Below are 70291 nucleotides of genomic sequence, written 5' to 3'. Positions count from 1 at the left end.
GATCGGCTTGAGGTTATCTAGGTTCACCAAAGGGCCGCAGGGCGCCCAGCCCGCGGCCCCCGAGGGGGAAGGGCCGGGACGCTGCCCGTGGAGCCGGACCCGTGTGGGTTTTGGGTCTAATAAATGCGCGCATCCCCGGAGGTCGGCGCTCATTTGCATGTATTTGCATGTATCTTGCTTGGCTCTCGACGAAGGCGGATGCTTTTGCTTTCTGCTTTCTCGATGAGAAGAGCAGGCAGTGGGGAGCCTACTTGCCCCTCGGGGACTTTTGCTGCTGGGTACACCCTAGATCTTTGGAGGATGCGGAGAATGGTGTGCCTGTCAACACTGTCCGTTGAGGATTTGGACGACATCTACAGTTTCGGCCTTCCGATAACAGGTATGCTGCTGTTTGGTGTGAGCAGTTTCCTGATCTATCGAAAATTCAACCGACGGGAGCGGCTCTATTGGACGAGGCTGCCGGTCTAAGGATGGCATAACGCGGATGTCCAACACTCAGACTCAGACTGTGCTCAACCACACACTGTTGCGGGTTTGGAGCGTCACAGCAGATGGACAACAACTTGGAGAAAACTGGAATCCATGTTCAATTACTGACTGAAATAATGGATTTGGCTGATCAACGCCACTAAAGAGACATAAGCCACGGACTCAAGGCTGTCTTAAATTCTTGGGCAGCCTGCTACCAAAACAAGATCTGCTATCTCGACCTTCCCCTGATGAAATTATGCACGGAAGCTAGTCCCCCACCATTACCACCTCCCTCATACATTCCCTTGATTCATCGTCTTCATTGTTTGTCTTGTGACCTGTTGTAACTGTCATATGCTTGTGCAGGAGTTTTTTTTTGCCTCACTCAAATTATACTCAAAATGAGAGTAGTTCCAACGTGGGTTTTTTTTCTCCCTCTCTCCCTCCCCTGTGGTTTCTTTCTGACCTTCGGGTTGAGTGAACGCTGGCGCGTTTTGGCTGCCGCTGCTCAACCCATATTGTTTTGTGTTTTTTGTTATTGTAAAGTGTCCTTGGGTGTCTTGAAAGGTGCTTATAAATAAAATATATTATTATTATTATTATTATTAGCTCTAGAATTGCCACAGTTATCCAAGTAACGGCAGAGCAATCAAAGGAACCATAACTGATTTAAAAAAGTGTTAACATGTTCATAAGTGAAACGTGGACTCTTCTAACATGTTAAATTGTGGCTGATGATTTTCTGGCCAAGTTCACTAGTGGGAGCAGAAATATCCATTGGTTAACTCGTGTAGGATAAAACATTGACAAGTTAACGAGTTTCAGAACCATAAAACCTTGATATCAAACGAGTGAGTCCAAAAATGTTACTTTTGATTTGATTTGACTCTTTCATTTGGTCTCCCATAGGAGAAACTTGTCTTGGAGGATAGACCCCCCCATGCCGCTACATACATTGAACAATACATACAGTATACAATACACAGCAGACATTGGACAATAAATAATACAATAAACAACAGTATATACTCTACATAAATTGGAGAGTACGTTACAGGCATCTGCGCACCCCACACTGCCCTCATGTCCTCCTGCTTGTCTGTCTGCTTTCCTCTTGTTGTTTGTTAATTAGGTTGAAAGCCTGCGGTATCAATGAATTTTTGTATCGGTTTAGTTTGCATGGAAGGATCCTGTACCTCCTTCCTGAGTGTAGGAGCTCAAATTGGGAGTGCAGCACGTGAGAAGGATAGTCTAGAACAGGGGTGGGCAAACTTTTTGGCTCAGGGGCCACATTGACTTTTAAAATTTGATAGACAGGCCGGGTCAGCACAAGACACAGAACAAAAGCATTAACATACTTTTTGTCACGTCGCATGCCCGCAAGCAGGTGGCGGGTTTTTTCCTCCGCCTGTTCTGCACACCTGTTCGTAATTTCGGGCTGATTACCCTCCTTTATTAAGAGACTCCGGCAGTCCTCTCACTGCCGGAGAATTCCTTACCGTGCCATTGCTCTCTCTCGCTATTTCATCGTTCGACTTTACTCGCTGCCTTTTTGCCTTACGGCCACTACTATTGTTGTTCGCGTTTCATCCAAATTGTTATTGCTCTAGATTACTGATCTCAATACTTCCTCGCTCTTTGTTTTTTCGCGAGCGTTTTCGGTTGTTTTTCCTTATTTCCTGGTCCTTATTTGACCAGCGTTTTCTGTTACCGTTTTCCCTGTCGGGCTCTTTCTGTTCGTATTAAAACCCTTTGTTTTTCATACAAGATCTTTTCGTGTCTGCTTTTTCCTGGGATCCACCTCGTTATTTTTGTTGTGCACGAGGCGATTTATCATTGACTCGGGCACAACGTGACACTTTTTAATGGGAGCAGTCTTGTTAGAATCGTGTTGTCGCAATTCTCAGAACAGATCTGAGGTGTTCATCACTCATCCGGGATCTGTGGGGTGCTTTGTTGGTGTTCATCACACTCAAAGTCTGTTCACACACATATGTCGAGCCAAACAACACCAGCATTCTCCGTGCCATAGTCTGGATGTTTAGAAATTTGGCTGCACTTAACGAAGTATAAAACTCATCCAGTTCCAGGAAGTGGAACTTGTCCATTAACATCATGTCACATTGGAGATCTATCAGTTCCAACTGCAACTCCTGTGGCACTGTCCGGGTCTTGTCAGAAGCGACATGACACCAGCCCAAGTGCCTTGTCAATTTTTCCAAAATCACAAAAGCGACGGCAGAATTCCTCATGCAGGTCATCCAGTGATTTTCTGTATTTTTTCACATGTTGTGGGGCCTCCTTTAATGTAGCCAGTGTGGGGAATGAGCAAATGACTTGGCTGACATTTGCTTCAAAAATAAAATCAGCTTGCTTTTGAAGGCTTTGACGTTTGCTTGCATTTCTTGCACAAACTGGTTTTCCCTTGGAGCTTCATATTCAGTTCGTTCATATGTCAGTATGTCCACAGTAAAAGCAAAATCACAAAGCCAATCTGTGTCATTCAGCTCAGGAAACTTGTCACTGTTATCAAATTGCTCTAAAAATGAAATAATCTCCCGTTTGAGCTCGCACATACGTTGACATACTTTCCCCAACTTAGCCAGCGGATATTAGAATGGTACAATAAATCCGTGCGATCAGCATCAGCTTCTTCAAGGAATTGAATAAATTGACGATGGTGAAGTCCCCTCGCTCGAATAAAATTGACAAGTTTCACGACTGGCTTCACTATGTGGTCAAGCTGCAGCACGGATTTACACAGTGCTTCCTGGTGAATTATGCAGTGTAGGAAAATTACCTCCTTCTCAGGGTTTTCCTCTTTCACCCTGTCCTGAACTCTCTTCAGCATCCCGATATTTTTTCCTGTCAGATTCCCTGATCCGTCTGTGGTAACGTTGGTGAGCGTTCTCCAAGGTAATTTGTGCCTCTGTATGACCGCTGACACGCTGTTAAATAAATCCTCTCCTGGTGTTTTTCCTTTCAGGGATTCCATATCCAAAAACTCCTCCGTAATCTCAAAATTCTCATTAATCCCTCTGTTAAAAACATCGTTGCTTTCGTCCAGTGCCAAAGAATATAATGAAAATCTCTCAGCTTTTTTGTTTAGCTTGCTCGTTAAGTGTTCATCAATTACTTCAATCCGGCGAGTCACTGACCTGGGTGATAAGCTAATTTTTTCAAATGTGTTCTTGCTCTCAGACATAAAATACTTGCTGTCTCTAACATGCACTCTTTAAGAAACTCCCCTTCGGAGAAAGGCTTGCTGGCTCTTGCTAGTTTGAATCCCAGTAAAAAACTTGGCATTGTGCTTGCTTCTTGGATGGAAGTTGATCGAGTAAAGGTGTTTTGTTGGTATATACAAGAGGAGGACGAGAGAAAGGCTACTTAGAGAGGCTAAGCTCACTTTGGAGGAGGCAGAAAGCTAGGTCAGCACCACGCCAAGTCCTTTAATGGGTCAATCCTGAAGATGGCCCCAAAATAGCGGTTGTCAAAAACAAAACTCAGAGAAATGTGATGCAAAACAAAAGCTCAGAAAATACATTTTCATGCAAACGTCGTGGTTCTAAACATGAGCCCAGGCAGTGCCCTGCTTATGACAAAAAGTGTGCAAAATGTAATGGAAATAAGCACTTTGCCAAGCAGTGACTATCAAAAGCAAAATCTAGATCTGTGAGACAAGTTGAAGACACTGACCTAAGTGAGACATGTTTTGTAAGCATGGTGCATTGTGACACAGACGATTACCAATTAATGGAGCACAAGTGACACTGAGGATTGACACCGCGGCACAAGCAAATCTCATCAGCGTGGTGGTAATAGGTGCCATGAAGGAAAAGCTCAAGATTATCAACAAGAAAGTGCTACTAAAAGACTATAATGGACAAAGCATTGAAAGCAAAGACTATTATGTATTGTTCACAATTGTACCTGAAGGGTGTGAGTCACTACTTAGTGGTGAAACTTCAAGAAGACTGGACCTAGTTAAGAGAGTCTACCAAATCAGCTTCTCACCAGGTACACAGTCAGTGGAAATTGTTGTGGAACAATATCAGGATGTATTGAAAGGACTTGGATGTCTATCTTACACATACAAAATCCAACTGAAAGAGGATGCGACACCAGTGATTCATTCACCTCGAAGAGTCCACTCCAAGAAAGGCTTAAAAAGGAGCTGGACAAGATGTGTCAACTTGAAGTCATCACTAAAGTCGAAGAGCCGACTGAGTGGGTCAACGTGATGGTTTGTGTGGACAAAGGGAATAAAAACAAAGATCTGAGAATATGCATGGACCCTGGTGTCTTAAACCAAAACATCAAACGTGAGCATTACCAGATTCCAAAACGAGAGGAGATTCCGAGTTAAATGGGCGGAGCCATGTACTTCTCAAAGCTTGATGCACCACAAGGATTCTGGCATATAAAGCTCAAAGAGAAAAGCTCAAAGTACTGCACATTTAATACTCCGTTTGGCAGGTATAGGTTCTTGAGAATGCCATTTGGAATAATCTCAGCGTCAGAGATATTACACAGAGCCATGGACAATATGCGAGAAGGACTTGAAGGGGTTCGGTGATATGTGGATGATGTTGTCTTATGGGGCACAACCTTACAGGAACACAATGAAAGACTGGCAAAAGTGCTAGAAAGAGTACGTGGAAATGGATTTAAACTGAATCGTGCGAAATGTCAGGTTGGTGTGCAGGAGATAACATTTCTGGGGGATAAGTTGTCCAGCAGAGGCATTGAACCGGATGAAAGGAAAATAAGAGCCATCCTCAGCATGCCTCGCCCCACAGACAAAAAGGGTGTATTACGATTCACGGGAATGATTAACTTCATTGGAAAGTTTATTCCGAATCTGTCAGTGAAAACATCAGCCATGAGAGAGCTACTTCATGATGCTACAGCTCTCTGCCCGGGACAGAAAGAGACTGGAGCGACTGGTCAGGAAGGCCAGTTCTGTCCTGGGCTGCTCCCTTGACACTCTGGAGGAGGTGGGCAACAGAAGGATGCTAACTAAGCTAAAAGCCATGATGGCCAGTCCCTCCCAAACCCTCCAGCCCGCCCTGACAGCACTTGGTAGCTCCTTCAGCCAGAGACTGTTACACCCGCGCTGCAAGAAGGAGAGATACCGACGCTCCTTCCTACCAACTGCTGTCAGGCTGCTGAATAAAAATAACATGTGAGCTAGCTAAATAGTTAACAGGCTGCAAAGGTGCATTGCATGCCTTCGTGTCAGGCTGTTTCTCATCATGGCGGGAGTTTGGTTTATTGAATAGTCGATCTGAGGTCCAAAAAGTTTGGGTACCCCTTCTTTAAATGGACGAGTCGACATGAGCAAGAGTGGAATGTTTTGAAAACTACGCTCACGACTGCACCAGTTTTGGTATACTACGATTCAACAAAAAGACTGAAAATCACAACAGATGTGCTATGAAGAGCACCCGAGCTACACCACACAAGCTCCACGGAAAGTGATGTCGAGGCTCATGTAAACCTCATATTTGAGTCCCTGCCAGTCTCAGATTCAAAATCAAAACAAATAAGGGAGGAAACCATGAAAGACACATAAATGCAGACGGTGATGACACATATGAGAGAAGGCTGGCCGAGAAGGTCATGAACAAAGTATTATCACATCAGGTCAGAGCTCAGTGTTACAAATGGACTATTACTGAGGGACAAAAGGATTGTCATTCCGCACAGTATGAGGACAGACATACTGCAAAGGATACATGAAGGACATTTAGGAGTCGAGAAATGCAAGAGAAGGGCCAGGGAAGCCGTATACTGACCAGGCATCAACAAGGAAATTGAAAATATGATTGCAAAATGTAAAACGTTTCAAAAGTATCAGAGCAAGAAAGCAAGGGAACCTATGCTGATTCCAGATCTTCCCACCGCTCCTGAAAGAAAGTTGGAACAGTCTTGTTTCATTACAGTGGAAAACATTACGTGCTGGTAATTGACTATTATTCCAACTATCCCGAAATCGTTTTGGTCACAAGCACAACTGTTACCACCGTCATAACACATGTGAAATCCTTCTTCGCAAGACATGGGACAGTGATCATTTTACAGTTTACACCCAGAGAGTCCCAAATTTGGAATTCTGAAATGGTCTACTTATTCAATTGCATATGATAATAAGAGGGAATTTACCCTACCATTAGGGAGGTGGGAATACTTACTGGATCATCACGTGAAAAATCTGAAGTAAAACAAGGGGAATGGGCTTTTCTTCCGCTTGGTTACACAAATGTAAATAATATTTTGTTAAACAATGATGTGTTAATTAAATACGCATTTATTTATTACCACGGTGCGCTGCTGCGACACAGGGGGGCACTCTTCCCCGCACAGCAAGCGCTCGATTAGGAATTTGCGTACGTGATGTCACTGCAACAGGAAGCAAAGGCCCCTAACCCTAACCCTCCTCAACGTCAAGTCTCATGTCTGCACATGCACACTGCAAGTGCAGACATGAGTCAGGCGCTTCTATGTGCGCTGATGGCTGCTTGGAGTCTTGGTAAGGTCATTTGAGGTCAAAACCACTTTCAACTGATGCCTGACTGCATTTGTTGCCTTTTTGTGACAGGAATCAGCAGCCAGACGGTGCACCAGCTGGAACGGGACGCCCACACCGTGGAGGGTGCAGCAGTGATGCTGGACTGCACCTACGACGGAGCGGGGGACTTAGACTACATCTTATGGTACAAACAAGAAGCCAACTCATCGCCCGAGTTCATCCTGAGCCGCTTTAAGATTGGTCACGGCAAGAAGGCGGAAAAGTACAGTGATAGGTTTTGCTCCACCATGAACGCCAGCGCTCGGCAAGCTCCTCTGTATATTGAGCGTGTGAAGCCCAGCGACTCGGGAGCCTTCTACTGCGCATTGCAGATCACGCTGACACAACCACTGGCGTGCCTGCACAAAAACATGTGCACCCGCCTCATCTCATAAGTGACATTGGGGGCGTGGCCTCACCGGAGTCTAAGAGAAACAAAGCTCAATTCCGCCTCCTGCCTATTTGTAAGTCGCGGTTTTGTGAGCATTGAGTAAATTTGCTGCTTTGAATTACCGTAATCAAATGAATGCTTTCCATAGAGTTCATGGTGGAAATAGCTCATGTTTACGCGGTACCATCTTTCAATTGCAAGAATGCCATTTTCTCACGCAGTCAGCACACAGGGAATAAACTGCCATCACCACACCCTTGGAGAGCTCCTGTGATTTTATTTATTTGAAGGCATTACTGATTTCGCGCACATGTAAGCCTGTTGGATTTGCAAAGCAATGATTATATATTGCGAGAGAAAAAAAAACAACGAAAGTTTTGGGTTCTTTATTTCGGTGGTTGAACATTTGTCTGCAAAGTTCACATTGTCGCCCAATCAAGAATCTGATTAAGATTTACGTAAAACTATCAGAACACCTCATGGGCGAATGAAGAGGACGCTGCATCGACACATATCCATGTCCACATACACAGACACAAGGTAGAGGTCCTTCTTAGCCAATGGAATGCCAGGAAGATGCTTGGTAATAGCCAATGGCAGAGCAGCTGTAAGTATGTTGCTTTCAGGAAACTCTGAGCTGCGATTAGCTGCCCATTCTGATTTTTACCTTTTTGTATCTTTGTTTCTTTCGCAACAAGAGGCAATATTTTTCTGTTCAGGCATTTCGTAACTTGAAAACTTCGTCCGAATAGACGTTCGTAAGTAGAGGTACCAGTGTAAGTAAAAGTAAAAGACAGCTTGGGCCGTGGCGTCACGTGATCAGGGAGGAGCTTCAGTTACACGATGAGATTGTGAGTTCAGAGCTTGAGTTCAGAAGGAGAAGCAGAGTTGACAGAAATTTCTTCAGTATGTTGCTGTCAGCGTGGTTTCTGCTCATCATCACCGTGGCTGGTGAGTGCTGCATGGTGAGGCAAAGAGTCACTCAACATGTCACCGAATGCTGAAACAGCTTTTGTCTTATTCTTCAGGCACCAGCAGGGAGCTGGTGGCAGTCACGACTGAAATGCTGGCATCAAAAGGCAGTCGGGTGACACTGTCATACGTTTATGCCAAAAAGTCAATGAGTAGTCATTATATGTTCTGGTACAAACAACTTCCTGGACAAGCGCCACACTTGCTTTCCCACTCAGGAAATGGCAAACCATTAAACGGCAGCACCAGAATGTCGGTCAGCATGACAAGTGACAGGCAGCGAGCGCACCTGCTCATCGAGGATGTGTTGCTTCAGCACTCTGCAGTTTACTATTGTGCTGTGACACCCACAGTGGCATACACACCACATTCTCATTACAGAACATTTCCTGCTCCTGAACTCATCACACTCGCCTCTTACAGAGGAACGGTTTATCGAGTATCCAAACCCCAATTCTGAAGTTTGGATGTTGAACTGCAACATTTAAATAAAATTGAAATCCTTATTTTCCCACCCTAGTAGGCTGTGGTAGTCCACATTTCAAATTGTTTCTGGTCATCATGGTTTTTGAAGGGCACTGTTGTTCGACACATTGTCATGGGGCTTCGTGTGTACAAGAAGAAGCCTCCTCAACGGCTTGTCAGCCAATATCTATTCGCAAGAAGAAGGAGAAGCAGATGAGGCCAAGACGAATTTCAGGCGACACGACACAGTACGGTGCTGTGACTCGGGAGGACACCTTCGAATGTGCATGTTGATGTCATTGCAACAGGAAGTGAAGGCCGTGCCCACTCAACCACAAATCAGCATTCATGTGAACCGCCAATGCTGCACCATAAAACTCCTGCCGACAGATCCTCTGGCACGTCTGCACAAAAACACCTGCAGCTTCCTCATGTCATAGGCCACATGGACGGGGTGGGGGGTGAGGCCTCACGGGAGGAGATGAGCCACTGCGACAAAACGCTGCTGCTGCTGCTGCTGTGCATGGGACGTTCTTGTCTCATGGGTCATTTCAACTTCATCTCATACTCACTGATCTTATGTTTTGTTGTGATGTTATGCAAGCACAAGGATGTCAATGTGTGATGTGACTCTGAGAACAGCAGTGATTTTGTTTTCATATACTGGCATGCACAACATTGAAAATGTGATCTGGCTTTCTCCTCATCACTGGCGCAAGAGGAGTCAAGTTGCACCATTACATTCCTGACATCCACGACAAAGGTCAGGCATGCGAAACGTCCACATAAATATCGCTCAGGAGACCAACAAGGGCCAGCGCTGCTGACTGCTACTGCGCATCCCCACTCTGCACATGAATATGAACACAGCTTTGATGACCTCACTGTTAAAACGAAATAAAGTCCCAACAACGACCACCATCCAATTATCGCTCTGAAATCAGACCTGTTGAAAAGTTACAGAAAGCAATGCTCCTCGTTCTACCTGACCTTCATTTCCTCCACACATCAAACATCCTGTCTCAGTCAGCTTTTGAGACAGAAACCATCACCGCTGTCATCTGTGGCGCAGGTGCCATGGCGACCGCTTCCTGTGGAAAGAGCAGCAGTGACACAAACAATATCACGCACACCAACGCTCACACTGAAATAGCTCAAGTCTTTTTTAACTCATGCTCACAAAATAAATACCGATAGGCTTGCTAAATGATGTGGGATTTTTTTTTTAAATGTGTGGGATGACTCATTCATCCAGGTCATGGCAAAAGTTGAATCGAGGCAACTGAATTCTTTGACAGTATATTGTTGATTTTTTTTTCAAAATGGCTTTCTACGATTTGAACAATTTGTAATCATGCTGATTTGATGTCTTCGTTGTATTTTATTCATGACTTATTAGTTTCTTTGCATATAGAATCTTGGGGGACTCTTTTGAATCATCCAAAAAATAAGGAAGCAACAGCCTTTTAAAAATGTTTTTATTGAATTTTTCTTTATTAAATGATGATTTTTTCTTTATTAAATGATCCAACCAGTCTCAACACTCAATCTGGTTCCACATCCAAACGACTACAAAAAAGCTCACTGACATGTAAAAAGTGCCATGTTCTCACACAAGCACAGCAGCAAGAGGAAGATGGTGGCGCCGTGCTGGCTACTCCGTTGCCCCGAACCACAGGCCCAGTGTCATGACACAGTTGATGGCGAGCGTCTTAGCGAAGACGAGGCGGAGGGCGAGGACGGCGAGGGACAGGAGGTTCACCTTCTCGTCTGCCGGCGACATGCACATTTAGCTTAGCCCAACAAGCTGCGCCTCTCACATGTTCAAAACTAACCTGGCAGCAACGCGTCCTGGCACTGCCCTTGTCCACTGTCACCTGTGGCAGCAAAACAAGAAGCAGTCGTGAGGCGGTGACTTCATTAAGATGACTGGAGGCCTCGCCTGACCCTCCTCACCTTCCTCGCACGTGTCGTTATGTGCGGTTGTGAGCACTGCCACCTGGTTGTATAACGAGTCGTCCGATATTCGCACAGGGCGAGACTCCTCGAACATGTGACCTTTTCCCACCTTCTCCATGGCATTGCGTTGGCTGAAGCCGGTGGCGAGACATGCCGTCAGGTTGCTGGCCTCAAGTTTGTAGAAGGATGGATCGAAGTCCTCCCCTAAAACGCCAACCACATGCACACATGAAAGAGGAAGTAGTGCCATAAGTTTTCATGACCATAATGTGGAAAATAAATGATCAAATCCAAGTGGCTCCCCTCACTCCTTTTAAAATCCAGGCAGGCAAAGGACTTTGTTGAAGCAGAAATTGTCTCGCTGGGGTGTATGAGATTCATACACCCAAGGTGCACGCCAAGTACATTAATTTAGCTGCAAGCTCTCCCCTTGTGGATGATATATTCGGCGGGGCATTTGACGTGGGCAATTGGAGAACACCATGCAACCCTATTCGAGCATCCATGGGGACCAACATTTTTTTTTCAGTGTTTGGTTTCTATTTTTAATTTAGCATGAATGAAAATAGAAATAAAACCTTTTAGATTTATTTTCCAGTGATGCAGTTTGGGTTATGGTGTTTACTTGTAGGTTTGAAGAAAGTTGCTGGTTCCTGACATGTTGAAAATGCAACAATAGCTTTCATATTAAGTTCGTGATAGAGTTTGTGAACGTTTCACACAAAGCATGTCAACATGTCACAACCAAATCCCCAAATGTCATTTAATTGAGCTGCCAAATACACTTTGCCATTTTTCCATTTACCAGTCTCAACACTCAATCTGGTTCCACATCCAAACGACTACAAATTCAGACAATGTGAGGCGCAAACAAAACAATCATATGAACTCGCCAAGTTTCTGTTTCAGATTTTAATTAAAACAAAACTAAGTAATTATTTTCCAAAAAAAAAAACAAAAATCCCACTTACAGGTTTCCACTGTCAATCTGGTTCCACCTCCAAAAAGTAACCTGGTCCATCCTGTCATACATTAGTTACTTCCTAAATAAGAACCTCCTGATTTCTGTTATGAAGCTGCAAACTCAATAAGCTTCGCAGTTTTAAAAAACTGGACACAAAAAATGCATTTTATCTTGTTTTATCTCATTTTTATGATGTAGTGACACAATTTGGGTTGCGATACTCAAAGCCAAACTTACGAGTCTCCACAGTCAGTCGGGTTCCGGTTCCAAAAAGTAATCTCCAACCTCCTGACACACATCAGTTGATCCCATGACAAAAACCTTCAGTGAAACTTTGACAAGAGCACATTTGGAATCCTTATGGGGCTGAGGTGGTATTGTGGTCATTTTCCAGCCTGAAGGTCGTGGGTCCAATCCTGAGCCCGAGTGACCATGCCCAGTGGTCCTTTAGCAAAATACCAAATCTCCAACTTGGTCCTGATACTGATGAGGATTGTTAAAGTGCTTTAAGTGCTTTCAAAAGTGCGATACAAGTAAAATCCCATTTTTTCAGTTACCCTCATGTTTCCACACATACATAAAATGCATTGTCAGTGTACCCATTATCTGCTTGTTCCAGCTGCATGTATGGGAAAATTTACCAGTTGCGACACTCAAACGAGTTTCACATCAGCGGTCCGCCTCTTCACAGCGGCATCCCTCAAGTTCCTCGTCCACGAGACTTTCATGTGATCCATGTCGACTGGACACCCTTTTCCAAGTGTCTGTGATGTCTTGAAGCATGTTATGAGCATCAAAAAAGCTGGGTAAATTTTTCGTCATGTTGCCATTTTCGTCATGTTGCCATAGCACTTGAGGCAACAAAAAGGAAGATTTGTGGCAGAAGCAAGCAGGTGAACCTTTCCCCAAAAAACAGAGTGGAGAAAGAAAAACAAGTACAGTATTCACGAACAATGATGTCAATACAAGAGGTGGAAAATACAAGCTACCGTATATATTAAGATCATTCTGATTTCCACTGTCATGCTTGTCCCACCCCCGAAGACAATCATGAAGCCTGCAGCAGCCTTCTTGCAACAACACCCACTGTGACACAAAGCTGCAACCAAATTGGCCACGCCCACAGCCGCTGGCTTCACTGTGCTGACATCATGTTGCCTCTGTTCAAAGTTCTGCTCAAAAGCCACGCACATCTATTTTAATGTTACCAGGTGGTCCCAAGTAATGGTACAAAGTTCAGGGAAATGATACAGGATCCGACATTAACGGTGGCCCAATAGCCTTATGGCCCTGGCCAGAACTGCACTGTTGTCGGGCCACCACCGACATTCATTATGTGGGCTCTGTCGTCCAGTACAAATTTCATAAAACTGTAGCTGAAAATCTTGTGTCACGTCTCGGACAAGCCGAGTTAAGTCTGGATCCCAAAAACGTAGACGTAAACAAGGTCTCCGTAACAAAAATAGGTTAAATGCTTATAATCGCACCGACAAAGACGTAACATAAAGCGCTGGTCAAAACCAGGACCAGAGAGAACATAAACGAATAAAAGGCGCTTGCACAAAGGCAAGGGAGAAAATTAAAGACCGCCAATACAAACTAAAACAATGTATCAAAATACACGCGGGCGTAAAGGCAAATCACAAAACCAATATCGTACTTACAAAAAGCAGGTGTACCGAAATTGCAAAACGCGAAACACGACAAGGTCAATAGCACAATAGTCCATGAGCAGCGAGAATAGCAATACCAAAAACAATTCTCCGACACAGGTGCAATGCAGAAGAGACCTTAAATACAGTGTTCACAAATTATAGATTGGCAGCAGTTGTGTGCTGAAGTCCGCTAATGCCACCTGCTGGCCAGACCCAAAACAGGATCATGACATCTTGCTTTAAACAAAATATTATAATGATTTGAAAATAGAGTTTATAGCGGTCAGGCGAGGCAATTAAACTGTCTCGAAACCAAATGATTTTTTGGGCTCTCCTCAATAAAATGTTGTCTTGTTTGGGGTTCACAGAGATTCTTCAGTGAGAGATTCTGTCACGTTGTGAGGTGGTGGTGGACCCCAAAAAGCAGCCAGGAGGGATGATGGTTCAAAAGTAGGTGACCACAAAAAAACCCTAAAGAAAACATATTTTGCTGGTGCGTGCTAACATTTTTTCCACAACAATATGGATTGGCTTGAACAAGAAATAAGCTCAGAAAAAATATTTTTTATCCGGACCTGTACTTTAATCACAGTAAAACCAATTTATTAGAGCTATTTGCTTGCCTGGCCACAAGGAGCCAGAAGAAAAAAATAATACATAAAACAAAAAGCGATTGCAAAGGCAAGGTACAAGATTAGAATACACAAACACAATATCACAAGTCCAATAATGTTCAAACAAATATTAAGATTGATAAAAAATAATATTGAAAATTAGAGCGACTATGAAAGTCACCGAACGGTTACAGTTTCTTGCTTTCCTTCTCGCCAAGTCCAGGAATGTCGGCGAGTATCAGAAGTGACATTGAGCAAGTGCACCCGAATATCAAGATGATTATGGACATATTTATGTTATTATTAACTGTAAATTAGTCTGATTAAGATCAAGACAAGACAGAGTTGACGTTCACGCGAACCACAGTGCGCCGCTCCGCCGATACATGACTTTTGTTGTGCGTGTGTGTGATGTCACTGCTTCAGAAAGGCCCCGCCCCCTCAGAAACAAGTCAGGGTTCACGCACACTGCGAGTGCAGACATGAGTCGGGCGCTTGTATGTGTGCTGACGGCTGCTTGGAGCCTGGGTAAGGTCGGGATATGCCGCTTTCCACTGACGTCTGATCGCTTTTGTTGCCTTTTTGTGACAGGAATCAGCGACCAGAAGTTGCACCAGCCGGAACGGGACGTCCAGGCCGTGGAGGGCGCAGCAGTGACGCTCAGCTGCAGCTACGACAGTTCGACGTACTACATGTAGTATTCTTCTGGTATAATCCAATTTCTTCTCTTCATTTCTCTTCTCAGGTTATGTTGACAGTGCAGCTCAGACGTCAATAAGGCCAACGACAGCTGACACTGCTCATCAGTGTAATGGCAGCCTACTTGGCAAACGTGGCAGATGAAGCTGCAATAAAATGACAAAAGTAGCGAAACGACATCAAACTCCATCTACATATTGCACATGTACAATCCAAATGCATCATCCTCTCCACATGAATCCCTCAGGCCACTGTCACAGACTGAGTACGCCGCTGTTGTATGTGACCACAATGAGCCAATCGAATAATTTGTTGACCGGAAGAGATTTTTTTTCATTGATCGGAATCTGATGTTTTTAACCTTTTTTTAGTATTAAAATAGAAGCAGCAAAAGTAAAATACAGAATTATAATGTACTTTTCTGCTTGGCTTTCGACGAAGGCGGACGCTTTTTTTGCTCTGCTCCTGTCCTCCCCTCACCCTCCCTTGCTCACCACTCAGTCTATGTGCTGTCCTTGTCTGACTTTCCTAGCCTCCTGCCGTATTTTCATCCTAAAAACAAACCATGGAATTGGTTGGCTGGTCTCTCGATGTCATCGACAAAATTTTCTCGACGAGAAGAGCAGGCAGTGGGGAGCCCACTTGCCCCTCGGGGACGTTTGCTACCGGGTACACCCTAGATCCCTGGAGGAAGTGCAGATTGGTGTGCCTGTCGATACTGTCCGTTGAGGATGTGGAAGACATCTACATTCTCGGCCTTCTGATAGCAGGTATGCTGCTGTTTGCTGTTAGCAGTTTCCTGATTGATTGTAAAATTCAACCGACGGGAGCGGCTTTATTGGAAGTGAAGAAGCTGCTGGTCTTTTTGGATGGCACGACGCGCATGTCCAACACTCAGACTCAAGCGGTGACTGAGCTCAACCGCAAAATGGATGCAGTTTTGGAGCGTCATTGCAAGATGGAGAACAACTTGGAGAAATTTGGATCCGGCTCAGAAAATAAATTGCGGATTTGGCTGATCGACGCCATTGAAGAGACACCGGCCACGGACTCAAGGCTGTCTAGAATTGTTGGCAGCTGTTCCCAAAACATCTGCTATCTGGACCTTTCCCCTGGAAGAAAGTACGCATGGAAGTTAGTGCCCTACCATCCCCCAAACCCCCCTCTTTCTCGGCCATAGACTGATGAGCCAGGACGGTCTTCATGAGAAGACCATGACGAGGTAGCTGCGGCCTGACACGCACACACAATCAGACAATCAATACACGCATACACACCCTTGTATCACCGCCTTTATTGGTCCTGTTTTTTTCCCCGCGACGTGAACTGCTCTGCGGAGCGCTCGAATGGATTGAGCAGCTGGTCGGACGGCCCGCGTCGCGTTCCACCCCACCCCGCCCTTCCTTCCCATCCATCCACCCGCTTATTACATGTTATGTCTTGTGACTTGTTGTAACTGTCCAGGGACGTGCGGTCAGGGGAGGCAGGTGAGGCAGTGCCGCACCTCTGAACGCGCATTGCATTGCGCAATCATCACAAATTGGGTTGATACATGCAACTGGCACGTCCTGCTTGCCGTACCTCTGCACATCAGCAATATAACATTTGCAGATACATTTATTTGATATGCTTTTCCTAAGTCTGGCTAATGTTTTTAAACCATTAAAGTTTAATGTTTTTTTGGTGACATATTCAGATTTGCTGATGGGAAATAAAACCGCAGTGAAAAGGCATAGGTTGCGGCAGATCGTTCTTTGCCGCAATTAAGAGGGCGTACGTGAGCAAACAGGTACGTTGCGCTCTTCTTCTGTGCAGAGGCGCCAGGCGAGTCAAGTGCGATCCTTTTTTAAATTTGCTACGTCGGACAGCCAAAATGGAAGAAAAGGATTATATATCGAAGCTTAAAAACTTCTCAAAACTGGACTTTCAGTCAAAAGTGGACGTGATTAAGACAGGTTGACCAACATGTCCAATATGTAGATGGAGTTTGATGTCGTTTCGCTACTTTTGTCATTTTATTGCAGCTTCATCTGCCACGTTTGGCAAGTAAGCTGCCATTACACTGGTGAGGAGCGTCAGCTGTCGTTGGCCTCCTAGTTGACGTCTGAGCTGCACTGTCAACATAACTTGTGAAGAGAAGAAATTGGATAATACCAGAATAAAACTACACGTCATATCAGATGGGATAACCTAAAGAACAGACAGAGTATCAGACCCACTACAGAGCAGAGTGAAGTAAAAAAACGAGACAATACAAAAGCATCCCCGAGCACAGCCTCTTCTCACGCTGAGTTGCAGCTCTTGCTACTGTGAGACCAGTCTACTCCGGTGAGGCCACGCTCCCAATGCTACTCATGAGATGAGGCGGGTGCAGGTGTTTTTGTGCAGGCACGCCAGTAAATGTGTCAGTGTGGGCCGCAGGGCGCAGTAGAAGACTCCCGAATCGCTGGGCTTCACGTGTTCGATATGCAGAGGAGCTTGCCAAGTGCTGGCATCCATGCGACAGTGATACCTGTCAGCGTATTTTTCTCCCTTCTTGCCCTGACCGAACTGAGATGTGCTCAGGATGAAGTCCGGCAATGAGTTCACTTCTTGTTTGTACCAGAAGATGTACTCGGTGGATATCGAACTGTCAGAGCTGCAGCCTAGCGTCACTGCTTCACCCTCGACGGCGGGGACTTCAGGTTCCGGCTGGTGCACCGTCTGGCCGCTGATTCCTGCCACAAAAAGGCAACAAAAGCAATCAGACGTCAGTGGAAAGCGGCAGTGACTTCATATCTCGACCTTACCCAGACTCCAAGCAGCCGTCAGCACACATACAAGCGCCCGACTCATGTCTGCACTCGCAGTGTGCGTAAACGCTGACTTAGTTGCAGAGGGGCAGGGCCTTTCTAAAGTAGTGACATCACACATGCACAACGGAGGTTGCGTATTGCTGTGAGGCGTAGCAGCGCACTATGGTTCGCGTGAACGATTCCTGTCACTAAAAGGCAACAAAAGCAATCGGACATCAGTGGAAAGCGGCAGTGACTTCACATCTCGACCTTACCCAGGCTCCAAGCAGTCATCAGCACACATACAAGCGCCCGACTCATTTCTGCACTCGCAGTGTACGTGAACGCCGACTTGTTGCTGAAGGGGGGGGACCTTTCTGAAACAGTGACATCACACGCACGACGGAAGTCATGTATCGGCGGATAAGCGCACTGTGGTTCGCGTGAACGTCATATTTGTCTTGATTTTAATCAGACAAATTTACAGCTAATATAAATATGTAAATATGTGCATAATCATCTCGATATGCAGGTGCACCTGCTTCCTGTCACTTTCGATACTCGCTGACCTTCCGGCACGTGGCGAGCTGCCACTCGGCAAGATGGAAAGCAGAAAACGTGTGACTGTTCGGTCCGTTTCATAGTCGCTCTTGTTTTCAATGTTTTTTTATCGATCTTGATATTTGGTTTCACGTGATTGGAGATATTTTGTTTGTGTATTCCCGGTGTTCTCTTGTACCTTGCCTTCACAAGCGCTTTTTGTTTTATGTATTGTTTGTTTTTCTTGCTCCTTGTGCCCAGGCAATCAAATAGTGCTGCTAATCCCAGTCAGCAAAATTGGTCCGTCCCAGCTCTGGGGCAGACACGGCACGTACCGGTACATTCGGCCCACATACCTCAATGAATGACGGTGCTGCAGTGGCCCACGTCTGGCATCCATGATGTGGGCCGCATTCGGCCCAGATCTGAGCCACATTGTAAAAACATATCTGGCCCTACTCCAGCCCTATGCTGGGCCAGAACAGGTTCCTGATATCAGCCTTAATTCAACCTTAACTAAGCCACATCTTTCACAAGCCCTATTTGACCCACATTTAAAAAAAAAGTCTAAAAAAGGACTGTTATAAAAATATGTTTATTGTCATAATTTGTGAACCTCACATATAACTCCACATACACTGGAAAAAATGCACTTTTCTTTATTTAACAGTGAACACAAAGTCCAAATTGTAATGCAGTTTACTCTTGAATGGCATTTTTCTATCCATCAAATTGTTGCACTCTCCATGCCCTCTTTTCTTCTCACGCTCTCCTTCCTGTCACCATCCCGATCAGGAGCCAGATGTAGCCATCTTTTGATGGTGACATGAATTTCCTGGTCTGAGGCCCAAGATATGAAGCTGATAGGTCTCACAGGGCCTGTAAGAACAAGAAAACAAGGACGAACAGTGTGTTAGGAAAACAAACATTTTTACATGTCATAACCAATGAATGGTCGGTCAAAATAACCCTTGAATTTTCTTATGATAATAATAATCATACATTTCATTTATAAGCGCCTTTCAAGACACTCAAGGACACTTTACAACCAAAACTAAACTAGGTGTGATACTGGGGCGGAATATTTGCCACCAAAAACAAAACGTAAATAACTTTTCATTAGTTTATACTGAATTTGAATGACATGAATTGAAGTTAAGTGGCTCGGATAATGGATGGATTTGTATATTTTACTCTGAATCATATTGAACGTTTGAATCTGAATTGTACAATCTGAATTTGAAAGGATAGACTTTTTTTCTTTGAAACTGTATTTGATCCTCACTGAAAATTTAATTCTGTTTATTTTCATATTCAATCTTACAAATACAAAACTTTTCATTTCAACGTCAGATTTTGTTTTTGAATTGAGGTGATTAGCTTTAAATTAACTTTGTCAAGTATGAAGTATCCAGTTTGTATCACAGCAAACGGAGTCAAAATTAAATTCATTGTATTTCAGTGCAGAAAGGGTTCTTTTTTGGCAGCACCTCTGACTGTTCAATCACCTACATTTTCACGAAACACACATGCACACGGAAACTGTGCATGTGTCCTCAGTTACGCCCGGCCTGCCTGTGACGTAACTGAGCGGTTTATTTTCAAACTTCACGCGCTGTAGTCTCGATTTAGATACAGCAGGTAACAATTTTACAAAAAAAATACATGTAAATTGTAGCACAATATATTTTTAATATTTCCCTATGCCACCATAAAGAAGTCATATCTGTGCTTGGAGCAGGGGTTAATGCTAATCGTCATTATTCGCGCCCTTCAAAATTCAGGCTCAACTCTAGACAGAATTGTCAGTGTACTGTCACAAAGGACAAATGTTGAGCTAAGCATGAAATAAATTTACTTACCACGTCTTTTCTGGATATCTCACCGGAGCGTGCATGGGCAACTGTGGGCAAAGAGCGTCGTCGTTAACTGCGAGCGCTGTCCTCCTCCTCCTCCTGGGCAAATCATGATTGTTTCAGGAGGGTTGTGGGGCGACTACTCCAACTCCCCTCCGTTCCTGCGGGGCGAGCACTGGGCGCCTCACCTTCCTTTCCTTTCCCGCCAACTGGTGGGCATTTAACCGCGTCAGGGGCCCAAGATCCCCGACGTTCCCCACTCGCGCTACTCGGAGGCATCCCACCACACGAGGTTGCGAGCGCTGTTATTCTTGCTTCTTGTTCTTGTTCTTGTTCTTGTTCTTGTTCTTGTTCTTGTTCTTGTTCTTGTTCTTGTTCTTGTTCTTGTTCTTGTTCTTCTTCTTCTTCTTCTTCTTCTTCTTCTTCTTCTTCTTAATTGGCGGTTGGCAGCTAACGTTTAGCATCACCGCATACTGTATCGGAGTGTAGCAATACTTGACTGTTGTATACTAAAGTACTGTACGTACGAGGAAAAAAAACAAAAAACACGAAAATTCAAAACTTGTACTTGTACCTTCACCATGTGTGTGTGTGTGTGTGTGTGTGTGTGTGTGTGTGTATTTAAACTGTACTTAAACTGTATTTAAGGGTAGCTCAATACTGGCTGGCCATATACGGGCCAGAGTTGTAAATTGATTTCTGGCCCAAATACTTTACTCCACAACTGGCCCTCATCTGGTTTGCCAGAGTCAAGCCAGTGCCTCCTTTGCCACTCCTGGGCCGTGTTCGGCCGGCCCACATGCATTATGCCAGTGCCGACACAAGGCCAGCTGTGCCAGCTTCATGCGGAATACAGGCCAGATGCCTTTGCTGACTGGGAAGTTAGCTTGGTGTGACACTGATTAAAGTACATATCCGGATAAAAAATATTTTTTATGAGCTTATTTCTTGTTCAAGCCAATACATACAGCATTGTTGTGGAAAATAATTTAGCACGCTCCCAGCATAGTATGTTTTGGTTGTTTATTGTGGCCACATACTTTTGAACAAAGAATCTTTCACTGAAAATTCTCTGTGAACCCCAAACAAGACTTTGACTGAGGAGAGCCCAAAAGATCCTGTGCTTTCAAGACAGTTTGATTGCCTCCACAGACTACTAAAAACTTAATGTTTAAATCGTACATTATTTTGTTTAAAAGCAAGAATTTCAGTTTCATATTAGTGAAATTTGTACTGGAATACGGAGCCTGCATCTAGAATGTTGGTGGTGGCCCGACAACAGTGGCATACTGGTCCAGGGCCATAAAGCCATTGGGCCACCATTAATGTCGGACACATTTCCTGTAGTTTATAACATTACGTACGAATTCAGGATGATCTTAATATATACGGTAGCTTGCGTTTTCCACCTCCTTGTTTTGACAGAATTATCTGTGAACACTTGTTTTTCTTTCTCCACTCAATTTTTCGGGGAAACATGCAGATGCTTGCTTCTGCCGCGAATCTTCCTTTTATTGCCTCAAGTGCCATGGCAACACGATAAAAATTTGCTATGCTATAAAATAATATGTTTCAAGATATCACAGACACTAGGAGGAGGGTGTCCAGTCGACATGGATGACATGAAAGTCTAGTGGACAAGTAACCTTGCCCTGAGGGATGCCACTGTGAAGATGTGGAACGCTGTTGTGAAACTAGTTTGAGTGTCGCAACTGGTAAAATTTCCCATACATGCAGCTGGAACGAACAGATAATTGGTACGCTGACAATACATTTTAGTTGTGTGTGGAAAACTGAAGGTAAATAACAAATGGGATTTTGCTTGTATCACGCTTTTGAAGGCACTTAAAGCACTTTAACAATCCTCATCAGCATCAGGACCAAGTTGGGGCTTTGGTATTTTGCTCAAGGATGCTTGAGCATGGTCACTCGGACTCAGGATTGGGCCCACGACCTTCAGGCTGGAAAATTATCATAATACCACCTCAGCCCCATAAGTATTCTGATTGTGCTGTTGTCAAAATTTCACTTCGGGTTTTTGTTATGGGACCGTTAGAGGAATCTATGAGCAAAATTGTATCATGTTTAAAGTTTCATTTAATCTGGGCACATCTAAACGTTTGGGTGCGTATCCAGCACCCCCAAATTCCTGTGCACAAAGCCGGATGGCTGTTGAAGTCCACAATTAGCACGTCAATACAGGTGGGCGATTACAGGGAAGAGGGCGAAACTCAGTCACAAAAGGGGAATGAATAATTCGGGAACAGCGGTTGAACAACAAAAGATGAATTGAGAACATCCGTCGCGCCCAGGCGACATTGGCCATCCGCAAAGTCTGCAACATGTTAATTCGATGTAGACCAGACAGAAAAGGCGCCAACGTACTAGTGGTTCAATGTTTAAAAACAGGTAACCAATCACTACCGAGGGGCCGGACCGTCGGTGCGGTATGCAAATATCGGGGGCAGTTTTTCCTTGTATGTTACAATAAAAGTCTGAATTGGCGGGAAGGGAGCTCTAGTGTGATCGCGGAGCAACTAAACCGTCGTTTGCTCTCAGAGATCCGCTCCCGCCGATATTGAAGACAATTTTTTTATGTGCCGAGTCATTTCTTTAACTTTGTCCAAGAAAATCTCTGACAGGGACCAACTGATGTGTGTCAAGAAACTGGAGAGTACTTTTTGGAAGCGGTACCAGACTGACTGTGGAGACTCGTTAAGTTTGGCTTTGATGTATCACAACCCTAATTGTGTCACTACCTCAAAAAAATGAGATAAAACAAGATGAAATACATTTTTTGTGTCAATTTTTTTACACCGTGCAACCTGTTGAGGTTTGCAAGTTCAAAACAGATCTCAGGAGGTCCTTGTAAAGGAAGCAACCTTTGTGTGACAGGATGCAACAGGTTACTTTTTGGAAGTGGAACCAGATCGACGGTGGGTGGAAACTTGTAAGTGGGATTTTTTTTTGGGGGGGGGGGGTGGAAGATAATTACCGGTACTTAGTTTTGTTTTAATTAAAATCTGAAACAGAAACTTAGCTAGTTCATGTTATTTTTTTGTTTTGTTTTGTTTGAGCCTAACATTGTCTGAATGTGTAGTTGACATTTGGATGTGGAACCAGATTGAGTATTGAGCCTGGTGAGTGGAAACATTTAAATGAAGTTTAGTCGTTCCATGTTTACATGCTTTGTGTGAAACGTTCACAAACTGTCACGGACATAATATGAAAGGTATTGTTGCATATTAGACATGTCAGGAACCAGCAATTTCTTCAAAACTACAGTAAGCACCATAACCCAAAGTGGCCCACTGGAAAAAAATCTAAATGGCTGTTTTATTTTCATCTTGATTTAGATATTAAATAAAATTAAACACGAAAAAAGTAGTCGTTCGTGATGTTGGTGTCAGGTCCCGGACAAGTCGAGTTAAGCCTGGATCCCAAAACGTAGACGTAAACAAGGTCTCCATAACAAAAATATGTTTTAATGCAATAATCGCACCGACAAAAAGGTAACATAAAGCGCTGGTCAAAACAAGGACCAGAGAGAACATAAAACGAATAGCAAAAAGAGCTTGCACAAAAGGCAAGGAAGAAAAATAAAGACCACGAATACAAACTAAAAACAATGTATCAAAATACACGCGAGCCAATAGCCAGATCACAAAACAAAAATCATACTTACAAAAAGCGGGGGTACCGAGAGTATAAAACGCGAAACACGACGAGGTCAATAGCCAAATAGTCTATGAGCACAGAAAACAGCAATGCAAGAAACAATACTCCGACAACAGGTGCACGGCAGATGAGTCCTTAAATACAGAGTCTACTAATCACAGATTGGCAGCAGGTGCGTACCGAAGTCCGCTCATGCCACCTGCTGGCCAAACCGAAAACAGAATCATGACAGTACCCCCACCCCCTCAACGGACGCCTACTGGCGGACCACCCGGCTTCGACGGGTGTGCAGCAGGGAAAGCGCGGAGAAGGGACGGGTCCAAGATCCAGGAGCGGGGGAACCATTGCCGATCCTCCGGGCCGTAGCCCTCCCAGTCAATCAAGTACTGTAGCCCCTTACCCCTGCGCCGAGAGTCCATGATTTCCCACACTGTGTACACCGGGTCGCCGTCAATAATCCGTGGAGGAGGAGGTGATGTGGGTGGAGGAGCCAGGGGGCTGGCGGTCACAGGCTTAATCAGGGAAACGTGAAAGACGGGGTGCACCTTATGGAGGGTGGCAGCCGGAGCCTGACGGAGACGGGGCTGTTGATGGGACCGTTCCACCTCGAACGGTCCCAAGAAGCGAGGCCCCAACTTGCGCGACGTCCCCACCAGTCATAGATCATTCGTGGACAGCCATACCTTCTGCCCCACCTGATAGCTTGGCGCAGGGCGACGGCGGCGATCCGCAATATGTCGGTTCCTCGCGTCATAGTTGGCTTAGGCTGGACTGAGACGACGTGAGAAGAAGGCACAAGGTCAATCTCTGGTCAACTGGGGATCTCTGCGACAGTACTGCCCCCACACCTGAATCTGAAGCATCCACCTCTACAACAAAAGGAAAAGCTGGGTTAGGATGTTGCAAAACCGGGGGGTTAGTGAAGGCCTTCTTCAGTCCTAAAAATGCATTGTCGGCGTCGGTGTCCCATCTAAATGGAACCTTGACTGAGGTCAACCGGGTCAGAGGTAGGACTCTCTGGCTATAATTCCGGATAAACCGGCGGTAAAAATTGGCAAAACCCAAGAAACGTTGCAACTGTTTCCTGGTGGTAGGTGTAGGCCACTCCACCACCACTTTAATCTTGGCAGAGTCCGCTCTCAGCTGCATCTTCTCAATCACAAAACCCAGGAATGAGATCGACTCGACATGAAACTCGCATTTCTCAGCCGTGACATATAGTCGGTTCTCCAACAGGCGTTGTAGCACAAGTCGGACATGGTGTTGGTGCTCATGAAGGGTACGCGAAAATATCAAAATGTCATCCGAATACACAAAACAACAGACATTCAAAAAATCTCTCAACACATCATTGATGAGACTCTGGAATACGGCCGGCGCATTGGTTAATCCGAATGGCATGACCAAGTATTCAAAATGACCTAGAGGGGTCTTGAATGCCGTCTTCCATTCATCCCCCTCCCGAACCCGGACCAGATGGTAAGCACTGCGCAGATCTAATTTGGAGAAAACAGTGGCAGATTTTAGAGGGGCGAACGCCAAGTCCAATAATGGGAGGGGATATTTATTCTTGATGGTTATCTCATTTAAACCCTGATAGTCGACACAAGGGTGCAACGACTTGTCTTTCTTTTCTATTAAAAAAACCCGCCCCCAAAGGGGAGCGAGAGGGCCTGATAAGGCCAGCCGCGATTGAGTTTTCTATATATTCCCTTAACGCCTCTCGTTCTGTGTGAGAAACCTGATAAAAACGCGAACTTGGAAGAGGGGCGTCGTTCATTAATTTGATGGCACAATCATACGGTCGGTTCAGCGGCAAGGGCTGAGCGCGGTCCTTGCTAAATACTTGACGCGGATCATGGTATTATTCGGGACATTATCCAAACAAATCGCTTCCTGTCGATTGTTACGTGCCGGCCTTCGGTGGTCGGCGGCCGACTGCAAACAGTGAGCATAACAAAACGGACTCCAATTCTCGATAGCGGGACGTTCCCAGGAGATGACGGGATTATGGGTCCTTGACCGTGGCAACCCCAACACTAACGGAACGGGATCTCATTAAGTAAAACCTCCTGTATACAACGTGGTTACCGGAAACCCGTAACCTTAGTGGGCAGGTGATCCTTTTCACCTCCGCCAAGAGTCCTCCATCCAAATCGTAAACGCTTTTTATGTCCGTTAACTCCTCCACCTGACAACACAGTTCGTTTGCCAACATAGGGTCTAAAAAGCAATCATCCGCCCCCGAGTCCACCAGTGCCCGAATAGGAAGAGCCCGTGAGGTACCGTAAACAGTACCGTCTAACTCTAGTCTCTTCTGAAGTACCCAACCGGACTTCTCCCTGCTCGGCTCCAGTGAGACGGTGCTGGATGCAAACTTACAGTTGTCGGTGCGCGTCGCAAGGTGGGTCGGGGTCGCGGGACAGTCGGCCACTCGATGTCCTTGTTGGCCGCAGTAGAAGCAGGATTGTTCCCGAATCCGGGGCCATCTCTCCTCCAGTCCCACACTTCCACCACCCGACTGCATGGGCTCCCACTCGGTATTGGTGGTCCGGGTACCGGAGGGCTGCTCTTTGTCTGGATGGATGCCAGGACTCGTGGGAAGTCAGCCGACCACCCGCACGACGGAGCTGGGAATGGGCGTCCTCCCGTGCTTCTCCACGTTCCCGCTCGCGTTCCCGCAAATGATTGTCTGCAACGAGGGAAAGGCTAATAAGGTAAAGTGGTGCTGTCATCACGGGTTGCCAGTACATCCTTTACGGACGTGTTTAATCCGTGCCGAAACAAGCCACAAAGAGTGCGGTCATCGTAACCACTCTGTGCGGCCAAGATACGAAAATAAATTGAGTATTCGGCAACGGATTGTTTCCCTTGTCGAATACTCAATAGCCGTCCTTCGGCCTCTCTTCCCATAACCGGATGGTGGAACACACGACAAAACTCGGCGACAAAATCTGGAAAGTAAGACCGAAGTACGGGCTTAGCATTGCTCACCTCCACTGCCCATGACGCCACCTGACCAGTCAATAGGCTCATAACAAACGCCACCTTGGTAGAATCACTCTCATAGCCTAATGGCTGGTCAAATGTGAGGCCCATGGATGGTCAAGGCGGTTGTGGTGTAATTGTGTACAGCATGACGATAGAGTCGCGGGGCGAATACGTCAGGGGTGTGCGTCGAGAGCGGGAGACGAGAGAGTTACTGGAGAAAGAATACATGCTTCGGGAAAGCTCATTAAAAGTTATCCACGTTAACACGACAGCTGGACTCACGTGTGGTCAGGATCTTATTCATGTCTATGGGTTCCATAATGATCGGAGTATTCTGTCACGTCCCGGACAAGCCGAGTTAAGTCTGGGTCCCAAAACGTAGAAGTAAACAAGGTCTCCGTAACAAAAATATGTTTTAATGCAATAATGGCACCGACAAAGAGGTAACATAATAAAGCGCTGGTCAAAACAAGGACCAGAGGGAACATAAAACGAATAACAAAAAGCGCTTGCACAAAAGGCAAGGGAAAAAAATAAAGACCGCAAATACAAACTAAAAACAATGTATCTCCGTCCTCACCCTCCGCCTCATCTACGCCAAGACGCTCGCCATCAACTGTGTCATGACACTGGGCCTGTGGTTCGGCGCACCAGAATAGCCAGCGCGGCGCCACCGCTACCATTTCCTGCTGTGCTTGTGTTAGAACTTGTCACTTTTTGCATGTCAGTGAGCTATAAAATGCGTCATTATATCAACAAAAATTGAATAAAAGAATTTTTTTTAAAAGGCTGTTGCTTCCTTATTTTTTGGGATGATTCAAAAGAGGCCACCAAGATTCTACATCCAGAGAAACTAAAAAGTCATGAATAAAATACAAAGAAGATATAAAATCAGCATGATTACTAATTGTTCAAATAGTAGAAAGCCATTTTGAAAAAAAAATCAACAATATAGACCTGGATGAATGAGAGTCAAGTCAAGTCAAGTCACCAGTATTTATAGAGCACTTTCAAACAGCCATCGCTGCATACAAAGAACCCACACATAAAAAAAAAAAAAACCCACATCATTTAGCAAGCCTATTGTTATTTATTTTGTGAGCATGAGTTAAAAGTGACTTCAGCTATTTCAATGTGAGTGTTGGTGTGCGTGATATCATTTGTGTCTCTGCTGCTCTTTCCACAGGAAGCGGTCGCCATGGCACCTGCGCCACAGATGACAGCGGTGATGGTTTCTGTCTCAAAAGCTGACTGGGACAGGATGATTGATGTGTGGAGGAAATGAAGGTCAGGTAGAACGAGGAGCATTGCTTTCTGTAATTTTTCAACAGGTCTGATTTCAGGGCGATAATTGGATGGTCGTTGTTGGTACTTTATTGCATTTAACAGTGAGGTCATCAAAGTTGTGTTCATATTCGTGCGCAGAGTGGGGATGCGCAGTAGCAGTCAGCAGCACTGGCCCTTGTTGGTCTCCGGATCGATATTTATGCGGACCTTTCGCATGCCCGGGGATCGGATCCCCAACCCGACCATCCCCCTTGGTTATGAAGGAATGCCCACCCTTCAAAATAAAACACCGGGCCCGGCGCACCCACGGTCCAACCTCGGGTGCTGCAGACCCCCTGGACCACCACCGTCGGCCACCGCGCTGCCGTGGACAATGGCCACGGGGTCGAAGTGCGGGGGCGGGGTCGCGACCCGTCCCCCTCCCTCACGCTACATAGCTCCTAGGATGGCGATTCTCCCCCCTCCCCCTCCTGCCCCCTCAACCCGTTTCCCCCCTCTCCTGATCCCCTCAACTCAAGAAGTCCGGCGGCGGTGGCGCGGGGCGTCGGGGACAGGCTCAGATGAGGGCCCACGTCCCTAGTTCCACAACCACACGTCGGCGGCCGTGGCACGATGGTCGCCCCCCCTTGCGAACTGGTGATGGTGCAGGGGAGAGGCAGCAACCACGGTGGCGGAGCAGGACTCTTTAGTCGTAGCGCTGCTCCCCTCAATCCGAGGAAGGGCCAATAAAAGGCGGCCTAAACACGCCCATCACCGCCACCGATCGGCTGGAGACCCGCCTCCAGCAGATTCATCCTTCATGCGGGCGAAACAAATACAAATACAATAACCGGACTGCTTTCCTGGAAATCGGCGCTTGGAATGTACGAACCCTGATGGACAATGCAAGAGCAAAAAGACCGGAGCGCAGGACTGCCATCATCGCCCTTGAGATTCAGAAGCTCCCGAGACTCTCCGAGACCCATCTCCCTCGTGCCGGGCAGATCGAGGAGGCTCGGCATGGGTACACCTTTTTCTGGAGCGGACGAGCTGTGGAGGAGAGAAGAATTCACGGTGTAGGGTTCTGCATTAAGTCACGTCTGGTTAGGGATCACAACATCATCCCCGTAAGAACTTCTGAGAGACTCATGTCCATCACCCTACCTCTGTGTCAATCCCAATCCCTTGTGATCATCAGCGCCTAGCACCTACCCTGGACGCCTCGGAGGAGGCGAAGGAGTCCATCTATGCCGCGCTGCGTGGCCTGATCCTCCGCGTCAACCACCGGGATAAGCTCTTGGTTCTGGGGGATTTCAACGCGCGGGTGGGCCGGGACCATCAGCTTTGGGGAGAGATTCTGGGGAAGGAAGGCGTTGGCAACTGCAACAAAAATGGAGAACTACTCCTTGGTCTCTGCGCAGAGACGGAGATGGTAATAACCAACACACTGTTTCGGATGGCCAACAAGCACAAGACCACCTGGCAACATCCAAGACGGCCACTGGCACCTGATCGATTACGTCCTTACCCGCATCTGCGACCGAGCGGACGTCATGGTCACGAGGGCCATCCGCTCCATAGATGACGGATGGTCCGATCACAGGCTTGTAGCCTCAAGACTTAGGCTGAAGATCGTGCCTGCGAAAAGAAGGAAGAAGATCCCCAAGAGGATACGTTTCAATGTTGGGCTGCTGAGGAATCCCGAAGTCCTCGAACAGTACCAGACATCCCTCACGGATGGACACTCAACCTCGGATGCTTCCTGCCACTGTCCACTCAGACTGGGAGCACTTGAAAACTGCGCTCACCAAATCCGCGGAAGAGGTCCAGAAGAGAAGAAATCCCGATTGGTTTGCCGAAAACCTGGAAGAAATTGAGCCAATGATTTCAAGAAAGAGAGAGGCTCGCATTGCATGGCAGAACTGCGTTTCCTCCAAGAGACTTGAAGAAGCCTACCGGGCGGCCAAGAGTGAAGCACAGAGAGAGAGCCGGAGAATCCAAAATCAATGGTGGGTCAACTTTGCCCACCAAATGAAGAGTTTCGCTGACCGTCACGATACCAGATCCTACTTCGAAGCAATGAGGAAGATCATCGGTCCGGCTCACAGTCCTCCAATGGCTGTGAAGGCAAAGGACGGCACAATCCTGCAGGAAAAGGAGGATACTTACCAGCGATGGAATTAGCATTTCATGGAGCTCCTGAATCGTCCGACATGCGCAACAGACGGCTTCCTCGATCCTGTCCCCCAGCACCCCGTGCAACACTGGATGACGGAGCTGCCGACTCTCCGGGAGATCTCCGGAGCCCTGAGGAGGATGAGGAAGAACAAAACTGCTGGAATCGACGACATCCCCGTAGAACTTTTACAAGCTGGGGGGGCAAATCTCCTCACCCGCCTCCACACCTTCATCCTTCAATGCTGGGTCAAGGAGACGGTGCGTGGGGAACTGAAGAACTCCGTCATTGTCACGATATTCAAGAAGGGCGACAAACTCGACTGTGGAAACTATCGTGGAATTTCCCTGCTGTCAACTGCTGGAAAACTCATCTGTCGTAAACTGGCCGACCAACTCACCTGTCTCGCTGAGCGGGTTCTTCCGGAGTCCCAGGCGGGCTTCCGTCCAGGAAAGGGAACCGCGGACATGGTGTTCTGCGCCAGACAGCTCCTCCCTCTAGCAGAGGGAGTTCCACGCTATCTTTTATGATCTGGCCAAAGCATTTGATTCTGTGCCCCGAGCAGCACTCTGGAAAGTGCTGGAACGTCAAGGCTGCCCCCCCAAATTCATATCCCTCATCCGGCTGTTTCACGATGGCATGAAGGGTTGCGTCCTGACTCAGGGCGAAATGACTCCCCCATTCCCGGTTCGGACCGGTGTCAAACAGGGCTGCACGGTGGCGCCGACGTTGTTCTGCCTCTACATCGCCACACTCATCCACCACGTCACCCCTGTCCTCTACGCTACCAAACTGAAGGGTCGCTCTTCAACCTCAGCCGTTTGAGGAGCAGGCGGGGGACCATGGTCACGACCGTCAGCGAACTCCAGTACGCTGATGACAATGCTGCAGTCTCCAACTCCTCCGGGGGCCTACAGCTCATCGCGGACGGTTTCGCCGCGGCGTACAGGACCTTTGGCCTCTCCGTCAACACCAAAGAGACAAAGACCCTCCACCTGAACCATCGTCCACCCCAAATCACCATAGACGACGAACCCATCGAGCAGGTCTCTGCGTTCCCTTACCTGAGCAGCATTATCCAGCAGGACGCCGGCCTCACGGAGGACCTCACTCACCGTATCCAGCCAGCCCACACAGCCTTTGGACGCCTCGGTCGTCGGGTCTTCAGGAATCACGCCATTTCCACCAACACGAAGATCATGGTGTATAAGTCTGTCGTCCTCCCGACCCTTCTCTATGGCGCCGAATGTTGGACCCTCTATCGGAGCAGCATCAAGAGGCTCGAGAGGTTCCACCAAGGACGACTCAGATCTCTCCTCATCGTTTCCTGGGAGGAGAGAGTGACTAATAATGAGATCCTCACCCGGGCTGGCCTCACGAGTATCGAGGCCATGATCACCCTGGCCCTACTATGGTGGGCCGGCCACGTGCAGCGTATGAGCGACGACCGTCTCCCGAAGCAGCTCCTCTACGCGGAGTTGCTGGAGGGCACCTGTCCCCGCGGTGGCCCGAAAAAATGATTCAAAGATCAGCTAAGGGTCATCTTCAGCGATGCCGGATTCCCGGATTGCCGGCACAGTGGGCTTACCTGGCCGCGGATCGGGCGGCCTGGCGTGGGGCTGTGCGGTGCGGGGTCCGGGTCCTCGATACTCGACTCCACGCGTCGCTGCGGAGGAGGACCGGCGAGCGCGGAGGAAGGAGAGGGCCCGGCAACCGCCCGGCCCCCAACCCACTTCTGTCAATCCTGCGGGCGGGGTTTTCGGGGAAGACTGGGCTTCCACAGTCATCGGAGACACAAGCACCAGGAGCCGTCGCCTTGTCCTGGGGGCCGCATTCCTCGATAACGAGGGCCTTCACCGACCAAAATATTGGCTTATAAGCCATTGAGGAGGCTTCTTCTGGTACACACGAAGCCCCATGATAAGGTGTCGAACAACAGTGCCCTTCAAAAACCTTGATGACCAGAAACAAATTTAAATGTGGACTCCTCAGACCACAGCCCACTAGGGTGGAAAAAAAGTATTTCAATTTTATTTCAATTTTGCAGATCAACATCCAAACTTCAGAATTGGGGTTTGGATACTCGATAAACCGTTCCTCTGTAAGAGGTGAGTGTGATGAGTTCAGGAGCAGGAAATGTTCTTGTAACGAGAATGTGGCATGTATGCCACTGTGGGAGTCACAGCACAGTAGAAAACTGCAGAGTGCTGAAGCGACACATTCTCGATGTGCCGGTGCACTCGCTACCTGTCATGCTGACCGACATTCTGGTCCTGCCATTTAATGGTTTGCCTTTTCCTAAGGGGGAAAGGAAGTGTGGCGCTTGTCCAGGAAGTTGTTTGTACAAGAATATATAATGACTACTCATTGACATTTTGGCATAAACGTATGACAGTGTCACCCGACTGCCTTTTGATGCCAGCATTTCAGTCGTGACCGCCACCAGCTCGATGATGAACAGCAAAGTGATCATGAGCAGCAACCAAGCTGACAGCAACATACTGAAGACATTTCTGTCAACTCTGCTTCTCCTTCTGAACTCAAGCTCTGAACTCACAATCTCATCGTGTAACTGAAGCTCCTCCCTGATCACGTGAAGCCACGGCCCAAGCTGCCTTTTACTTTTGCATTGGTTTCTCTACTTACGAATGTCTATTCGGATGAAGTTTTCAAGTTACGAAACGCCTGAACAGAAAAATATTGCCTCTTGTTGCGAAGGAAATTTCAAGATACGAAAAGGTAAAAATACAGAATGGGCAGCTATTCGCAGCTCTGAACGCAACATACTGAGAGCTGCTCTGCCATTGACTATTACCGAGGATCATTCTGGCATCCTATTGGCTAAAAAGGAACTCTGCGTGTGTGTCTGTGTGTGTAGATCGGTAAATAGATACATGTCTATGCAGCATCCTTGTCATTTGCCCCTCGGGCCATGAGGGTTGACCGTTTTATGTAAACGTGAATCACCCAGAAAAAGTGTTCATGTCAGGTCCATCAATTTGACATTCAGACATAAAACACAAGGAGTAGACAGTAGACTAAATTCTGGTACCAGGGGGGAACGAGAAGAAGCGTTGATTTTAGTTGTCCCTAAAATCAACTCTCATTTATTGGGAATCTAATACATGGGTGTGTCCAACCTAAAGAATGAGGGCTGTTGAAGACACACTGAACTTGTTTGACTATGTGTGTGTACGTGAGTGTAAATTACGTACATGTGTGCAATTGTTACAACTGCCTCCCAGTGCACTAAGCATTCTTATCTTATAGATGTGAGCATATCTTCATGAAAAGCATTATATTTCGAAATATTTATCATGAATAATATGCAAATGTATGATAACTAAGAACAATCAACCTAACAATTCACCAGTCGGGCAATCACTATGCTGATGTTTGCCTTAGACATTTTCAAAGGATTGTTGGAATCCGATTGTTGGAGCAAAAGTCCTTGTGTCAGTTCTTGACAAATCGCCAGGCAAAAACCTCTTCTGAGAGAGAACATGAACGAAAGAGGGCAAAAAACGACGAGGGCACACTTTAAAGTTAAATAACCATAATTTTTATTCTTTAGTCTATTCTTTGCTTTTACATTAAGCACAATTCTCATTTATTGTTCAATAATGTAATTGTCACGTGTATGTTGCATATTTTGATGCACGCATTTCCTTTATAATACATTTCTGCATTTGCAGTTTGACCAGTGTTGTCCGTTGCTCTTTTGGTAACTGGATATTCTGTTTGAAAAGAGATATTAAAAGTACAAAAACATGTCGTTATTTGACTTGTGTTTGAATATTTAAACAGCAAGATTTTTAAATTTTCAACGAAAAAAAGAATACCGTATAACAATCGAAATACAAATCGAAATACGGGTTTCGTTTTCGATTCCATGAAGTTATCACCGACAGCATTTATCTTATTGACCAACAGATGGCGAAAGCACAACGCCGGAAGACGATATCGTGACCTGTATCGTCCTGCTCCATTTCTAACCCAAATTGCACAACGCGAACTGTGCATGGTGAATTTTGTTGGAACCCTTTGTGAAAGAACTAAAGAATAAGTAGCAAAAAAAAAAACAAAAAACCCAGTGGAAATCTGAAATAGGTGTTGAATTCTGTCATGTTCCTGTTCTGGGCCTGGCCAGCAGGTGGCAGACTGAGCGCATTTACTGGCTGCACACATGCTGCCAATCTGTCAATTAAGGAACTGTGTATTTAAGCACCTGCAATCTGTCTTCTGGTTGTCGGAGTATTGTTTATGCCTTGCTGTTTCCATGCTCATAGACTATTCTTGCTATAGATCTCGTCGTGTTTCGCTTTTGAAGTCTCGGTACTAGTGATGGGTCCATGAGGCCTCATGAGGCGTGTCGACACACTGACACACTGTGTTGACACTGTGCTGATACTGTGTCACTGACCACTGCCACCTGCTGGACCTTCAAGATCCCTGCAGCCAACCCACTTAACAGACTGAACTGACTGATAAATTGTTTTGTATATTCAACATATAAAATATACAATTCAGTAATAAATTGGCAAAAGGTGAAGGTAAGATATAAAAAAAGGAAAAGAAAATAGTCATCATCACAAATATGTGTTCAAAGGAGTAGAAAGAAGCAAAAAACCTACCCCGAGTCCTACCCCTTCTTATATATGAATTGATCATTTTTCTAAATAGGAAAGAAAGTCTAAATATCAACAAATGCTTTTACCCTTATGTATGCTGTACTAATACATTTTTACAACATTAGGTTTGTATATACAGTACATACTCTTTAGAGCACATGTATATGTCGATTTTCTCATATTCATAATGGATGCTACATTTCATTAATATATTAAATAATCTCATCAATGTATTTCTGATGTATTGCTATATTTCATGAGTGTATCGAATTTATCACCTTAATTCTGATTTGTGTAGTTGTCTTGTACTACTCTCGAATTCATTTTTAATCTCAGCAAGAGAGTTCCTCATTTTACTGGTCCGTTTCAGAATCATTCCACAGATTTACACCTATTACAGATACACTCCTTTGTGTGATGTTCGTTCGTGTTTTGGATTTTTTTGTATAGATTAGTACCCCCTAAATTATGACAACTTTCTCGAATTTTAAAAAGCTTCTGGATCTTTTGGCAAAGGTTATTATTGTGTGCTTTGTACATTAATTGGCCGATTTTGAAGTCAATCAGGTCATGAGATTTCATTGTTTAATTTGATAAACAGTGGATTTGTGGGTTCCGTCCATTTGGAGCCAGTGATTGTTCCGATTGCTTTGTATTGTAGTTTTAAAACAGTGTTTTACTGGCATTTCCCCATATTCCCACACAATAGGTCAAATATGGAAGTAATAAAAGTATAAGGTGTACAAGGATCTCTTATTCAGCACATCCTTAGTTTTTGGGAGGATCCCTATGGTTTGGGATATTTTTCTTTTATCTATTATGTAGCTGCCAGCACGGTTTTGCATCTACAACTGTTGCAAAACATTTTCATAAGGTCATTCATCGATTTGATGATGAAGTGTATACAATATCATTCACATCCATGCATTCATTTTGCAACATTCAATGTGTTCAAATAATGTGAAGATCATTTGAATGAGGATGCTTGTGGGCTTTTATTTCACAAATTTTTATTGAGAAAAATAAGATGCTCCAATGTTTTAAACTTCAGCCTGTTGCGTCTTTTACAAGCGATTTCTCCTGCTGTGGAGAACACACGCTCACAAGGGACGGATGAGGCTGGCGTACAAAGGAACTCCTTTGCGAGGTGGGAGAGGTTTGGGAAAGAAGTGTGTTGGTCCTTCCAGTACAGCTGCTTCCTGGAACCTTGATTGTCAAACATGGAGTGGAGAGTCAACCAATAATAATTACTGATTGTCAATTAAATCATCAACATAGCAACCGTGAAAAGATGAGTGAACGTTTGTATACCTGGCGTAATACTGGGTGTATCGCGAACTTCATTCTCATGCTTGGCCCGATAATGCCTCAGCATGGTGGAGGTGCTTCTGTTGGTGTATGACAATTCGACTTGGCAAATTCGACATTTCACCTGTAATGAAATGTGAATAAGAAGTAACTAAGAGTTACCTTGAAATGTATTCGGATTAGAATGGTACAACACATGTCAATAATCTGAGAGGCACTCGGCGACAGAAGGCGATTTGAATAAATAAATAAATAATACCTTATTCTCCAGGACATCAAAATGGTCCCACACGGCGGATGATTTGCGTCTCTGCTCCATAATTGGCAAGGAAGGCAAGGCACGAACACGAAGTCTGCACTGACACGAACTTCGACAAGCGATCGTGAGTGAGGTCTGGCTTGTTTCGGCAAGTGGCATTGTGTCGCCAAACCCACTTCCTTATAAACATTGTGCGGCGGGCTTTTGCTGCGTCAACGCCCTCTGCACTGAGTCGACGCCCCCTGGACTAAGTGGCGCAGCCTGTACTGTGCCAAGCAGCCGATGCGGTCTAAACTGCACCGGTGCAGTTCACGTGTCAATTAGCAGCCTGGACTGTGTCAACGCAGCCGATGTGTCAATTAGCAGCCTGGACTGTGTCAACACAGTCGATGTGTCAATTAGCAGCCTGGACTGTGTCAACGCAGCCGGTGTGTCAATTAGAAGCCTGGACTGTGTCAATGCAGTTCACGTGTAAATCACGTGACGTAATGAAGCAGCACATGCATCGACACGTGGTTTGCTCTGTGAGCCCGGCGCATGTGTCAAAGCATCGGTGTCGCTGGACCCATCACTACTCGGTACCAATGGTTTTGTAAGTATTGGATTTTATTTTGTGATTTGGCTTTCTCTTGCGTGTATTTTGATACATTGTTTTTGTTTGTCTTTGTGTTCCTTAGTTTCCTCACTTGCCTTTTGAGCAAGCGCTTTTTGTTGTTCGTTTTTTGTGCCCTCTGGTCCTTGTTTTGACCAGCGCTTTATGTTATCTCTTAGTCGTGGCGATTTTTGTATTAAAAACATATTTTTGCAACGGAGACCTTGTTGACGTCTACACTTTGGGGGTCCAAACTTAATACGGCTTGTCCGAAACGTAACAAATTCTGGTTCATTAACATTATTTAAATAACCATAATCGTAGCACTACTTCTACAACTGCTACTACTACAAATAATAATATTAATAATTACTATTTTTCAATAATAAATATAAAAATATTAACAGCTTTCTTGCTTGGCTGACAATGTAAAGTTTGCCGATAAATGTTCAACCATCAAAATATACAACCCAACACTTTCGTTGTTTTTTTTTTCTCACAATATGTAATCATTGCTTTGAAAATCCAACGGGCCGATATGTGTGACATCAGTGATGTCTTCAAAGATATAAAATCACAGGAGCTGACCAAAGTTATGGTGACGGCAGTTTGTTCCCTGTGTGTTGACAGCAAAAACGGGAACGAGTGTCATCTGCGTGAGAGAATTCTTGCGATTGAAAGATGGTACCGCATAAACATGAACTTTCCACGATTAACTTTATGAGGACAAAACATGTGAAGCATTCATTTGACAAATTCAAATCAGCAAATTTACCCAACACTCACAAAATAGCTACCGGTACTTACAAAAAGGCCGAACTCAGAATCGAACTCCGTAACTCCTGGACTCCGGTGAGGCCATGCCCCCAAAGTCACTGATGAGATGAGGCGGGTGCAGATGTTTTTGTGCAGGCACGCCAGTGGATGTGTCAGTGTGGTCTGCAAGCCGCAGTAGAAAACTCCCGAGTCAATGGGCTTCACGCGTTCAATATACAGAGGAGCGTGCCGAGGGCTGGCATCCATGGTGGAGCGAAACCTTTCAACGTACTTTTCCGCCTTCTTGCCATGACCAATCTTAAAAGGGCTCAGGATGAACTCGGGCGATGCGTTGCCTTCTTGTTTGTACCACACCATGTAGTCAATGTTCCCTGCTCTGTCAGAGCTGCAGTCCAGCGTCACTGCTGCACCCTCCACGGTGTGGACATCCCGCTCCTGCTGGTGCACCATCTGGCCGCAAAAATCTGGCCACCATCCTGTCACAAAAAGGACACAAATGCGGTCAGGCATCAGTTGAACTTGGCTTTGGCCTCAGATGACCTTACCAAGACTCCAAGCAGCCATCATCGCACATAGAAGCGCCTGACTCATGTCTGCACTCGCAGTCTGCATGAACGCTGACTTGTCACTGAGGGGGCCGGGCCTTCGCTTTCTGTAGCAGTGACATCACAGACTTCGCAGTGCAAGCTGCGGCACTTAGTCCAGGGGGCGTCGACTCAGTGCAGGGGGCGTTGACGCAGCAAAAGGCCGCACAGTGTATCCTAAGGAAGTACGTCTGGCGACACGATGCCGATTGACGAAACAAGCTAGACCTCACCCTCGCTCGAGTAAAAATATGTTTGGGCAATATGGAAAACACACTGATAATCAGAAAAAAATGTGTCCGTCAGACTTCTAGCGTCATGTCGGCTGTCATATAATAGGCTACTATTATATGAGAAGTGCTTTATGAACGTTTGTACTGTACGTCATACTCCAGTTGATTGAGAGGTCCCGCCTATAAGGGGGAGTTCCGGAAAGTGACTCAGAGTGAGCACACCGCAAGTTTGATGACTAGCAGACTATCCACTGCTGAGACGCGCTTCACTCGAGTGACGTTGCTACAGTACGTGCATATTATGGAGCAGCTTCCGGACAAATACAAATTGTCCGCCGCGAAGAGCCATTTTGATCTCCTTTTGGAGAAAAAGGTATTCATTAAAATCTCCTTGTCTCACCAAGTGCCTCTCGTATTTTTGACATGTCTTATTCCATTGTGTGTGTGTCTTCTCCACAACAGGGGAAATAGCATGCATTAAATGCAACAGACTGAAATGTAAAACACTGGAGCATCTTATTTTTCTAAATCAAAAATGGGGAAGACAAAGCCCACAAGCATCCTCATTCACATGATTTTCACATTATTGAAACACATTGAATGATACAATATGAATGCATGGATGTGAATGATATTGTCAAGGGTCAATGTCATCTTTATTGTCAAATATGCTTTATGTATGACATGCAGCATAGATGAAATTTCTTCCTCTCAATCCTCAGTGCATACATGCATGTAAACATGCTGTGCATTAAACACACACAGCTAAGAAAGGATAGCAGCTACACTAAATAAAAAATACATGTAATCTGAACAGTACAGACAATATAAACAGCATAAATAACAACATAAACAATGGCGCTTGTGGCTACACTGAGCTTTTAACTCATTCAGTCCCAGTCATTGGGTAGAGTGAGGTAGTGCATTGTATACACGTCATCATCAAATCAGTTTGTTCAGTCTGTCAAGTGGGTTGGCTGCAGGGATTTTGAAGGTCCAGCAGGTGGCAGTGGTCAGCGACACAGTATCAGTACAGTATCAACACAGTGTGTCATTGTGTCGACACGCCTCATGAGGCCTCATGGACCCATCACTAAAAGACCGGACTACAAACGAAAACAATGTATCACAAATACACGCAAGAAAGCCAAATCACAAAACAGAACCAGTACTTACTCTACCATGGGTACCGAGAAATACAAAGCGGAATCACGACGAGGTCTAAAGCCAACTAGTCAATGAACAGCGAAACAGCAATGCAATAGGCAATACTCCGACAACAGGTGTACGGCGGAGGAGTCCTTAAATACTGAATCTATTAATTACAGATTGGCAGCAGGTGTGCCAGAAAGTCTGCTCATGCCACCTGCTGGCCAGACAGCAAACAGAAACGTGACACATGAAGGATGATTCATAACAAGGGAAGTTCTAGTACCCGGAATCCGGAAGCCCTATGCAGTTGCGCAACCTCAAACCAGTCCCATTCGATAATCCAGAATAATTGTCTCCGCGCCGCTATTTACTCTCATTGGATCCAATACGGCGACATGTAAGTTACTCCATCGTCATAGGTTTTCTTGGAATCACGAACGATTTTTGATATCATTCATTTAACATTTACGTCCTGTAGATCGTCGCATCCAAACGAAGAGGAAGGATAATGACGAAGGAATGCATCCAATTCGCTGCTCAGCGTAAATTGCTTGTGGCTCGACGGACAGTCGAGTAAACGAACGTTTCCTGGAATGCTTTACTTGTTATCATCCTAAAAACCTTCCACGAACTGGACCGCTAATTAGAGAGAAGGCAAGTTCCATAGCGCTAACGATGGGCATCGAGGTCTTCAAAGTGTGCCCGTGGCAAGCTTCAAAAATTCGTTGCACGACATCATCGGAGCAATACTGTCTTGTGTGGTGATCGAGGGGAGGTCAAGTTAGAGTGAGTGGAAAGAAAAGCTTCCAGGTCTGTTACTCGTATAATTTCATAGCAAATAGTCCTAATTTTGTGACGTGTCTTGTTATACTGTATTTTGTTCACATACCGCTACTGTATACTGCAGTTTTTGTGTTATTCACAGTTTTTGGACCATATATTTTTGCATTTTATTGCATGTGTTGTTATACATGTACAATATTTTGTTAAAATACTTGCATATTCATCAAGGACATGTACCATAGTCCTTTCCCACAAAGGGACATTCTGTTAGAAGGAACGATTGGATGAAAATAAATGAATACATTTAATGTTAAATTTAAATGTGCACTCTTGAGACCGAGCGGCCCCCGGTGGTCAACTGGTTAGCATGTCTACCTCATGGTTAGCATGTCTACCTCACAGTGCAGAGGTGCAGGGTTTGATTACGGCAATCCTGTCTGGAGTTTTCATGTTCTCCCTGCGTGGGCTTTCTCTGGGTACTCCCCCGCCCCCCCACACACATTCCAAAAACATTCATGGCAGGTTAATGAAACTCTAAATTGTCCCTTGGTGTGAGTGCGAGTGTGAGCGTGGATGGTTGTTAGTGTCTGTGTGCCCTGCGATTGGCTGACCACCAGTTGAGGGTGTCCCCCGCTTACAGCCCAAAGACTGGGTTTGACTTAAGCATGCCCCACGACCCTTGTGAGGACAAGCGGATAAGAAAATGGATGGATGGATGATTTTTTGCCATTCACAGTCTTCGAATACATGGGGATCATCTCTGATAAATGAATTTGGGGTCTTTTCCTGACCTCCCATTTCCAAGTGGCGTTCAAAAATTCCATCCTGGCCTTATTTGAGACATGTCATAATGAAGGTCAATCTTGCTTATTTATTGACACGTGTCACGTTTCGGGCATGTTTAGAATCCCGAAAAACGTAGACGCTAACAAGGCCTCTGTAACAAACGAATACTTTAATATATAATCAAACCGACAACGAATTTAACATAAAACGCTGGTCCAAACAGGGAACAGGGAGAACACGAAACAAAAAGTGCTTGCAACAAAAGGCAAGGGGAGAAAACAAGAACTGAGTCTACAAACGAAAAACTATGTATCAAAATGCACGCGAGAAAAGCCAAACCACAAAATAAAAACAAAAGCAAAATAAATGGTACAGAGAAGCCAAAAGCAAAAACACGACGAGATCGAGAGCAAAAATAGGTCTATGAGTATGGAAGCAGCAAGGCAATAAACAATACTGCAACAACAGGAGAACAGCAGAAGAGTCCTCATTTACAGAGTCCCATAATAATAGATTGGCAGCAGGTGTGCACCCAGAAGTGTGCTCATGCCACCTGCTGGCCAGACCGAAAACAGAACCGTGACAATACGAGGGTGTGGCCTCGTTACACAGCCATTGCCGCTTTCAAGAATATGCAGCTCGACATAACAATGTGTGGGGGTGTGAAAGTAAGTGTCAGAGGTCCTGTGGCTGCCGTTGTCTTCTGTCTCAGGAACATAGTCAAGGTATTGTTCTTGTTTCTTCATCAACAAACATGTTACTCCCAGTATAGAAAAGAGTAAAATATGAGATAATTTACAATTATTCCAACAAAAACCTTCCTTTTTGGGGCGACTATTTTCATATCTCATTGCAGGGAAATAGTGCCTCACCAGTCGATATTGAAGAAGACTTAGCTAATCCAACCTTTTTGAGCAAAGAGAACTTCATTGTTCAGCAAGCAACACACAGCATCAAACAACAATACATGTGGCTCCATGACACATTTTACAAGAAAATGGAAAATGTCCATTTGACTCAGGATAGCATCCAATAAAAGACGATATGTGCTACACAGTCACTTTCAATGCAGTCAAGGAAAATAAATTTACATAATCCACAATCAGCATTGGTGCATGGACTCATGAAGCCTGCTCATATCAGGGGTCAACACGACATTAATAATTGTTCATCTCATCATCACACTTGTGATTCTGAATCTGACACGTCCATTTTGGCGACCCTGAGCGGCTTACTTACACGAGGGAAAAGTTGCTGCGCATTGGGGAGTCTACGCTCGGTCTTTTTTCACCAGCACACGAAAATCCACAAGGTTTTTCTGAGCTAATCGCGAGCGGAGCGGCTGCGCTGTACGGAGCATGGAAACGCCGCCGGAGGAGGGGGAAGCGAGCCGGCGTGCTCGTCAAGCTCCGGCTGCGCGGATTTCGAACCCCGCTCCCATCGATCCATCTTGCTAATCTACGATCTTTGCCAAACAAGATGGATGAACTTCTTCTCCTCACAAAGACCAACAAAACATTTGCACGTTCTGCTGCGCTCTGCTTCACTGAAACCTGGCTCAGTGACCGCCATCCAGATCCCGCGCTACATCTACCCGGCTTCCGCCTTCTCCGAGCCGACCGCGACACGGAACTATGAGGGAAATCGAAAGGTGGTGGGATTTGCTTCTATATCAACGAAGAATGGTGCACTGATGTCATGAAGCTCGACGCACACTGCAGCCCGGACCTGGAGTCGCTGTCTTTAAACTGCAAGCCATTCTACTCGCCATGTGAGTTCACCTCCTTTTTACTAGTCGGTGTTTACATTGCGCCACAAGCTAACGCTAACACAGCGATACAAACGCTAGCCGAACAAGTAAACAAACTCGAACTAAAATACCCACAGTCACCCCTGATCATTTTGGGCGATTTTAATAGAGCACATCTTAACCGTGAACTTCCCAGATATAAGCAGCACATCGACTGTTTCACCAGAGAAGGCAACATTCTAGACCACTGCTATACAACAATCAAAAATGCATACCGATCGGTCGCCCGTGCAGCATTGGGTCTTTCTGACCACAATTTAATCCACTTAATACCTACATACAGACAGAAACTCAAATGTGTTAAACCGGTTGTCAAGACTGTGAAAAAAATGGACGGATGAAGCAAAGCTAGCTCTACAAGAATGCTTAGACTGCACTGTTTGGGGCATCTTTGAAACTTCAACGGGCACACTCGATGAATACACAGACACTGTAACATCATACATCAGTTTCTGTGAGGACATGTGTGTACCAACGAAGTCCTTCCGCTCCTTCAACAATAACAAGCCATGGTTTACTCCCAAAATCAGGCAACTCAGGAAAAAGAAAGAGGCCGCATTTAGAAGTGGAGATCGGGCACTGTACAAACATGCCCGAAACCAATTGACAAAGGAAATTAACATCGCAAAGAGAAGCTATGCAGAGAGGCTGAAAAACCAGTTCTCTGCTAACGACTCTGCATCTGTATGGAATGGCCTGAAAGCAATCACTAACTATAGAATGCCATCCCCCCAAACAGTGAAAAATAAGGGTTTTGCTAATGAACTAAACATGTTTTTTCTGCCGATTTGAAAAGGACACCCCCATTTCCCACACACACCCACCTCTACCAGAAACCACTCTACCTACCCCCCCACCCTCTTTTTCTCCACTACAGATCCACGAACAGGACGTGAGACGGCTCTTCAAGCAGCAAAAGATCAAGAAAGCTCCGTGACCCGACAAAGTGTCCCCCTCCTGCCTGAAAGTCTGCGCTGACCAGCTGGCTCCGGTCTTCACACAAATCTTCAACAGATCCCTGGAGCTGTGTGAGGTCCCATCCTGCTTCAAACAGTCTACCATCATCCCAGTTCCCAAGAAATCGGCAACATCGGAACTGAACGACTATAGGCCTGTCGCCCTGACGTCTGTGGTCATGAAGTCCTTTGAACGCCTTGTGCTGAACCACCTAAAGAACGTCACTGGACCCCTGCTGGACCCCCTGTTTGCCTACCGGGCAAACAGGTCTGTGGAAGACGCAGTCAACATAGGTCTGCACTACATCCTCAAGCACCTCGACAGCACAGGGACCTACGCAAGGATTCTGTTTGTGGATTTCAGCTCTGCGTTCAACACCATCATCCCGGAACTCCTCACCCCCAAACTACTCCACCTCGGTGTGTCCCCTACGATCTGCCAGTGGATCCTCAGCTTCCTGACGGGACGGACACAACAGGTGAGACTGGGAGCAACAACATCATCAATACGCACTACCAGCACTGGAGCCCCACAGGGATGTGTCCTCTCGCCACTGCTCTTCTCTCTCTACACAAACGATTGCACCTCAACAGATCCAGCTGTTGCAGACGACACCACGGTCATCTGTCTTATCAAAGACGGCGACGAGTCTGCGTACCGCCAACAAGTGGAGCAGCTGGAGCTCTGGTGCGGCCGACACAACCTCGGGCTGAACACGCTCAAGACTGTAGAGATGATCGTGGACTTCAGGAAACATTCTTCTCCTCAGTTGCCCCTCACACTATCCAACTGCCCTGTGTCAACCGTCGAGACCTTCAAGTTCCTGGGAATCACAGTCTCCCAGGACATGAAGTGGGAAGTCAACACCATCTCCATCCTGAAAAGGGCCCGGCAGTGGATGTACTTCCTGAGGCTGCTGAGGAAGCATGGCCTGCCACAGGAGGTGCTACGACAGTTCTACACGGCAGTCATCGAATCAATCCTGTGTTCTTCCATCACGGTTTGGTTTGGGGCCGCCACAAAAAAGGACAAAATCTGACTTCAACGGACAGTTAGGACAGCAGAAAAAAATCATTGGCACCGCCCTACCCACTCTTGAGGACTTGCACACTGCAAGAATCAAGACAAGGGCACGGAAAATCCTCCTGGATCCCCCGCACCCTGCCCACCACCTTTTTCAGCCACTCCCCTCAGGCAGACGCTACAGATCCATGCGCACCAAATCCAGTAGACACTTAAACAGCTTCTTCCCTCTAGCCATTAACTCCTTAAACAGTCACTGACATAGTCACTCTTCTTGCACCACAAAATGGTACTACAAAACTACTGGTTACTCTAAAATGGTTCAATGATTTTGTTGATTACGATGATACTAGTGCAGCGTGCTATACCGGAGACAAATTCCTTGTGTGTTCTACATACTTGGCCAATAAAGATGATTCTGATTCTGATGAGAATCAGTGGCCACAAACTGAGCAGGAAAAATATTTTTCAATGGTGTGGGTTCTTGTGGGTATCTTTAAGCTTCCCTTCGGAGAGAATCTTTGGCTACAAACTAAGCAGGCAAAAGGTTTCTCACCAGTGTGGGTTCTGGTGTGTTTTTATGCGTATCTTCTTGGAGAATCTTTGGCCATGAACTTAGTTGGAAAAGGGTTACTTTCCAGTGTGGGTCCTTCAGTGACTTTTGAAGTGATGCTTTTGTGACAATCTTTGGCCAGAATCTGAACATGCAAAGGGTTTCTTACCTGTGTGTTTTCTCATGTGTATTTGTAAGCTTCCATTCCGAGAGAATCTTTGGCCACAATATGAACAGCCAAAAGGTTTCTCACCACTGTGGGTTCTTGAGTGTAATTTTAGGTGATGCTCCAGAGAGAATTTTCGGCCACAAAAAGAACAGGGAAAAGGTTTCTCGTTGGTGTGGGATCTTGTGTGACGTTTTAAGCTGACCTTGCAAGAGAATTTTTGGCCACAGTCTGAACAGGCGAAAGGTTTCTCTCCAGTGTGGGTTCTTGCATGTCTTTTTAAGGATCCCTTATGAGAGAATTTCCGGCCACAGTCTGAACAGGTGAACGGTTTCTCACCAGTGTGTATTCTCATGTGTGGTTGTCATATGCTTATTCATGTGCTAGGGTCTTTTTTTATCCTGGACTTAAATTATCCTCGGAAGAGGATAGTTCGAGCGTGGTTTTTTTCCCCCTTGTCCCTACCCAGCGATTTTCCTTTCTGAATTCTGATTGTAAATTCCGCATTGCGGGACAAATAAAGGATATCTTAATCTTAAAGCACGTAAACGTTTTGCCACACCAAGAACATTTGCAGGATTTGTTGTCAGTGTGACATGTCAGATCACCATCAGACTCTTCATCCTCCTCTTCCTCATCATCCTCAATGTTCAATGATGTGTTATCACCATCTTTCGTGCAAGGGTGAGCTAGCTCCTCCTCTATTTTAATGTAAAAGGCCTGCTGGTTGTCTTCTTCTTTAAAGTAGTGGACCTTTTTGTTCTCCTCTTCCTCATTAATGTGAGAGGGCTCTGCATCCAGCCGCTCTGGACAAGCATCTTCACTGATAGCTGAAAGACATGAGAAGACAGACACCCATAGAATTATGCTTTATATTTACAATGAAGGTTATCAGGAGAGCCAGATGAGTTCAGATTATTATTCACGCTGTGAAATGAATAGAATAACTTGGTGGTGGATTTTTCTTTCTGTCTTTTTATCACTGGTGGTGGTTTATTGAATTGTTTGTTTTTTATCGATGGTTGTTGGTGGAGACTTGGAAAGAGTCCGACATGGCAGATTTTTGAGTGGTGGATAAATCCAAAGCGCAAGTTCGACCTTGGATTGCCAGCTTCTCAGCACTGTGGAGTGTGAAGGGTTCAAGGAACTGATTCAGGTCCTTCAACCCATATATGTTTGGCCAACAAGAAAAGCTGGTGTGGAACTTACATAAAGTCGTAGTTGATATGGGCAATTTCGTTCATCTGAAATTGAAATGTATTGTTTTGCTTTTGGTTTAATTTTCTGACCATCAAACAAAAGGTTGGGTTTTGAGTTTATTTCTAAAATGACCTGTAACAGCACTTGGATGGCAAACTGCAGATACAATGGCTGAAGTCTGGCGGTATTTAGCAGAAGGAAATATCGACCAGTTTTTTTTATGTTTACAAACATTGGCGGATGCGCGCTACGAGGCAAAAGCACTTGTCGGTCAACAGAGTCCGCTCACGCACCGCTGCCTCCATCCATCCATTTACCACCGCTTATCTGGGGTCGGGTCGCTGGGGCAGCAGCTTTAGGAGGGAAGCCCAGACTTCCCTCTGCCCAGCCACTTCTTCAAGCCATTCCTGGCGGATCCCGAGGCGTTCCCATGCCAGCTCGGTGACATAATCTCTCCAGTGTGTCCTGGGTCATCTTCTGGGTCTTCCTGCCATGCCCGGAACACCTCACCAGGGAGGCGTCCAGGAGGCATCCTAATTAGATGCCCGAGCCACCTCATCTGGCTCCTCTCGATGTGGAGGAGAAGCGGCTCTACTCTGAGCTTCTCACCTTATCTCTAAGGGAGGGCGCGGACACCCTGCGGAGAAAACTCATTTCGGCCGGTTGTATCCAGGATCTCGTTCTTTCGGTCACAACCCATAGCTCGGGACCATAGATTGTCACATAGCAAGGTGTTGGTGGACCCCAAAAAGCAGACAGGAGGGAAGAGCAGGGTGTATTTGAAGAATTGTATTTAAAACAAAGAAAACTAAACCCAAAACACACAAAGTATCAAACAAAAACCATGACTAAAGCTAAAACATAACAATGAACTAAACATGACAGAAACCAAGAGCAAACAGCAACACACATGACAGTAGCAATAGCAACAATGACCCGACACTGAGTGTTCGGGCTGGGATTCCTTTTAAAGGCCTGATTACCTATGACCAACAGGTGTGCAGCTGCAGGGGGAGCCCTACAGTGCCACCTGTTGGTCCATAAACCGAATCATGACATAGATGAGGGTTGGGACGTAGATCGACCAGTAAATTGAGAGCTTCACCCTTTGGCTCAGCTCCTTCTTTACCACGACAGACCGATACAACGTCTGCATCACAGCAGATGCTGCGCCGATCCGCCTGTCGATATCTCGCTCCCTCCTGCCCTCACTCGTGAACAAGACCCCAAGATACTTAAACTCCTCCACTTGGGGAAAGATCTCCTCCCCGACCCGGAGAGGGCACTCCACCCTTTTCCGACTGAGGACCAAGATTTGGAGGTGCTGATCCTCGTCTCAACCGCTTCACATTCGGCTGCGAAACACACCAGTGAGAGTTGGAGAGCCCTGCTTGAAAGAGCCAACAGTACCACATCATTTGCAAAAAGCAGAGATGCAATACTGAGGCCCCCAAAGCGCCCCCCCCCCCAACTCTTCGGCTGCGCCTCAAAATTCTGTCCATAAATGTGATGAACAGAATCGGCGACAAAGGGCAGCCTTGGCGGAGTCCAACCCTCACTGGAAACGATTCCGAATCATTGCGAACCAAACTCTGACATAGGCAGTATAGGGACCGAACAGCCTGTATCAGGGGGCTCGGTACCCCATACTCCCGAAGCACCCCCCACAGAACGCCCCCGAGAGGCACGGCCAAATGCCTTCTCCAAGTCCACAAAACACATGTAGACTGGTTGGGCAAGTTGCAACGTACCCTCGAGAACCCTGCCAAGGTTGTAGAGCTGGTCCACAGTTCCATGGCCAGGACGAAAACCACACTGCTCCTCCTCAATCTGAGGCTCGACTTCCCGACGCTTCTCCAACACCCCTGAATAGACCTTACCAGGAGCTGAGGAGTGTGATCCCTCTGTAGTTGGAACACACCCTCCGGTCCCCCTTTTTAAAAAGAGGGACCACCACACCGGTCTGCCATTCCAGAGGCACTCTCCCTGATGACCATGCGATGCTGCAGAGGCTTGTCAACCAGGACAGCCCCACAGCATCCAGAGCCTTGAGGAGCTCCGGGCGGATCTCATCCACCCCTGGGGCCTTGCCATGAGGAGCTTTTTAACCACATCGGTGACTTCAACCACAGAGATAGGAGAGCCCACCTCAGAGTCCCCAGGCTCTGCTTCCTCCGAGGAAGGCGTGTTGGTGGAGTTGAGGAGGTCTTCGAAGTACTCTGCCCACCGGTTCACAACGTCCCGAGTCGAAGTCAGCAGCGCCCCATCCCCACTGTACACAGTGTTAGTGGTGCACTGCTTCCCCCTCGTGAGACGTCGGATGGTGGACCAGAATTTACTCGAAGCCGTCCGAAAGTCGGCTTCAATGGCCTCCCCGAACTCTTCCCACACCCGGGTTTTTGCCTCGCCGACCACCGAAGCTGTGTTCCGCTTAGCCAGTCGATACCTGTCAGCTGCCTCTGGGGTCCCACGGCCATAAAGGCCCAATATGACTCCTTCTTCAGCTTGACCGCATCCCTTACTGCTGGTGTCCACCAGCGTGTACAGGGGTTGCCGCCACGGCAGGCACCAAACACCTTACGGCCACAACTCAGATTAGCCGCCTCAACAATAGAGGCACGGAACATGGTCCATTCAGACTCAATGTCCCCCGCCTCCACCGGGACATGGGAAAAGCTCTGTCGAAGGTGGGAGTTGAAACTCTTTCTGACAGGGGGATTCCGCCAGACGCTCCCAACAAACCCTCACAATACGTTTGGGTCTGCCAAGATGAACCGGCATCTTCCACCACCATCGGAGCCTACTCACCACCAGGTGGTGATCAGTTGACAGCTCCGCCCCTCTCTTCACCCAAGTGTCCAAAATATGCGGCCGGAAATCCGATGATACAACCACAAAGTCAATCATCGAACTGCGGCCTAGGGTGTCCTGGTGCCAAGTGCACACCCTTATGTTTGAACAACGTGTTCGTTATGGACAATCCGTGACGAGCACAGAAGTCCAACAACAAAACACCACTCAAGTTCTGATCGTGGGGGGCCGTTCCTCCCAATCACGCACTTCCAGGTCTCCCACGTGAGCATTGAAGTCCCCCATTAGAACAAGGGAGTCCCCAGCAGGAGTACTCTCCAGCACACCCTCCAAGGACTCCAAAAAGGGTGGGTACGCTGAGCTGCTGTTTGGTGCATATGCACAAACAATGGTCAGAACCCGTCCCCCCACCCGAAGGCGGAGGGAGACAACCCTCTCGTCTACCAGTGTGAACCCCAATGTACAGGCACTGAGCCGGGGGGCAATGAGTATGCCCACACCTGCTCTGCGCCCCTCACCGTGAGCAACTCCAGAGTGGGCGTGAGTCCAACCCCTCTCGAGAGAACTGGTACCAGAACCAACCAAAGTCTATGTGTAGAGGCAAGTCCGACTATATCCAGTCGGAACTTCTCCTTCCCTGCAAGAGAGGTGACATTCCACGTCCCTAGAGCGAGCTTCTGCAGCCGAGCATCAGACCGCCAGGGTCCCCGCCTTTGGCTGCTGCCCAGCTCACATTGCACCCGACCCCTTTGGCCCCTCCCATGGTTCGTGAGCCCATGAGCGTTTTCACACACGAGACTCTCAAAGCCGACAAGAGTCTCGATTCTTATAATTTCGTGGTATGCGGTCAAGTTTTGTCGGTTCTTTTTCATCAAGCTGCTGAAAACTGTAACTTTTGATTACTGAAAGCTGATGTCTTGCCTCGTCAAAGACAGGGACAAAAGTCTCAGTGTTATCATGCATGGGTGTGTGTGAATCAGAAGACTGGCTCCATACTGCCCGCTAACTGCACATGCATGGCAGGGTAAGTAGGTGTCTTCAAATTTAAATTATGGGCAATCTAATTCTATTATCCATCCATCCATCCATTTTCCAAACCGCTTGATCCTCACTAGGGTCGCGGCGGGGGGTTGGAGCCTATCCCAGCCATCTTCGGGCTGTAGGAGGGGGACACCCTGAATCAGTTGCCAGCCAATCGCAGGGCACACAGAGACGAACAACCATCCACACCCACACTCACAGCTAGGGACAATTTAGAGCGTCCAATCAGCCTGCCATGCATGTTTTTGGAATGTGGGAGGAAGTCGGAGCACCCGGAGAAAACCCACGCAAGCCCGGGGAGAACATGCAAACTCCACACAGGGAGGCCGGAGCTGGAATCGAACCCGGTACCTCTGCACCGTGAAGCCGACGTGCTAACCACTGGACTACCGTGGGGTGATATCGGATGGTGTGCCAAAACGCGCGACCCAGGACGACAGAAAAGCATGAGCTATATCTACCAAGGTCGTGCTTCCGGCCACCAAGTGGTCTGATCTACCATCGTGAGTAGATGTGTGAAACCCTGCGACAGAGGGAGCGAGCCTACCTGGTCCACGTGGACGTGGTCAAATCGCCTGGCCGGAATTGAAAAAGGTTCAAGGTTCGCCCTGGTGTGCTGGTTGACTTACGCGTGCTCACACGCCATGCATGCAGCCGTCCAGCTCCTGACGTCCTTGCGTAGTCCAGGCCAGACAAACTTGGCCCCAACCAGCTTGACTGACGCACGAACGCCAGGGTGTGAGAGGGAATGGATTGAATCAAAGATTCTGCGACGCCAATCCAACGGAACCACAGGGCGAGTACGACCCGTAGACACATCGCAGAGGAGAGCGGGACTGCCTCCACGCATTATTACCTCCTCAAGTTTAAGAGCCATACTGGCTGCCTTGAGGTTGCGGATGTCAGGATCCTCGGATTGGTCGGCGGCCATTTTTGAAAAATCAACCCCGAGCTGGACCGGACATACAATTGCGCATGACAAACAATCTGTCACAGGGTTACGGTACACTTACCGCCCACATGCTGAATGTCAGTTGTGAACTCAGAAATGGCCGCTAAGTGCCGTTGCTGCCGTGCCGACCATGGTTCCATAACCTTTGACATTGCAAATGCAAGTGGCCTGTGATCGACAAAAGCGGTGAAAGGGCGTCCTTCAAGAAGGAAACGAAAATGGCGCGTCGCAAGATAGGGTACCAGCAACTCTCTTTCAAAAACGCTACTTGCGTTCGTTATCCCGCAGCTTACAACTGCCATATGATCTCCACCAGCTGTTCAACCACCGCCCCAACAGCAATATCAGATGCAGCTGTAGTTCAAGCCACTTGCGCGGTTGCAATCGGGTGGACCAGGAGGGCTGCAGTTGCGAGAGCGTCCTTAGCTTGTTGAAACGCCTGTGCCCATTGTGGAGACTGTGTTGTCTGAAGATGTCACAACAAACATTCTTTTGACCAGATTGAGCTTTGTGCATGCACTGAGTCCCAGGATTGGTTGTACACTCATATCCACAATCAGTAGCTGTGCTCTAATCTGCCGATCTTTGTGTTTGAAGGTTGCAATGCATCCACCTCGAACAGGAACACGTTCGCCAGTGTATCCACTCACTCTGGTTTTTACAGGACGAATTTTGCTCTTTGTCTTCAGTGTTTTGTCGTCTTCCATAGACATCAGGTTTGTGTGTGCACCCATATCCAACTTGAACGGTACAATTGTCTCATTCACTGTTATTGGCACGATCCATTCTTCTTTTTCTGCTGTACAAGCTTGTACCACATCCACAATAAACTCCTCACTATCGTCATCTTCTTTAACTGTGTGAACTTTCTGTTTTGATGTGGAATTGCAACATTTAGAATAATGGTTATTCTTTCCACAGTTGTTACAGGATTTTCCAAATGCTGGACAAAATTTTGGCTTGTGGCTGCCTCCACATCTACCACATGTAAATTCTTAAGAATTTTCTTTTTGTCTTTGTCTTTGCATGCAGTGTTGTTTCTCTTCTTCGTAGCTCTTTATAGCTTGTGCTTTAGTGGTCTCTGCTGCTCTGCACAAACTGACACACTTATCCAATGTAAGTTCAGTTTCTCTAAGCAGTCTTTCTCTCAGTGCATTATCCACTGTTCCACAAACAATCCTGTCTCGCACTAACGAGTCTCTCAGAGTGTCAAATTCACATGTTTTGCTCAGCGTGTTGTTAAGGACTTATTCCGCTAGAAGTAGTAGTAGAACATTGTTGAATTTCATCTTGGTATGAGACCTATTGACACTAGTCTCTCTCTTGAGAATCTGCTGAAGTAGTTAAAACAAAGGATGTACTTTGAAGTTTAGAGCCCATCTCCCTTTGGGTAATTAACAGCCCCCCGAGGGTTTTTATTGCCTCCACTTCCTCATAAAAGTCCCTGAAGGCTCTCAAGTGCCCTCAAAGAGGAACCCTAATCTCAAGATCTGTGACCAGCAGCAGTGGTCTATACTTTGTCATCATATCAAGATCGAACTTTGCTTGATCTTCCTTATTTCTGCTTTTTACTTGGTTATGGTGTTGTTCCTTCCTGTTGGTTGTGTTTGTTCAGACACTGAAAGAAACAATGTACAAATGCGGTTGAAGGTATATACTGCTCAATGTTATTACAATCAACTTTAGTGCCCTCGGCCCCCACCACTTCTGGGGCCCCCCTCCGCGGGACATGTTTTAGAGGAGCTGTTATCTCCGGTATCTTTGTTCCTGCCATCGCACCAAATGGGGGGTAGTGGTGGTCTGGTCTCACCTCACCGCTCCTGGCTTCCTCCGGCCACACCGGGTCAGATGACATGTTACTTTCTTTGTTTCGGGATTTGCATGGGAGGCGTACCTCCCCGCCTCTCATTATCATATTGTCTCTATATAATCTCATGAATGTGTTTCTTCGGGGCTTCCTGATGAAATCTGAGACTCACAGGAGCCCGAATCGATTCGTGTTGCGTTGCGATAAACTGAAGAAAAGACTACGTGGTGTTGGGTCTTCTTCCACCTTATAGAGAGATAAAAGAATCTGTAACCAAGGAAGGGCCAAGAGCAAATTGACAGCTCCCATTCCTCAACATTGTGTAGCCAAGTATTGATCAAAAGATACTCCTTGCTGCTGGTCATGCATGAAAAAATTGTACCTTTCAAAGGTCACATTTTGTTTGGGCACAAAGTACTCTTCAAACTTCGCCATCAGTTCTGCCAAAGTCAAATTAGCTTCATCCAAACGAAAACTGTTGTAGATGTCCAAAGCATCTTCTCCAATGACATGCAAAATGGAAGCCTTCAGTTTTTCATCATCACCTCCTGCTCCACTCGCTGCTAAATATATAGTAAATCTTTGCTTAACCCTCATATTATGTTGAAAAAAAATCACATTGATTATGTTGTGGGTCATTTTGACCCGCACTGTAAAAATCCACACAAAATAGTCAAAAAACAGGTTACACCAGTAACAACTTTGTTTAAGATGATGTAAACATTCAGATAAGAGACAGACAACAGATTTTTAATCCCAAAAGTATATTTAAGAACTGTTTAGTTAAAGTTTTTCCATGTCACGCTTCTTTTTTTCATTTAACTTTTCTGAGATTTTCAGTGTTTTATCTACAAAGTATTGCACTGGCAGTTGTATGTGTACTGTCAGATTGTCAAATTCCCTTTTGGTGGAGTTGTAATCCAGGATCATTTGTGGCTTCATGTCTTCTCTTGTGTTCAGAGATGCATCAGTGTGCATTGTGTCCATTACAAGAACATTTTTGTTTTTCTTTGGGCAATATGATACAACTGCTGCTTTCTCAATGAAAACAAATACTGAGGAATGCAGAGGTCTTCCCTGCATCTTCAGAATTTCACCGGGAATTTCTGTCTTATTTCTTCTGACTGTTGCCAACATAGTCAGCTTTCTCTCCTGAACTTCATCTCCAAGGCCGTAATATTGTAAACAAGTTATGACTGCAGTCCTTCACTCATCTTCAGAACCACACGCATCATCTGAATCTTCTCAGATGCTCCTCCAGGTAGCTTTCCAGTATGCACTTGCATATTCCATGCAAAACTAGATATTGCATCACAGGCTGCCCACATTTTGATGCCATGCGTGCCAGAAAGATCCTGTGTCTCTGAAATATCTTCCTCTGCATCACTATCCCAGTTCAAACTCTGTGATAAAGCTTATTCAGCTGTAAATTTTCTGGAGAATCATTTTTGTATGTTGGTCAAAGAAATGACATGAGAAGAGTGAGGAGTCAAATTAGAGAAAGTTCCTGCTCTACACATGCCTGGCTGGGTATCTGGAAGTCACTGAGCAGTCAAAACAAAGTACTGTTCATCAATTAGACATGTTTCTTTTGGATCTGAAAAGCTACTTGCCCATATTAAAGTGTCTGGGTCAAAATGACCCCAACATCATATTTGTATGGAAACTGTGCACAGACATCCCACTACACATCAGAGTGTCCAGATTTTACACACCAGTTCATGACCATAGATGAGGAAAAGTCACTAAATTTCATGAAGAAAAAGAAAGGATATCCACTGCTTTGAGCACCACAAAAACTGAAACGGGTCAAATTGACCCTTAACATAAGGGTCCGCTTCCAGTTATCAGCAAGATTACCAGTGAGTTGCATGGAAGTCGGCAGATTTCTCTTCTCCATGACAGCAAAACGGGGTACAAGTCAGCTTTCTGTTGTTGGTTGTCCTACACGTCGGTCACAAAATTCTCTGAAACTTGTATAATCTGTACCGCGTCCTTCGTTTCACTTCGCAGTTTTGAGCCAACGCATGCAGGAGCTAACACCGCTAGCATGTAGCTTCGCCAATCACGCGGTCACTCACGCTCCCAGGGACTCCAAATCCTCTCTCGCTCGTGCTTCCGTAGCTCTTTCGTGACAAACCTTTCCACTCAGATGCTGCTCACGGCCACTTCTGACACCATGTGTCGTCTCTCGTAGAATATTAAAGGAGACGAGGCGTGTTGGATAGAACTCGAGGACTCTTTACTTCAAGCTTGCACTCTTCACGACTAACCACAGTGGCATGCTGGGTAATGAAGCTCTTATGTTATTTTACTCATAACAACACACTACCCTCATGCCAAATCATGACAAAACGAAAAATAAAAGTGAGAGTAAATCACAGTAATGAGGAACTACTTGAAATAGTATACGACATTCTTTCTTTTAAGAGTCAGCGCAGACCCAACAACAAAGGAGGTAGTAAATAACAGTAAGGGATAAATTCCTCTACAGATTCTACAGAGAAATATACTTTTGAAGCATGGTCCAAACATTTTTGAAAAATGTTTTATGGATTCCTGTATTCAAAATACAGGTCCATGAAATGTTTTTGTCTTCTACCATTGATAGACAAGGACTGACATGGCACGATATAAATATTGTGGTCGTGATATGAAAACAGTGAATATGAAAGGGAGACATCAACAAACACATTTTAATAATCCCACCCCCCCCACAAATTAGGTTCCGCCAATAGATGTCGCTATTGGCCGATGAACCTCCCGAAAATCTCGGCATAGTCATTACATATAAAACAACTTTGTCTCGGAACATTCAAATTAATTTTCATAGCGGAATAAATTAGCAGGTCACAACTTTTCCACAACAGGGGTTTTGGTTGTTTTTGACGAGCTTGTATAACGCAATCGTCACTCGCATTTCTTTAGGTTTCGCAGGGGGGGTTTTCGGCTTGGCCGATAATGAGGCCAAGAGTCTTACGATATGTATTTGGAAATAAATTGAACTATTGACTGAATTTCTGATTATCCCATGACTGAAGTGCAGGTAAACGCATCATCTAAACATGGCTGTGGTTAATGTGGTCCTCTCAAAATGGCTTGAACGTAACAAACAAACAGTTATTTCAAACATTGACTAACCTGGAAGTGACCTGTGAGCGTCACTCGCTGTTTTTTTTTCTTTTGTCTTTTCCGTTGTCAGCGACGTGAATTCAAACCGGGAGCTAGTGAGGGAAAGAAATATGGAAAATACTTTATCAAGTCCTTCCTCCATTTTTGTCCTACATGTAATATGATTTTTATCCCGAAGATCAGCTCTCCCGATAACGGGCTAATGTACAGGGGAACTCAGCCGTAAAACAGAGGTCCTGGATGTGAAAAAAAGGAAAAGCGGCGACGACAGGTCTCGACGCTCTCTCACCATTTTCCACTGTCCAAGTCCTCGTCCTATCTTCCTTACCTTTTTCCCTTTATTTCGCGAGCCAACCGCTGAGAGAGATTCGCCTAGGTAACTGCCTAACTGCCTCCGTCTCATACAAAACTGATTTTGCGCAGTCCAACCGATCTTCCTTCGTTCCGTCTTTTCGTCCCTGACGAGTAACCGTCAACCTTTTTTTCAGAGTCGGAGAACAAACGGAGCGAATACTGCGCTTTTACGGCAGCTCACTCTCAATATTTTTATGCTGTTGCTATTGGTATCACACCTAGGTAAAGTTTAATCACCGTTGTCAAAGTCATTCTGGTTTGTTTTTTTAAGTCATTTTTTATAGGTTTGGGCATAACCTAAAGCCGGAGTAAAATAAATTATCAAATCGTTTGATGGAAGTTTATACGGAAGTCCATAGATATCGATCTTCAGAGCCTCCTGCCGTTCACACTTATTTTTTATTCATAGGAGGGTGTGAACAATAATAATAATAATAATAATACATCACATTTGTAAGCGCCTTTCACAACACTCAAGGACACTGTACAGCCAAGACCAATAGTAAAACACAGATAAAATAATAAAAAAAGAAAGAAAGATTTAAGGCGGGTAGGCAAGTCTGAATAGGTGGGTTTTGAGCTGGGTTTTGAATAAGGAAAGAGAGTCAATATTACGAATGTTGGGAGGAAGTGAGTTCCAGAGTTTGGGGGCAGAGCGACTGAAGGCTCTGCACCCCATTGTACTGAGACGGGCAGAGGGTAGAAAAAGGTGGAGGGAGGATGAGGACCTGAGTGAGCGAGAGGGAATGGAGATTTGAAGAAGATCTGACAGATAGGGGGGCGCAAGGTTATGGATGGCTTTGAATGTATAGAGAAGTATTTTGAAGTTGATTCTAAGTTTGACAGGAAGCCAGTGGAGCTGTCGGAGGATGGGGGTGATATGATGGAAGGAGGGGGTTCTTGTGATGATCCGGGCTGCTGAATTCTGAACAAGTTGAAGTTTATGGAGGAATTTTTTATGTACACCGAAGAGGAGTGAGTTGCAGTAGTCAATACGGGAAGTGACGAGACTGTGAACAAGGATAGCGGTGGTGTGCGGAGTGAGTGAGGGACGGAGGCGGTTTATATTGCGAAGGTGGAAATGAGCGGTCCGGGTAATGTTATTGATGTGGGAGTGAAAGGATAGTGAACTGTCAAGGATGACACCCAGACTCTTCACCTGGGGGGGAAGGAGATATTGTGGCATTATCAATTGTGAGGGAGAAACTGTCGGCTTTGTTTAGAGTGGATTGGTACCGACGAGTAGGAGTTCAGTTTTATTGCTGATTAGCTTGAGGAAATTGTGGGTGAACCAAGATTTGATTTCTGAGAGACCGTGAGAGAGGGACGAGGGTGGGAGAGAAGCGTCGGGTTTGCTGGAGAGATAGAGCTGGGTGTCATCCGCAAAGCAGTGAAAGGGTAAGCCAAATTTGCGGAAAATGTTTCCGAGTGGAAGGAGGTAGACAATGAAGAGGAGCGGACCGAGGACAGAACCCAGGGGAACACCAGAAGAAACGGGGAGGGATTGTGAAGTAATGAACTGAGAGCGGCCAGTGAGATATGAGTGGAAGCAATGTAGAGGGGTGTTGGTGATGCCTATGGTAGAGAGTCTATTGAGGAGGATAGGGTGAGAGATTGTGTCGAAGGCTGCATTCAGGTCAAGGAGGATGAGGATGGAGATAAGGCCAGAGTCTGCTGCCATGAGAAGATCGTTTGTGATTTTTATGAGGGCTGTTTCAGTACTGTGACGGGGACGGAAGCCGGACTGGAATTGTTCATAAAGACTATTGTCGGTGAGGTGGGAGTGGAGCTGAGAGGCGACAGTTTTCTCCATAATTTTCGAGATGAAGGGAAGATGGGAAATGGGGCGTAGGTTATTGAAGTCATTGGGATCTGAACTAGGTTTTTTCAGGATTGGGGTGACAGCTGCAGTTTTGAAGAGCACAGGAACAATTCCAGTCGACAGAGAGGAATGGATAATGGGTGAGATGAAGGGAAGCAGAGAGGGTAGGCAGGATTTGACCAGAAGTGTGGGGAGGGGATCGAGCTGACAGGAGGAAGTCTTGGATTTAATGATGAGGTCTGAAATTAATGAGAGATGGGGGAGTTCAAAAGAAGAGAACAGTTTGCAAGGGGTGAGAAGGTCAGAGTAGGGGAAAGGTACAAAGGAGCCCAGATGCTGGTGGATTCTGTTGATTTTTTTCTTTGAAAAAGAGAAGTGCGTTGCAGGTGTCACGAGAGTAAAAGTGAGGTGGTAGGGAGTCAGGAGGTTGAGTGATTCTGTTCCAAAGGTAAAAGAGAGTCTTAGTATTTCCAGCATTGGAGCAGATGAGTCCGGAGTAGTAATGTGATTTTGCTTGAGAGATGGAATCCTTGTAGAGGGATAGTTGAGCTGCATAGATGTCCTTGTGAGCAGTGAGGCCGGTTTTCCTATAAAGTCTCTCAAGCTGCCGGGTTTTCAAGGAACGTAGATGAGAGGTGAACCAAGGGGCAGACCGAGTAAAAAGGACAGAGCGGGACTTGACAGGGGCGAGCGTATTGAGGATGCTGGTGAGACCAGAGTTATATCGGAAAACCAAATCATCAGGAGTGGAGTCAATGTCCGGAGTCAGGGTGGTCAGCCATGCAGTGAGAGAGTCAATGTTAATGTCTTTAAGATTACGGTAAACAAATGTCCGGGGTGATTTGGCAGTTGAGAGCTGGAGTGTAATGTTGAATGAGATAAGGATGTGGTCCGTTATTGGAAGTTCGTCAGCAGTACAGTTGGAGGGGGAAATACCAAAGCAGCAGATCAGATCCAGGGTGTGACCTTTGATGTGTTTGGGAAAATCTACAAATTGATCAAAAAAATATTGAAATTATTTTAACCTGAAGAAATCTTGCGTTTTTTTGTGCGGGAGGTTAAGCAGGGGACCGCGTCCGCGGCCTCACCCGGAGGCGCTCCAGGCCGCAGGGACGCAGAAGCAAACCCCCGCCTACTCATTGGCCAGCGGTTTATAATGTGGTGTGGCGCATATAATTACTAAATTGATTTTTCTTCATACATCTGAGCATGCGGCTCTTAATCAGGTGCGGTCTGTAGCCCGGAATTTACGGTAATCAATGTTTGATAAAATTTAAAATTTTAAAAAGGGCGACATTGGATAATTTCTCACGGTACACCTGATGATCTCTCACGGCACACAAGTGTGCCGCGGCACAGTGGTTGAAAATCACTGTATTAGGGCAGGGGTCTCCAACCTTTTTTGCCCCACGGACCGGTTTAAATCAGACAATATTTTCAGGGACCGGGATTTAAGGTGTGGCGGATTAATACCACAAAATAATATGGTATGAGCTGCATGAAAACTGTGGTGTTTTTGAAAAATCATGATAAATACAAGGAGCGTCTAATCTGGTCGCAACACTCTTATCGCTATGGTAAAGTTTAATGCCTTCAAAATACGATACAACGCAAATTCAAAGTGCATGAAAATGATGACTCACCACAGCCCCGAGCTTGATTTTCTGCAATCAGACAGTCCCATCTCGGGGTAATAGGAGACAATGACACCTCAAGTGTGTGTTTTATGTCCAGTCTACTTCGTAATTTTGTTTTAGTCGCCATTGCTGCAGAAACCGCCCACTTCACACAGGTAGGATGTCGGAAATAGCAACAGTGCTATTGTGGCGATCTCAGAGTATTCAGCCATAAACTGAATCCAGTTGTCTCGAACGTACTTTAAAGGCCGCCGTCATTAGCGATCTCCAATCAGCTTTTTTACTCATTTTGCGGGCTTCAGCGTTTTGTTTTTGAGCGTCATCGGTCACATGACCGAGAAGTGTGGCTTGACGTAAGTCAAGCGTGACACAGACGGATGTTACGGAAATCCGGTAATTTTTCAAAATAAAACATCTTTTGTATTCCGAAATAAATAAAACAGAAATAAGGCAAGTTCTTTCTGTGCGGCCTGGAACCAAATGCCCTGCGGACCGGTACCCGTCCGCGGACCGGCGGTTGGGGACCTCTGAATTAGGGGACCAAATGGGTGGGGCATATGCAAAGTATGTGTGTGGAGCAGTGAGTGCAATAGCACTGAAAAAGCATGTGGGGGGCTGCTGAGCACCGTTCCCACACAATCAGCAAAATTGGTGACTTATGGGCCTTTGCTAAAAACTACACAGGCACGTTGAGAGCAGCGTCTCAGATGTTATTTATGTTTTTTTTCATGGGGACCTGCTTTTTTGTCCCCATACCGCAACTGGTCCCCAGGATGTGACTGTGTTGACTCAACTCAAGTGTATTTATCGAGCACTTTCAAACAGCCATTGCTGACAGGCACACCATTCTCTACTTACTCCAGGGATCTAGGGTGTACCCGGCAGCAAATGTCCCCGAGGGGCAAGCAGGCTCCCCACTGCCTGCTCTTCTCGTCGAGAAAATTTTGCCGATTGCATCGAGAGACCGGCCAACCAAATCCATGCTTTGTTTTTAGGATGAAAGTACGGCAGGAGGCTAGGAAAGCCAGACAAAGACAGCACATACAGTAGACTGAGTGACGAGCAAGGGGAGGGTGAGGGGAGGACAGGAGCAGAGCAAAAAAGTGTCCGCCTTCGTCGAGAGCCAATAAGAACACCCCCCCACCAAAAAACAAAACAAAACGATGGACACATTTAACAGACACAAATGTCAGATCGTTTTTAAAGTGGTGGGAAAACCCTCCAGGTGCATGAGAGAGAGAGAGAGAGAGAGAGAGACAGACAGACAGACAGACAGACAGACAGAGAGAAAGAGAGAGAGACAGAGAGAGAGAGAGAGAAAAGCACATTTTCCCCACCACTTTAAAAACAATCTGACATTTGTGTTCAATGTGTCCACATAGTTACATCCATCAATGTCACAAACCAGATGGTCATTCGTCTCGGTGAGCCCTGCAACCGGTTCAGTCAGGGTATCCCCCGCCGACTGCCCAAAGACAGCTGGGATAGGCTCCAGCACCCTCCGCGACCCGAGTGAGGATAAAGCCATTCGGAAGATGAATGAATGAATGAAAGGTTCGATTCTCAGATTTAATTTGAATTTAATCAGTAAACCTGTTAATTTTTTTAAATATTTAAATATAAAGAATAAAACAGGTAAATATTCAAATCTAGAAATGGTATACAAAATCACATTAACTCACCAGGGATGTTAGTTACAACAAGTATAAACAAAATGAAATACATAAGAAGATGCAGTGTTAACACTCAATTTTAAAGTTTGTAAATTATATGCTTTCGTCGACTTTTGTTTCATACAGACAATGTCGATGTTTATAAAATTGTTGGTTTCTCATGCATATATTTGGATAAATTCATGTAGAATCCCCCACCCCCAAAAAAAGTGACGTTTTTGAAAGTAAAGTTCTTGAATTAAACGGACATCGGATGTGTCGTCCAGGAACCTTGGGTATGTTTCCATGTACTGTATATTCCAGTGCTTGCCGCAGTAGCAAGCTTGTCTGATTCTATAGTAAGGTTTAAGCTATCCACCCGCGTGGCGTACGTTGGAAAATAAAAGTAAGTTGATCATATTTCCGTGCCGTAAATTAGTTTGGTGGGTGTTCGTCAACGCCATTACATACAGTATATCACCTACGATGTCTGATATCTTCCATCTTCCAAGACCTCGAATTAATTCATCGATGCTGTCCCGATATATGAACAAACCCGTCTCTTTCGTCGGGCGTGTTGAGAAGGTAACTGTCGTGCCTAACTATGGTGATTCACAACATCCAATACGTGATATTACTGACGTAAAGATCCACGTGCTGTTTTGTTCCTTGTTTGTTTTGCTTAGGTTCACCCTACTGGAACAGCTTTCACTGTCACTGATGGAGCGGGACAATGGGTTCATGTTGAATTAAATTGTCCAATGTTCAAATTACAGCACATCGTCATTTTACTTATGTTTGTTTAAATGTCAAAGATGAATTGATTTACAGCGGTTACTACAGTGGACAGTTTATCATGTTAGCAGGTTACAGGGTGCATGAAAGGGTTAAACCAAACCAGTACCTGGATGATGTGCAAACTTTTTGTATCCACCGTACATCATCACAGTTGGGTTTCCTGTAAAGTTATTTGTCCTTTTCCGCGAGCGGAAAAAAAAAATCACTGGTCACCAAATCCGGGGAAGAGGTCCTCGGTATCCAGAAGAGGAGAAATCCCGATTGGTTTGCCGAAAACCTGGAAGAAATTGAGCCACTGATTTCAAGAAAGAGAGAGGCTTGCATTGCATGGCAGAACTGTGTTTCCTCCAAGACACTTGAAGTCTACCGGGCGGCCAAGAGTGAAGCACCGAGAGAGATCCGGAGGATCCAAAATCAATGGTGGGTGAACTTTGCCCACCAAATGAAGAGTTTCGCTGACCGTCACGATACCAGATCCTTCTTCGAAGCAACCAGGAAGATCATCGGTCCGGCTCACAGTCCTCCAATGGCTGTGAAGGCAAAGGATGGCACAATCCTGCAGGAAAAGGAGGATACTCACCAGCGATGGAAGGAGCATTTCATGGAGCTCCTGAACCGTCCGACATGCGCAGCAGACGGCTTCCTCGATCCTGTCCCCCAGCTCCCCGTGCAACACTGGATGACGGAGCTGCGACTCTCCGGGAGATCTCCGGAGCCCTGAGGAGGACGAGGAAGAACAAAGCTGCTGGAGTTGACGACATCCCCGTAGAACTTTTACAAGCTGGGGGTGCACATCTCCTCACCCGCCTCCACACCTTCATCCTTCAATGCTGGGTCGAGGAGACGGTGCCTGGAGAACTGAAGGACTCCGTCATCGTCACGATATTCAAGAAGGGCGACAAACTCGACTGTGGAAACTATCGTGGAATTTCCCTACTGTCAACTGCTGGAAAACTCATCTGTCGTATACTGGCCGACCGACTCACCTGTCTCGCTGAGCGGGTTCTTCCGGAGTCCCAGGCGGGCTTCCGTCCAGGCAGGGGAACCGCGCATGGTGTTCTGCGCCAGGCAGCTCCTGGAGAAGTGTCGGGAGCAGCGGAGGGAGTTCCACGCCATCTTTTATGATCTGGCCAAAGCGTTTGATTCTGTGCCCCGAACAGCACTCTGGAAAGTGCTGGAACCTCAGCTCTTCAACCTCAGCCCCCAAATTCATATCCCTCATCCGGATGTTTCACGACAGCATGAAGGGTTGCGTCCTGACTCGGGGCGAAATGACTCCCCCATTCCCGGTTCGGACCGGTGTCAAACAGGGCTGCACAGTGGCGCTGACGTTGTTCTGCCTCTACATCGCCGCGCTCATCCACCACGTCACCCCTGTCCAGGAGCACGGAATCAGTCTACGCTACCAAACTGAAGGGTCGCTCTTCAACCTCAGCCGTTTGAGGAGCAATCGGCGGACCATGGTCACGACCGTCAGCGAACTCCAGTACGCTGATGACAATGCTGCGGTCTCCAACTCCTCCGGGGGCCTCCAGCTTATCGTGGACGGCTTCGCCGCGGCGTACAGGACCTCTCCGTCAACACCAAAAAGAAAGATACCCTCCACCTGAACCATCATCCACCCCAAATCACCATAGACGACGAACCCATCGAGCAGGTCTCGGCGTTCCCTTACCTGGGTAGCATTATCCAGCAGGACGCCGGCCTCACGGAGGACCTCACTCACCGTATCCAGGCAGCCCACACAGCCTTTGGACGCCTCGGTCGTCGGGTCTTCAGGAATCACGCCATTTCCACCAACACGAAGATCATGGTGTATAAGTCTGTCGTCCTCCCGACCCTTCTCTATGGCGCCGAATGTTGGGCCCTCTATCGGAGCAGCATCAAGAGGCTCGAGAGGTTCCACCAAGGACGACTCCGATCTCTCCTCAACGTTTCCTGGGAGGAGAGATTGACTAATAATGAGATCTTCACCCGGGCTGGCCTCACGAGTATCGAGGCCATGATCACCTTGGCCCAACTGCGGTGGGCCGGCCACGTGCAGCGGATGAGCGACAACCGTCTCCCGAAGCAGCTCCTCTACGCGGAGTTGCTGGAGGGCACCCGTCCCCGCGGAGCCCCGAAAAGACGATTCAAAGACCAGCTAAAGGGTCATCTTCAGCGGTGCCGGATTCCCCCGGCACAGTGGGCTGACCTGGCCGCGGATCGGGTGGCCTGGCGTGGGGCTGTGCGGGGCGGGGTCCGGGTCTTCGAGACTCGACGGGTCGCTGCAGAGGAGAACCGGCGAGCGCGAGGAAGGAGAGGGCCCTGCAACCGCCCGGGCCCCCAACCCACTTCTGTCAATCCTGCGGGCGGGGTTTTCGGGGAAGACTAGGCCTCCACAGCATCGGAGACACAAGCACCAGGAGCCTTCGCCCTGTCCTGGGGGCCGCATTCCTCGATAACGAGGGCCTTCACCGACATTTTATTCAACCAGGCTCACACGCCTGGAAGTTAAATGAAAATGTCAACAGTTCTCCATGAAAGCAGACTGAAAATCTTGAAAATTAAAACATATTTTTCATAACTGCTGAAGGTCTAAGACACTGGTCCTCAACTAGAAATGCTGTCGGTCCACTTTTTAAATTTTTTTTTTTATAAGACCAAGGTCCGGTCCCATGCACGGCGGTCATAGGGAGCAGGGCTATATGCCAATTTAGTATGGTCAAGCCAAGCTTATACAAATCAACACTCCTCACAACCAACCAATAATGGGGTAGATGAAAATAACAATTATTCACTTTGCCAGTACACAGCAAATAATGAGAGGTATTGTGTTGAGGCAGAGGAACTATTTTATTTTGTTAAGTTGTGCCTGCTTAATAAGAAATAGCCCTTTTTGGGAAATAAGACATTTTTACTTTAACTTTGTTAAACAGTAGTTGTCTGTTTTCCCTTAATTTAACAAAAGCAAAACAAAATACTCATTTTACCAAAATAAATATAAACATGAAAAAAAACATTATTTTCATTTGTACAATTCCCCTTTTCATATCCCCTCTGAAATCACTGAAAAATATATCAGAAGATGAGTCAAGAACCATTTTAAATACTGACACAAGGGAGCACAGGAATGTGCAGTGCTGTTCTTCCACTGAGGGTGAATGAACGTCTGAGGCATGCAAATATTATTTGAGGACGGCATTGTGATGTTCATATACCATGTTGCGGTGTTCTGCTGTTAAACAGCTTCAAAGATCCCCGGGTAGACGGAAGCAAAACTGCACACAATCGAAACCTCCCGCGATTCGTCTTGTCTAATTGTCTGTGTGCGGCTCTCATGGGCTTAAGCTGTGAACACACCGTGGCGTCGCGCATGCGTCTGTTTCCTGACACAATCATCCATTTTGAGTGCGTGTGTATTGGGATAGACGCGTGCTGACGCTTATGTATGGGCACACCTGAAGTTCAGAGGAGGCAATCAGCACATCGTATATGCTGATACTTATGTATGGGCACACCTTAAGTTCAGAGGAGCCAATCAGCGCATCGTTATCGCCGACATGCCCTGCTCAACCACGGTCTCTAGTTAGTCAAACATTACACACATACACAGTCGCACAGTTAGTGCATGCAAAGAATACAACGGATAATTTTAACAAGCAATTACGGTAATGCGCAGATTATAGTCCAAAAATATAAAATGTTTAACGTAAAAATCACTTTATAATTAATTATTTTATACAATTTGCCGAGGGTTCGGACAGAGGAGGTCGGCGGTCCGGTCGTGGATCGCGGTCCGCCAGTTGAGGAATTCTGTTGTAAGCATTTTCTTGTAACCAAACCCGCCATGACAGTAACTTAAACAAAAGTGGAGTAAACCATTATTCTTGACTTCATTATATGGTTTCAGTCATAATGATCCTCCGAGCGAAACAGTAACTAAAATATGACCCACAAAAAATGAATTTAACACCCCTGTACTCGTGGATCAGAGACGTCATGCTCAAGATATGCACACGTCTGCTCCAAGCTAAGTTTGAAAGTAAACAAGAAGCTGTCGCGTCCATTGACGAAAAAAAGATTGGCTTACTTCTCCTGTTCCATGTAAATCCGTTTCAATTCGAAGCGGTGACTCTCAGTTCCAAATATGCATCCACGCTCAGCACCGCTGCACCTCTCTCCTCATCCTTGGCACCACAAGCCATTCATCCAACCACACCAGCAGCACCTCTCTGAGTTCATCTGCTCCTCCACACCATCCTCAGGTCTGTGGACCAGACATTATTAGAAGTTCCAAGAACTGAGGCTCAGAGTGGATCGAGCCTTTTCCGTTGCTGGTCCCTCTCTCTGGAATGACCTTCCACTGAACATTCGGCAAGCCCCCTTGCTACCCATCTTTAAAACCCACCTCAAAACTCACTTGTATTCTTTGGCATTTGACTCGGCATGACTCAGATTTGATCTTGGTTTTGCCGCTTAGTGGTTTCTACCATCTTTGTTACTGATTTGCTGCTTTCCTGTTGTACATGTTAGTTGCTGTGCATTTAAAATACAAAGCTGCAGCACAGCTGGAGCTCCACGCTGTGTTGAGTGATCTCAATCAGTCAGGCTAGGGGTGGCCGCAATCCAATTTTGAACACAGGAACAACGCTGAACAACTTTTTACCCATTTATCGTAAGAGCTTCAAACACCAATCAACCATTGGTATAAATATAAAGAATGATGCATGTATCTACCCCGGTCAAGGATGACGCATCGTACTGATGTCCAAAACGTTTAATCATGGAACACCGTGAAAACTAAAACACATTTCGAACAACAATCAAAATTATAATATCTTGAACAGGACATTAAATAAATAACACAAAATGACATACCGTGTGCACCTTGGTAAACCGAAAGTAGATCAGGTTACGATAAATCACGTAGATCATACGGTATCGTAGTTCTCTGACTCTCTCTCTCTCTCTCTGTCTCCCGTTGTCTTCTCGATCTTTCTCTCATTCCTCGCTATACACGGCACTTGACCCGGAAGTGATTTTTAACAAACATTCCGAATAACATATTCAGAGGATTTAAGGAAAAAACAAATATGAAAGTTCACATAGAAATATGAAATACTTTAGCAAAACAACAAGCCTAAAATAAATTAGTTTTTTGTTGTCATGGCAACCAACAACTCAGTCTTGGCGCCAGTTACAATGCACAAATCCTAAGTTTAAACATGAAAATTGACATGACCAAACCTTTTGTGTTTATCTTCATGGGTCTTGAAGACGTCAGTGAAGACGCTGGTCCCAGGCAGCAGGAGCCAGAGTACCCCCACATTAAGGAAAAAGTGGAAGATGAACAGTGTCCCTGCATTCAAGAAAAGGAGGATGAAGGGCACACTCACATCAAAGAAGAGTAGGAAGAGCACCTCCGCAACAAGGAAGATGAAAGAGGAGGAGAAGGAGTACATTTGCTAGTTGCTATCGACTGGTATCCCTTTAAAAAGTGAAGATGAAGGGCAAAGTGAACCGAGCAGAGGGGCGTGGCCTCAAAGCAGCAGAATTTCAAGTCAACACCCGACAACAAAAGGTGATGGAGGCCAGGGACGTGCGGTCAGGGGAGGCAGGTGAGGCAGTGCCGCACCTTTGAACGCGCATTGCATTGCGCAATCATCACAATCTGGGTTGATACATGCAACTGGCACGTCCTGCTTGCCGTACATCTGCACATCAGCAATATAACATTTGCAGATACTGTACATTTATTTGATCTGCTTTTCCTAAGTCTGGCTAATGTTTTTAAACCATTAAAGTTTAATGTTTTTTGTGTCATATTTAGATTTGCTGATGGGAAATAAAACCGCAGTGAAAAGGCATAGGTTGCGGCAGATCGTTCTCTGCCGCAATTAAGAGGGCGTACGTGAGCAAACAGGTACGTTGCGCTCTTCTTCTGTGCAGAGGCGCCAGGCGAGTCAAGTGCGATCCTTTTTTAAATTTGCTACGTCGGACAACCAAAATGGAAGAAAAGGATTATATATCGAAGCTTAAAAACTTCTCAAAACTGGACTTTCAGTCAAAAGTGGACGTGATTAACACAGGTAGACCAACGCCGGAGCGAAAAGGTTTGCTTCAAACTACGGGATAGCCCGGACAACTTTTCAAACGGAGTGGTACAGCCGAAAAGAACGGTAATGTGGCTGTCCTTCGAAAACCCGTCTTTACTGTTTTCCCTGCCTTTTGTTCTCAACTTGTCTGGATATTGTGATATGAAAAGCGCAAGGATCGATTTGGCATTGAACCAACAGCGGAGGTTCAACGTTAGCATCCGCAATGCCAAGGTAAGGGAAAACCGAGAGATTGTGAAAGACCTCATTCATGCAACCTGCTTTTTCGCTAAACGGGAGTTGGCATTTCATGGTCACGACGAGAGGGCAAGCTCTTCTAATCGTGGCGATTATGTAGAACTATTACATGCTTTTGCTGAGAAAGATGAGAGGTTAGCTAGACTTTTGGACTCATCCACTGTGTTTTCTGGCTTGTCCAATAGAATACAGAACGATATAATTGAAGCTTTCGGTGATGTGATAATAAATGATCTAAAAAGGGAGATCAATGCTCCCCCATTTGTTGCCATAGAGTTGGACGAGACTACGGATATCACAAACAAAGCACAGATCTCTGTTATTTTCTGCTATGTAGCCAAAAGTGAAGTGAATTGTGGTGATGGAAGCATTTTTAGGAAGTGATGATAGGCGAGCCCCTGCTGTAGCTGCGTATGTCTTGGAAGTGTTGGAGAAAACAGCTGTGCTAAAAAACTAGTAGCGCAAACATATGATCCCGATAGCTGGGACAATGATACTCAAATGATGGTCACTGCATATGATCAATGGCTGTCAAAAGCATCTACATGCTTTTTAATGATGGCATATGAGGGCATTTTCAGTGAAACTGATGCACTTTTTAGAGTGCTGCAAAACAAAGTCATGGACATTGGATATTGTTGTGTGCGAACCCACGACACCATTGGAGTTGTTGAACGCATGAGACGGGACTTTAACACACTGTATGAGCGATTTGAGCAGAAATGCAGCACCCTTGCAGCCGAAACAACAGTGGAAGAAATCAGTCGGTCAGAGATGAGAGAAAACAAATGTTCGACAAGATTATGGTCCACATCAGTGTTCAGATGAAAGCTAGGTTTGATCATTTTGTGAGCTAGCTTTCCTCGGTTTGGTCGACTGTACAAAATTTAATGAGATGTCACAACATTTTGATGACACCAAACTGCAGAGCCTGTCAAAATCTTATAACAAAATTAATTAGGCTAAGAAAAATACAATAGAATGTTGTATTTTTACCCATGGGGTCAAATTTTGGATATGAAATAACCAGTAGCCAATTGAATAAGCTACTGTTTTTGGTTGATACATTTGTAAATCTGACACTAAAGGAGTCG

At 46.0% G+C, this 70291-nt stretch overlaps 1 protein-coding gene, 1 long non-coding RNA gene and 2 gene segments (V, D, J or C); 1 reads left to right on the top strand and 3 right to left on the bottom strand.

Annotated features, from left to right (window-relative positions):
• The first annotated feature begins 6929 nt into the window (after positions 1-6929).
• LOC127593753 (T cell receptor alpha variable 20-like) lies at positions 6930-7583 on the top strand. The segment is given in 2 exon segments: positions 6930-7003; positions 7073-7583. Coding segments are annotated over 2 exon segments (432 nt in total).
• A 2865-nt stretch (positions 7584-10448) lies between these two features.
• On the bottom strand, positions 10449-17686 carry LOC127594070 (T cell receptor alpha chain MC.7.G5-like). Its single transcript, XM_052055976.1, has 7 exons — positions 17551-17686; positions 17115-17478; positions 15909-15994; positions 12031-12087; positions 10827-11033; positions 10706-10747; positions 10449-10640 (listed from the first exon to the last, which is right to left on the bottom strand). The coding sequence occupies exons 1-7, from the start codon at positions 17672-17674 to the stop codon at positions 10525-10527; spliced, it is 996 nt and encodes a 331-aa protein (XP_051911936.1). The 5' UTR covers positions 17675-17686; the 3' UTR covers positions 10449-10524.
• A 10733-nt stretch (positions 17687-28419) lies between these two features.
• Positions 28420-31509, bottom strand: LOC127593765 (uncharacterized). The gene is made up of 8 exons (XR_007960492.1): positions 30443-31509; positions 30260-30373; positions 29823-30173; positions 29617-29729; positions 29395-29504; positions 29079-29246; positions 28759-28916; positions 28420-28682 (listed from the first exon to the last, which is right to left on the bottom strand). It is a non-coding gene; the product is annotated as an uncharacterized LOC127593765 (long non-coding RNA).
• Positions 31510-37280: 5771 nt separating this feature from the next.
• Positions 37281-38249, bottom strand: LOC127593750 (T cell receptor alpha variable 20-like). The segment is given in 2 exon segments: positions 37281-38073; positions 38155-38249. Coding segments are annotated over 2 exon segments (537 nt in total).
• Between the last annotated feature and the right edge of the window lie 32042 nt (positions 38250-70291).

This window comes from Hippocampus zosterae, chromosome 21 (genome assembly GCF_025434085.1).
Source record: "Hippocampus zosterae strain Florida chromosome 21, ASM2543408v3, whole genome shotgun sequence".
NCBI lineage: Eukaryota > Metazoa > Chordata > Actinopteri > Syngnathiformes > Syngnathidae > Hippocampus > Hippocampus zosterae.
Note: the sequence above shows the minus strand (reverse complement) of the source record. Positions and strands in the feature narration are given on the sequence as shown.

Excerpts from the sequence above, each read along its gene's own strand:
- LOC127594070 (XM_052055976.1), bottom strand. The coding sequence starts at position 17,674 with ATGTGTGATGTCACTACTTTAGAAAGGCCCTGCCCCTCTGCAACTAAG. Across the intron at positions 11,034-12,030 it reads CCGACTGACTGTGGAGACTC|GGGAGGACTTCGATCCATCC; the intron begins GTAAGTTTGGCT and ends TTGGCGTTTTAG. Across the intron at positions 10,641-10,705 it reads CCAGGACGCGTTGCTGCCAG|ACGAGAAGGTGAACCTCCTG; the intron begins GTTAGTTTTGAA and ends TGTCGCCGGCAG.